This window comes from Hevea brasiliensis, chromosome 17, assembly GCF_030052815.1.
Source record: "Hevea brasiliensis isolate MT/VB/25A 57/8 chromosome 17, ASM3005281v1, whole genome shotgun sequence".
In the NCBI taxonomy this organism is placed as follows: Eukaryota; Viridiplantae; Streptophyta; class Magnoliopsida; order Malpighiales; family Euphorbiaceae; genus Hevea; species Hevea brasiliensis.
This window is the reverse complement of record NC_079509.1, coordinates 16,701,140-16,767,956: the sequence shown is the minus strand read 5'-3', so window position 1 is coordinate 16,767,956 and position 66,817 is coordinate 16,701,140. Positions and strand designations below refer to the sequence as shown.

The following is a 66,817-nucleotide window of genomic DNA, read 5'->3' as shown; positions in this document are numbered from 1 at the left end:
GGACAGAGAGTCCTCGTTAGTATTGTTCATAACATACCGATACAGGCCATGAGGGGGAATTCCACTGTGGAATAGAGTGTAACCATGCACCGAGGAGCCATAGTTCTTCTAGGATGAGTTCTCACAAAGTTGGATATCAAACAGTGAGGAAAGGGTTATCGTGATAAAGACAATGAGGAGGGAGTAATCCCCTTAGGTGTTTCTTGCACTTAGGTAGTGAAACAGTGATCCTCTAACTTAGCCATTTTTGAGATAGGTCGTTTGGTGAACATCCAGGGGGAAACTGTCTGAGTGGGAACCAGAAACTGTGCATTGGGGCGGGAGTATGTGGCGCGGAGGAGGATGCTGCCATGAGGATCAAGGGGAGTGAAGAGGAGGCTTGGATTAGGTGAAGGATTTTGGCTCGATAGAAGGTCAGAACCAAGTTGTGCTTCCCTTTGATATGCCGGATCGTGAATTTATACTTGGCAACTACCCTAAGCCTCGAATTGTGGTTCAGAAGAGACTTGTTTTTGAAGTCTAGAACCTTGGGAAGGATGAGGCCCATGACCACAAAGTGAAGTGGTGGCCAATCGATGAAATTAATCTCTTGATCCCATTTTTGAACCAATATCTCTTTATAGATCGAATGATAATGTTTTTGAGGTTCTGGGAACTCTCCACTAGCATGTCCGCAGATATGCTTTTCTCCTTGAATTTCTTCGATGAGGATCGCACTCAAAGGTGTCACTAGCATCACCCAAGGATGCGCATCCAATGCCGGGAATCTTTAATGGTGGCGTTTAAGGCCACTTCTTTAATTTTTTGATCGCACATGTCCGTTTCTTCCTCCATGGTGGGGATCCTTTAAGCATCTTTGATACCGGCAAGTGTGGGCGCTACATGCGATAAACTTCGATGTAATTGATGATACCAAGGAATCATGTATTTGTTTTATCACAAGTCCTTATCAGAAACTTCGAATTTTCCGCAATGTGAGGTCCCGCTGGTATTTTCCATCCTTGAATTTCATTCCAAGGAAGTCGATGTCGCTTGGGGCTGAGCTCTTCTTTTCTCGATAGCATAATTCCATAGGAATCCACCATTGTTGGAATGTGGAGAGGAGTGTCCTATGGGTCAGAACATCTTTGGAGAAGAGAAGGATATCGCCTATGTAGATAAGAGCATCGTAGTATGGGCTCAAATATCCTTGTCATGGCCTTTTGAAAACCGATGGGGCCGTTTCAGCCGAATGGAAGGACTGCCCATTGATATTGGGCCGAGGGAATGCGTATGCGCCTTGGGCCTATCGAGGGGTTAATACCCAAGTGCCAAAAACCAGCTTTGAGATCAAACTTTGAGAAGATATGGGCTTCATGCAGTTGAGTGAATAAGGCCTCAGGCTTTGGTAACGGGAATTTGTCATCTTGAAGGAAGTGGTTGAGGGGCTTGTAGTCAATGACAAGCCGCTTTTCCTCTTAATTGCTCGATCTTTTTCAACATAAAAGCACCGGCAGCCCACCGAGAAGATGTGGGTTCTATGAGACCTTGGCCGAGGAGCCGCTTTGCACTCTTCTTGGGCTAGAGCCAAGTCCAGAGGGTTCATCCCCGTGTGATGCCTTTGTCGGATTGATATCTTCATTAAGCTTGAAACTAAGACCGACAAAGAAATCCGATTCTCGCCTGTGGGGTGGCGATGATGAAAATGTGCATGGGAATCAGCACAGGACCGTAAGAGCAGCCCCTTGTGTTCTTGGAACTCAGCTGAGGCATCAGCCAGAGAATATAACCTTGGGATGTATGAAATGGTGAAAGCTTCTCTTATACCTCAATCCTGTAGGGAGGATCTTTAAATGCTTCGCCTGTTGATACAAGTCAAAGCCTATCAATAGATCCTTGTCAGGAAGATCCGACCCGATGACCCTAGTCCAGAGGATACAAGTGGGGAAGAACTGGATTCCAATCGGGTGCTTAGTGATAAGGCTAGTTTTGAAAACATTTCCATCTGCAGCCTTAAAGTATTCTTCATGAGGGACCCAGTATTCTGAAGGTAAGATGGCTGGGTTCATCATGCTTTTGTGAGCCCCGGTATCCAGGAAGCCAATGACACTAATGGGCCGCTCATACTTATCGGGAAGAATATGGATCGACTAAAGGAATTGGAATAGTGTCCGCCATAGGTGGATTGGGAGGATTGGATATGTTGGGCTGTAAGATGGGTAATGGGCTTCAGATTCGAACCGGATTCTTCCGAGGTGAATGAGTAATCTTCTTCCGATCCAGTTGTCTACCCAAGGGCAAAGATCCGTGTCTTCATCAGCTCATCCTGCTCAGAGAATGTGATTCAACATCATCATGTTCCAGTGGAGATGTGAGAGGCCTCAGATGTGTTGTAAATGCCTTAATCGCCTTTGTTAGGGTTTCTTGGGCGTTCTTGGCATAATGACCTCGATTGCCACGTATATAACACCTTTCGCACTTCTTTGTACCCGCTTCTTTCTTTCAAAGTATCCGATCGACCTTCTTCCTTTCTTCCGCTTGAAAGGGGGTTTGAACCCAGAAGGATGCTTCTTGTAATGTGCTTTCTTCTTTGTCTTGCATTCACAATTCTTTTCCTTGCATTTAATGGCAAGGTGAGACTTCTGGCATATATTCTTTAAAGCTCTGCTGTTGTCAATGATATCTTTGAACAGCTTCTGTTGTTCGTGACATTTTATCCGCATGCCGAGTCATTTGATGGATTTCTCCTATGGTGATAGCATTCATCGCCTTCTCCGTAGCAAAGAATACTTCTATGGAGTTCGTTGCAATGCTTCCGTAGGGAGGCAATATAGGTATGCCGAGGTTGACATCATTGTAACCATTAAGCGTATAATAACGCTGAGTCATGCGCTGATAGTGTTTCTCAATGTCCGATCTTTTCAAAGAACAAAGAAGCATATCAAAGAACTCTTGTCTTAATCGCTTGTCGATAAGGATGCATCTCCCGTAAATTCAAAGAAAGAGAGCGTTGATTGCTTGTAAGGGAGTCGTGGCAAAATTGAGCTTTCGATATTCTCCAATGGAGGAAAACCAGTCTTGTAGTGTGCCAACCGTTTCTAGAGATGAATTCTCCGAGTATAGCATGGGAGTCAAGACCTTCCCTGAGCATTTGGACATCAAGCCAAGCTTTAAATTCTCGCAAGACGCCTCTCCATCTTGATGGGGAACATCATCCAAGGTGAACCATGGGCCCGAACTGGCCCGCCTGCTGTGGAGCGCCTGCAGCCCAAAGTCTAGAATTGGTTCATCATCGTGAACTTCAACATGGGGGTCTTGAGGAGGTCCTGTAGGGGCCTGTAGTGCCACCGGTAGAATCAGAGTTGGTGAAGGACCTGCTTGGGAGGTCATATCGAGGATCACCATGAGCAAAGGTCGTGATATCCATTTGTCCGTCCTCACTATCATCGACGAGTCCTCGTAAGAATCTTCTTCGTTCGCTCGAGGGTATAGACACCATATGCTGTGGAGGAGGATCAGGATACATTTTGTCCTTCCCTTTATCAATCTTCCTTTTTGGAGGATGGGATTCTTCTGAGGAAGATGGACTCTTTTGCTCATACCTGACAGGTGTTGGAGTAGGTTTGAACAAAGGAGATGGATGATATGTTGGAGGAGGTTCATATGAATAGTTAAAAGGTCCAAAAGGGGAATAAGGTGTCTGTGTAGGAAGGAAAGGGTTAGGAGTTGTTTGGGCAAAGTGAAAGGGCTGAATAATGAAAGAGACCGGGCTTCGTGGGCTTGTGCAAGTCCGCTTCAACTTGGGCTAATTGTTTCTTCACCTTTCTTATTTCCTCGCCTTTTGATTGAATTCTACACCAAATCTCCGTTGCTGGATCAAAACTTTCAGATCTCTATCAAGCTGGGTAATTCTGCTTTGGAGCTCTTTATACATGTTTTGGGCAAAAGCAGTGAAGGAGTCAATCTTTTGATCAACATGCTGAGTCCTGCTGAGGACCAGGTCAATCTTGGAATCAATACGTCAGAGCGCCTTGTTCGACAGCAGATTCTTGGTTTGCCGCTTTAAAACTTCTTCACTTGAGTGATCGGGTTGTCCGACCTTCACTATCAACCTTAGTTGAGTGAATGAAAGGTCCGTGGAGATCTTGGTCTGCTGGCTCATTGTGCCAATGGAGGAAAATCGCTTCATAGGAGGCAGTGAGAACATCATACAAGGTTGTACTAGGGGAAGTGCAGGAGGAGGAGAAGAAACTGGTTTAAGAGGGGCTAGTTTCTTTCCTTCCTTTCTGATGATCTCAAGGGCAAGCTCATAGATAGGAAGAGGCTTCTTCTGTTTGGTTTCCTCATGGATACCAATCCATGGGCTACTATCCGGATAGTCTCGTTGAGAACTTGTTGTGGCTTGCAAGAGGCTCTTCTTGTTTGTTTGGTGAGCTTCCTCCAATTTTTATCGCATGCAGGATGGTCATATTCATTTTCCCAGTAATTGTCTTGACAATCACAATCTTCATCGCATGCTCCAGAACCTGGGAGATCCCAGGGGCAGTGACCATCTATTTTCTGAGGATAGATGTAATGATCGTCTGGTGTTACTGCTCCAATGGGATAGTAGTCTTGCTCCTATTCTAATGGTCGACCATCATGAACCGGAATACAGCAAAGAGCCCGTAGAATGCCGAGGAGGTTGAAACGTGGTCCGCACTGCTCCATCGTGGTTTCTTCAAAGAAGACTCGAACTGGATTGGCCGAGAGGTTGAATGAAGCCTTCAGAATTGGTTAACCAATCCTTTGGAATGAGCTGTTCAAGCTCATTTCTAGGCAGTTGCCTAGGTATCTGAACAATTGTTGGGGTGGTTTCAGTATCAGCCAATACAAGCAGAGCATCATTGGAGACAGATGGCTGTGAAAGATCTACAGCATGATCTTGCAATCTGTAGATGATTTGATGGTCTAAGGTGGCCATCATCGAAGAGGTCACCGAGCAGCCAAAGTGAGTTGAACTCGAACTTTAAGGGCAAGTGCAAGATGTGGATCTCTTAGCGAGAGATTATAGTTTGGGAAGAATGTCAACACCACACTCCCAAAGATGCAAAGTGGTGAGGCAGTTCCTATAACCGCATGCTCATACCGCAAGAATCGTATCAAGGAGAGACACTCTAGTCAGAATCGAAGACCTCGTCTCCCATGTAGACTGAGGATAAGTCGTACAGCTCCAAAGTGAAGATGAGAAAACCCTTCTTGTCTCCATCTAGGGATGAGCTGCGGAGGGATTTCTAACGTCACATATTGTTCAGCAGATGAACTCTGGAGAGAGCATTGGTCCATTCTGGAGGCCTGAACATATTCTTTTGACAAAGATCTTCGGGATGAAATGAGAGATCTGATAGATCTGGTTAAAGATCCAGATCGTCTATAGATGTTGTATGGACTGAGAAGAGGAAGGAGAGATTCTCCAACCTGAGCATCTTCAGGTAAAGTGGATATTTCTACGAGATTATCAATTCTGGAGGATAGTGTTCTCCGAAGTGGTGAAGAAAAAGAAAGAGAAGAAGTAAGGTTAACAATCTCCGAGGGAGAAGGGGTTTGGAGATGAGTTTCTGTAACAGGGTTAGGTGTTTGACAAGCCATGTTTGGTACGTGGCGTTGTGGCCAGAGATCGCTCTACCTTCTAAGAAGGAGTTAAGCAGTTACTGGTTTCCAGCCGATATACCAAGGTAAGAGAAGATGGCAGAAAACAGTGATACAGAAATTAAGAGAAATACAAGAGTTTGAAGATTTCTCCCCTACTTACCAATGAAGTATGTATAATACAAACATAACCAGGCTCTGATACCAAGATAAGCCGGGAGCCCTTACCACACATATAATGAACTCATGCTATGCCTCTTCCCTCTCCATAGGTACTCTCTGGCTGTGCCCTTTTGTTCATTATACATGTGATAACGGGACCGTCGCACCTTAATGTCAAAACAAAGATATTTCGATACATACGTGATCCTCTTAACGAGGCAAGTGTAGAGCATACGTATCCCTGATTATAAGAGTATGATACACATTCAAAGGTTTTCGGAGAGAAGGAGAAGAGTTTAGAAAGCCATGGAAGAGAACTTCAGAGGATATTATTAAAAGGAAACTAAGTCTTGTTACAACTGAAGAGAGCAACTCCTTATATAGGCGAGGAGGCCCTTGACATTACAGGCAACCGGTTAGAAACTGGCTACCGACACTCTTAAAGCAACATAAATAAAGACAAACACACATTATTACATTATTGACAAACTTTTGCTTTTATCATGGAGTGGTGGACAGATTGAGGGTGTCAAAGTCAGAGTCATCAGAGTCGATTCCAAAAAAGTCTTTTGGCCACTGTTGGTGAACAGGAGATGGTGATAAGTTGGAGGTGGTTCATATGAATAGTTAAAAGGTCCAAAAGGGGAATAAGCAGGTTCAGGTGTAGGAAGGAAAGGGTTAGGAGTTGTTTGGGCAGTGAAAGGGCTGAATGGGCTGAAAGAGACTGGGGCTTCTGTGGGCTTGTGCAAGTCTGCTTCAACTTGGGCTAATTGTTTCTTCAGCCTTCTTATTTCCTGTTCCTTTTGATTGAATTCTACACCAAATCTCCGTTGCTGGATCAAAGCTTTCAGATCTCTATCAAGCTGGGTAATTCTGCTTTGGAGCTCTTTATACATGTTTTGGGCAAAAGCAGTGAAGGAGTCAATCTTTTGATCAACATGCTGAGTCCTGGTGAGGACCTGGTCAATCTTGGAATCAATACGTCAGAGCGCCTTGTTCTCGACAGCAAGATTCTTGGTTTGCCGCTTTAAAACTTCTTCGCCTTGAGTGATCGGGTTGTTCCGACCTTCACTATCAACCTTAGTTGAGTGAATGAAAGGTCTGGTGGAGATCTTGGTCTGCTGGTCGGTCTGTTGTGCTAATGGAGGAAAATCTGCTTCATAGGAGGCAGGTGAGAACATCATACAAGGTTGTACTAGGGGAAGTGCAGGAGGAGGAGAAGAAACTGGTTTAAGAGGGGGTAGTTTCTTTCCTTCCTTTCTGATGATCTCAAGGGCAAGCTCATAGATAGGAAGAGGCTTCTTCTGTTTGGTTTCCTCATGGATACCAATCCATGGGCTACTATCTGGATAGTCTCTGTTGAGAACTTGTTGTGGCTTGCAAGAGGCTCTTCTTGTTTGTTTGGTGAGCTTCCTCCAATTTTTATCATGCAGGATGGTCATATTCATTTTCCCAAGAATTGTCTTGACAATCACAATCTTCATCGCATGCTCCGTAACTCGAGATCCCAGGGCGTGACCATCTATTTTCTCGAGGATAGATGTAATGATTGTCCGTGTTACCGCTCCAATGGGATAGTAGTCTTGCTCCTTTTCTAATGGTCGACCATCATGAGTCCGGAATACGTGCAAAGAGCCCAGAGAATGTCGAGGAGGTTGAAACGTGGTCCGCACTGCTCCATCGTGGTTTCTTCAAAGAAGACTCAGAACTGGATTACCGAGAGGTTGAATGAAGCCTTCGTAATTGGTTAACCAATCCTTTGGAATGAGCCGCTCAAGCTCATTTCTAGGCGCTGCCTAGGTATCCGAACAATTGTTGGGGTGGTTTCAGACGCCCAATACAAGCAGAGAGCATCATTGGAGACAGATGGTCGTAAAAGATCTACGCATGATCTTGCAATCAGATGATTTGATGGTGTAAGGTGGCCATCATCGAAGAGGTCACCCGAGCAGCACAATGAGTTGAACTCGACTTTAAGGGCAAGCTAAGATGTGGATCTCTTAGCGAGAGATTATAGTTTGGGAAGAATGTCAACACCACGCCCCAAAGATGCAAAGTGGTGAGGCAGTTCCTATAACCGCATGCTCATACCGCAAGAATCGTGTATCAAGGAGAGACACTCTAGTCAGAATCGAAGACCTCGCCTCCCATGTAGACCGAGGATAAGTCGCATACTCCAAAGTGAAGATGAGAAAACCCTTCTTGTCTCCATTTGGGGATGAGTCATGAGGGATTTCTAACGTCACATATTGTTCACAGATGAACTCGAGAGAGCATTGGTCCATTCTGAGGCTCAACATATTCTTTTGACAAAGATCTTCGAGATGAAATGAGAGATCCGATAGATCCGGTTAAAGATCCGCATCGCCTATAGATGTTGTATGGACTGAGAAGAGGAAGGAGAGATTCTCCAACCTGAGCATCTTCAGGTAAAGTGGATATTTCTATGAGATTATCAATTCTGGAGGATAGTGTTCGCCGAAGTGGTGAAGAAAAAGAAAGAGAAGAAGTAAGGTTAACAATCTCCGAGGGAGAAGGGGTTTGGAGATGAGTTTCTGTAACAGGGTTAGGTGTTTGACAAGCCATGTTTGGTACGTATGCCAGGCCAGAGATCGCTCTACCTTCTAAGAAGGAGTTAAGCCATCGGTTTCACCGATATACTAAGGTAAGAGAAGATGGCAGAAAACAGTGATACAGAAATTAAGAGAAATACAAGAGTTTAAGGATTTCTCCCCTACTTACCAATGAAGTATGTATAATACAAACATAACCAGTAACTGCTATGTTTGTATTATACATACTGGCTCTTTGATAAGCCGGGAGCCCTTACCACACATATAATGAACTCATGCTATGCCTCTTCCCTCTCCATAGGTACTCTCTGGCTGTGCCCTTTTGTTCATTATACATGTGATAACGGGACCGTCGCACCTTAATGTCAAAACAAAGATATTTCTGATACACAGGATCCTCTTAACGAGGCAAGTGTAGAGCATACGTATCCCTGATTATAAGAGTATGATACACATTCAAAGGTTTTCGGAGAGAAGGAGAAGAGTTTAGAAAGCCATGGAAGAGAACTTCAGAGGATATTATTAAAAGGAAACTAAGTCTTGTTACAACTGAAGAGAGCAACTCCTTATATAGGCGAGGAGGCTCTTGACATTACAGGCAACCGGTTAGAAATCAAGCAATGACACTCTTAAAGCAACATAAATAAAGAAAAACACACATTATTAAATTATTGACAAACTTTTTCTTTTATCATGTAGTGGTGGATGATTGAGGGTGTCAAAGTCGAGTCATCGAGTCGATTCCAAAAAGTCTTTTGGCCATCAAGCAGAACAGAGATGGTGGGTCCGCACTGAATGGCATCTCGTGACTCGTGTCCATTGGATCCCGAGAATCTTGCCACATGGGATGGGTCCACCAATAGGCTCATCAGTGAGGGAACGGATGGGACCGAGTGATGTACAACTCACATGGGGAGGCACTAGACAAAAGTAACTATTGATTTTACAAAGATACTCAGCTAGTTGTCTTCTCAAGGGTCCCATGGCATCTTTGTCAATAATTGATCCTTCGTAGGTCCTCCATTCGTATTCAGAATTCTGGGTCCAGAGGAGTCCTTCGGGACTTCTAGATAAAGGCCTGTGTAAGAAGAACAAGGTCCCGATGTTGGGCCGAGTAGCGATGGGCCTGCCTTCTATTCCATGGGTGTCTATGATGCGCTTCAGTCAGAGCGCCATGCTGAAATGGGCTTGAACCATTCTAGAAATCTGGACAGGAGAGTCCTGTTAGTATTGTTCATAACATACTGATACAGGGCCATGAGGGGGAATTCCAGTCCTGTGGAATAGAGTGTAACCATGCACCAGAGGAGCCATAGTTCTTCTAGGATGAGTTCTCTGCCAGGTTGGATACTGAAACAGGTGAGGAAAGGGTTATCAGGGATAAAAACAGTAGAGGAGGGGAGTAATCCCCTTAGGGTGTTTCTTGCACTCAGGTAGTGAAACAAGTGATCCTCATGAACTTAGCCATTTTTGAGATAGGCTGGTTTGGTGAACATCCAGGGGGAAAACTGTCTGGAGTAGGAACCAGGAAACTGTGCATTGGAGCTGGAGTATGTGGAGAGGATGAGGATGATGCCATGAGGATCAAGGGGAGTGAAGAGGAGGCTTGGATTAGGTGAAGGATTTTTGGCCTGGATAGAAGGTCAGGAACCAAGTTGTGCTTCCCTTTGATATGCTGGACTGTGAATTTATACTTGGCGAACTACCCTTAAGCCTCGTGAATTGTGGTTCAGAAGAGACTTGTTTTTGAAGTCTAGAACCTTTGGGAAGGATGAGTCGCCCATGACCACAAAGTGAAGTGGTGGCCAATCGATGAAATTCAATCTCTTGATCCCATTTTTGACACCAATATCTCTTTATAGATCGAATGATAATGTTTTTGAGGTTCTGGGAACTTCCACTAGCATGTCCGCAGATATGCTTTTCTCCTTGAATTTCTTCGATGAGGATCGCACTTCAAAGGTGTCACTAGCATCATCAAGGATGCGCATCCAATGCCGGGAATCTTTAATGGTGGCGTTTAAGGCCACTTCTTTAATTTTTTGATCGCACATGTCCGTTTCTTCCTCCATGGTGGGGATCCTTTAAGCATCTTTGATACCGCAAGTGTGGGCGCCACATGTGGGATAAACTTCCCGATGTAATTGATGATACCAAGGAATCTGTATTTGTTTTATCACAAGTCCTTATCGTGAAACTTCGTGAATTTTTCCGCAATGTGAGGTCCTTGCTGGTATTTTCCATCCTTGAATTTCATTCCAAGGAAGTCGATGTCGCTTGGGGCTGAGCTCTTCTTTTCTCGATAGCATAATTCCATAGGAATCCACCATTGTTGGAATGTGGAGAGGAGTGTCCTATGGGCCAGAACATCTTTGGAGAAGAGAAGGATATCGCCTATGTAGATAAGAGCACCGTAGTATGGGCTCAAATATCCTCGTCATGGCCTTTTGAAAATCGATGGGGCCGCCTTAAGGCCGAATGGAAGGACTGGCCCATTGATATTGGGCCGTAGGGAATGCGTATGCGCCTTGGGCCTATCAGAGGGTTAATACCCAATTGCCAAAAACCACTTTGAGATCAAACTTTGAGAAGATATGGGCTTCATGCGCTTGAGTGAATAAGGCCTCGTGCTTTGGTAACGGAATTTGTCATCTTGAAGGAAGTGGTTGAGGGGCTTGTAGTCAATGACAAGCCGCTTTCTTTCCTCTTAATCGCCGATCTTTTTCAACATAAAAGCACCGGGCAGCCCACCGAGAAGATGTGGGTTCTATGAGACCTTGGCCGGAGGAGCTGTTTGCACTCTTCTTGGGCTAGAGCCAAGTCAGAGGGTTCATCCCCGGTGTGATGCCTTTGTCGGATTGATATCTTCATTAAGCTTGAACTAAGACCGACAAAGAAATCCGATTCGCCACAGGGGTGGTGATGATGAAAATGTGCATGGGAATCAAGACAGACCGCAAGAGCACTCCTTGTGTTCTTGGAACTCACCGAGGCATCACCAGAGAATATAACCTTGGGATGTAGTAAATGGTCTGAAAGCTTCTCTTATACCTCAACTCGTAGGGAGGATCTTTAAATGCTTCACTGCTGATACAAGTCAAAGCCTATCAATAGATCCTTGTCGTGAAGATCCACCCGATGACCCTAGTCCAAAGGATACAAGTGGGGAAGAACCGATTCCAATTGGGTGCTTAGTGATAAGGCTAGTTTTGAAAACATTTCCATCCGCAGCCTTTAAAGTATTCTTCATGAGGGACCCAGATTCAAGGTAAGATGGTCGGGTTCATCATGCTTTTGTGAGCCCCGGTATCCGTGAAGCCAATGACACTAACGGGCCGCTCATACTTATCGGGAAGAATATGGATCGACTAAAGGAATTGGAATAGTGTCCGCCATAGGTGGATTGGGAGGATTGGATATGTTGGGCTGTAAGACGTAATGGGCTTCAGATTCGAACCGGATTCTTCAAGTGAATGAGTAATCTTCTTCCGATCCAGTTGTCTACCCAAGGGCAAAGATCGTGGTCTTCATCAGCTCATCCTGCTCAGAGAATGTGATTCAACATCATCATGTTCCAGGAGATGTGAGAGAGGCTCACAGTATGTGTTGTAATAGCTTAACCGCCTTTGTTAGGGTTTCTTGGGCGCTTCTGGCATAATGACCTCGATTGCCACAGTATATAACACCTTTCGACTTCTTTGTACCCGTTCTTTTCTTCTAAGTATCCGATCGACCTTCTTCCTTTCTTCTCGCTTGAAAGGGGGTTTGAACCTGCAGGGATGCTTCTTGTAATGTGCTTTCTTCTTTGTCTTGCATTCACAATTCTTTTCCTTGCATTTAATGGCAAGGTGAGACTTCCGCATACATTCTTCAAAGCTTTATCGTTGTCAATGATATCTTTGAACAGCTCGTTGTTCGCACATTTTATCCGCACAAGCCGAGTCATTTGATGGATTTCTCCTATGGTGATAGCATTCATCGCTCTTCCGTAGCAAAGAATACTTCTATGGAGTTCGTTGCAATGCTTCCGTAGGGAGGCAATATAGGTATGCCTGAGGTTGACATCATTGTAACCATTGCGTATAATAACGCTGAGTCATGCGCTGGTAGTGTTTCTCAATGTCCGATCTTTTCAAAGAACAAAGAACGCATATCAAAGAACTCTTGTCTTAATCGCTGTCGATAAGGATGCATCTCCGTAAATTCAAAGAAAGAGAGCGTTGATTGCTTGTAAGGGAGTCGTGGCAAAATTGAGCTTTCGATATTCTCCAATGGAGGAAAACTACCTTGTAGTGTGCCAACCGTTCTAGAGATGAATTCTCCGAGTATAGCATGGGAGTCAAGACCTTCCCGAGCATTTGGACATCAAGCCAAGCTTTAAATTCGCAAGACGGTCTCTCCATCTTGATGGGGAACATCATCCAAGGTGAACCATGGGCCCGAACTGGAGCGCCTCGTTGCTCGCTGTTAGCTGAAGCCATGGAGATCGAGAGCTTATGAGGCGCAGAGCACGCAGATATTTGCCAGAGGCAGCTCGTTCAGTCGCTCAGTCTGACGCCGCCAGAAATACCGCTAAGAGTCGGCGACCAGTCGCGCAGTGGAGTCGCAGGCTTGCTCGCCGCGCGCCCATGGAGATCGAGAGCATGAGGAATTTGCGCGCCACCCGGCAGATATCCTTTCGCCAAGCCGCCCGCAGCGCACCAAATTCCTCATAAGCTCTCAGCCTCCATGGGCCGCGCACGGCCAGGGCCCAAGCCCACCACGACTCCACTTGGCGCACTGGTTCGCCAGCCCACTCTAGCGCAGAGTCGCTTTACGCAGGCGAGACTCAACCCGAGACCCCTAACGCTACGAGGCTCGATACCACTTAGCCCAAAAAGGATATCCCGCCTGTAGCGCACCAAATTCTCATAAGCTCTCGCTCCATACGCGACGCCGTGGCCTAAGCTCGATCGTAAGAAGATTACTCATTCACTCGAAGAATTCAGCCAGATATCAAGCCCATTACCGTTTACTCGCCCAACATATCCAATCCTCCCAATCCACCTATGGCCCGCATACACTATTCCAATTCCTTTAGTCCCGATCCATATTCTTCCCAAGAAGTATGAACGCCCATTAGTGTCATTGGCTTCCTGGATACCGGGGCTCACAAAAGCATGATGAACCCAGCCATCTTACCTTCAGAATACTGGGTCCCTCATGAAGAATCGTGTATCAAGGAGAGACACTCTAGCTGTAACTGGAAGACCTCGTCTCCAATATGGATCGGGACTAAAGGAATTGGAATAGTGTCTGGGCCATAGGTGGATTGGGAGGATTGGATATGTTGGGCCAGGTAAGACGTAATGGGCTTCAGATTCGAACCGGATTCTTCCGAGGTGAATGAGTAATCTTCTTCCGATCCGTTGTCTACTCCAAGGGCAAAGATCGTGTCTTCATCGTGCTCATCCTGCTCAGAGAATGTGATTCAACATCATCATGTTCCAGGAGATGTGAGAAGCTCGCGTATGTGTTGTAATAGCTTAATCGCTTGTTAGGGTTTCTGGGCGCTTCTTGGCATAATGACCTCGATTGCCACGTATATAACACCTTTCGACTTCTTTGTACCCGCTTCTTTCTTTCAAAGTATCCGATCGACCTTCTTCCTTTCTTCTCGCTTGAAAGGGGTTTGAACCCAGAGGGATGCTTCTTGTAATGTGCTTTCTTCTTTGTCTTGCATTCACAATTCTTTTCCTTGCATTTAATGGCAAGGTGAGACTTCTGGCATACATTCTTCAAAGCTTTACTGTTGTCAATGATATCTTTGAACAGCTTCTGTTGTTCGCACATTTTATCCAGACAAGCCAGAGTCATTTGATGGATTTCTCCTATGGTGATAGCATTCATCGCTCTTCTGGTAGCAGCAATACTTCTATGGAGTTCTGGTTGCAATGCTTCTGGTAGGGAGGCAATATAGGTATGCCGGAGGTTGACATCATTGTAACCATTAAGCAGATAATAACGTTGAGTCATGCGCTGATAGTGTTTCTCAATGTCTGATTCTTTTCAAAGAACAGCAGCGCATATCAAAGAACTCTTGTCTTAACTGCTTGTCGATAAGGATGCATCTCCTAAATTCAAAGAAAGAGAGCGTTGATTGCTTGTAAGGGAGTCCGTGGCAAAATTGAGCTTTCCGATATTCTCCAATGGAGGAAAACCACTTGTAGTGTGCCAACCGTTCTAGAGATGAATTCTCCGAGTATAGCATGGGAGTCGACCTTCCCGAGCATTTGGACATCAAGCTTTTTTTTAGAAGACGGTCTCTCCATCTTGATGGGGAACATCATCCAAGGTGAACCATGGGCCAGGCTCGGCTGGCTCAGGAGCGCCAGTAGCCCAAAGTCTAGAATTGGTTCATCATCGAATTTCAACATGGGGGTCTGAGAGGCCTGTAGGGCTGTAGCCATCGTAGAATCGTAGTTGGTGAAGGACGCTTGGGAGGTTGTTGGTCGAGGATCGCCATGAGCAGCAGTTGTGATATCCATTCGCCCGTCTCACTATCATCGACGAGTCTTCGAAGAATCTTCTTCAGTTCGCTCGAGGGTATGGACCCCATATGCTGTGGAGGAGGATCAGGATACATTTTGTCCTTCCCTTGATCCCTCGTCCTTTTTGAAGGATGGGATTCTTCTGAGGAAGATGGACTCTTTTGCTCATACCTGGCAGGTGTTGGAGTAGGTTTGAACAAAGGAGTCCATCTTCCTCAGAAGAATCCCATCCTTCAAAAAGGAAGATTGATAAAGGGAAGGACAAAATGTATCCTGATCCTCCTCCACAGCATATGGTGTCCATACCCTCTGAGCCAGAACCAGAAGAAGATTCTTCTGAAGACTCGTCTGATGATAGTGAGGACGGACGAATGGATATCACAACACTGCTCATGGCTGATCCTCAGCCAACAACCTCCCAAACAGGTCCTTCACCAACTACAGATTCTACCAGTGGCACTACAGGCCCTACAGGGCCTCCTCAAGACCCCCATGTTGAAATTCCTGATGATGAACCAATTCTAGACTTTGGGCTACCAGGCGCTCCACAACAGGCCAGGCCCAGTTCAGGCCCATGGTTCACCTTGGATGATGTTCCCCCATCAAGATGGAGAGACCGTCTTGCAGAATGGCTAAGTTCTGGTTATGTTTGTATTATACATACTTCATTGGTAAGTAGGGGAGAAATCCTTAAACTCTTGTATTTCTCTTAATTTCTGTATCACTGTTTTCTGCCATCTTCTCTTACCTTGGTATATCGGCTGGAAACCAATAACTGCTTAACTCCTTCTTAGAAGGTAGAGCGATCTCTGGCCACAACGCCACGTACCAAACATGGCTTGTCAAACACCTAACCTCGCATGTAAACTCATCTCCAAACCCCTTCTCCCTCGGAGATTGTTAACCTTACTTCTTCTCTTTCTTTTTCTTCACCACTTCGGAGAACACTATCCTCCAGAATTGATAATCTCGTAGAAATATCCACTTTACCTGAAGATGCTCAGGTTGGAGAATCTCTCCTTCCTCTTCTCAGTCCATACAACATCTATAGACGATCTGGATCTTTAACCAGATCTATCAGGTCTCTCATTTCATCTCGAAGATCTTTGTCAAAAGAATATGTTCAGGCCTCCAGAATGGACCAATGCTCTCTCCAGAGTTCATCTGCTGAACAATATGTGACGTTAGAAATCCCTCCGCAGCTCATCCCTAGATGGAGGAAAACCAGTCTTGTAGTGTGCCAACTGTTCTAGAGATGAATTCTCTGAGTATAGCATGGGAGTCAGCACCTTCCCGGAGCATTTGGACATCAAGCCAAGCTTTAAATTCTGCAAGACGGTCTCTCCATCTTGATGGGGGAACATCATCCAAGGTGAACCATGGGCCTGAACTGGGCCTGGCCTGTTGTGGGAGCGCCTGCAGCCCAAAGTCTAGAATTGGTTCATCATCAGGAATTTCAACATGGGGGTCTTGAGGAGGCCCTGTAGGGCCTGTAGTGCCACTGGTAGAATCTGTAGTTGGTGAAGGACCTGTTTGGGAGGTCATATCGAGGATCACCATGAGCAAAGGTTGTGATATCCATTCGTCCGTCCTCACTATCATCAGACGAGTCTTCAGAAGAATCTTCTTCTGGTTCTGGCTCAGAGGGTATGGACACCATATGCTGTGGAGGAGGATCAGGATATATTTTGTCCTTCCCTTTATCAATCTTCCTTTTTGAAGGATGGGATTCTTCTGAGGAAGATGGACTCTTTTGCTCATACCGCGTGTGTTGGAGTAGGTTTGAACAAAGGAGATGGGTGATAAGTTGGAGGTGGTTCATATGAATAGTTAAAAGGTCCAAAAGGGGAATAAGGTGTCTGTGTGTAGGAAGGAAAGGGTTAGGAGTTGTTTGGGCAAAGTGAAAGGGTCAATGGGTGAAAGAGACTGGGCTTCGTGGGCTTGTGCAAGTCCGCTTCAACTTGGGCTAATTGTTTCTTCACCTTTCTTATTTCCTCGCCTTTTGATTGAATTCTAAACCAAATCTCCGTTCTCGGATCAAAGCTTTGATCTCTATCAAGTCGGGTAATTCGCTTGGAGCTCTTTATACATGTTTTGGGCAAAAGCGTGAAGGAGTCAATCATTTGATCAACATGCCGAGTCCCGTGAGGACTCGTCAATCTTGGAATCAATACGTCAGTAGCGCCTTATTCTCGACAGCAAAGATTCTTGGTTTGCCAATTTAAAACTTCTTCAGCTTGAGTGATCGGGGTTGTCTGACCTTCACTATCAACCTTAGTTGAGTGAATGAAAGGTCTGGTGGAGATCTTGGTCTGCTGGTCGGTCTGTTGTGCTAATGGAGGAAAATCTGCTTCATAGGAGGCAGGTGAGAACATCATACAAGGTTGTACTAGGGGAAGTGCAGGAGGAGGAGAAGAAACTGGTTTAAGAGGGGGTAGTTTCTTTCCTTCCTTTCTGATGATCTCAAGGGCAAGCTCATAGATAGGAAGAGGCTTCTTCTGTTTGGTTTCCTCATGGATACCAATCCATGGGCTACTATCTGGATAGTCTCTGTTGAGAACTTGTTGTGGCTTGCAAGAGGCTCTTCACTGTGCGAAGCCTAACAAGGCAGTTAAGCTATTACAACACATACAGCAGGCTTCTCACATCTCCCTGGAACATGATGATGTTGAATCCCTGTTCTCTGAACAGGATGAGCCTGAAGTATGTGGAGAGGATGAGGATGATGCCATGAGGATCAAGGGGAGTGAAGAGGAGGCTTGGATTAGGTGAAGGATTTTTGGCCTGGATAGAAGGTCAGGAACCAAGTTGTGCTTCCCTTTGATATGCTGGACTGTGAATTTATACTTGGCGAACTACCCTTAAGCCTCGTGAATTGTGGTTCAGTAAGAGACTTGTTTTTGAAGTCTAGAACCTTTGTGAAGGATGAGCTGTCCATGACCTCAGTGAAGTGGTGGCAAATCTGATGAAATTCGAATCTCTTGATCCCATTTTTGAAAGCCAATATCTCTTTATAGATCGAATGATAATGTTTTTGAGGTTCGGGAACTCTCCACTAGCATGTCCGCAGATATGCTTTTCTCCTTGAATTTCTTCGATGAGGACTGCACTTCAAAGGGGTGTCACTAGCATCATCAAGGATGCGCATCCAATGTCGGGAATCTTTAGTGGTGGCGTTTAAGGCCACTTCTTTTAATTTTTTGATCGCACATGTCTGTTCTTCCTCCATGGTGGGGATCCTTTAAGCATCTTTGACACCGCAAGTGTGGGCGGCCACATGTGGGATAAACTTCCGATGTAATTGATAATACCAAGGAATCTGTATTTGTTTTATCACAAGTCCTTATCAGAAACTTCAGAATTTTCCGCAATGTGAGGTCCTTGGTATTTTCCATCCTTGAATTTCATTCCAAGGAAGTCGATGTCGCTTGGGCCGCTGAGCTCTTCTTTCTCGATAGCATAATTCCATAGGAATCCACCAGCTTGTTGGAATGTGGAGAGGAGTGTCCTATGGGCCGTAACATCTTTGGAGAAGAGAAGGATATCGCCTATGTAGATAAGAGCACCGTGGTAGTATGGGCTCAAATATCCTTGTCATGGCCTTTTGGAACCGATGGGGCCGTTTCAGCCGAATGGAAGGACTGCCCATTGATATTGGGTCAGAGGAATGCGTATGCGCCTTTGGGCCTACCAGAGGGGTTAATACCCAATTGCCAAAAACGCCTTTGAGATCAAACTTTGAGAAGATATGGGCTTCATGCAGTTGAGTGAATAAGGCCTCAGGCTTTGGTAACGGGAATTTGTCATCTTGAAGGAAGTGGTTGAGGGGCTTGTAGTCAATGACAAGCCGTTTCTTTCCTCTTAATCGCTCAGATCTTTTTTCAACATAAAAGGCCTGGCAGGCCCACTGAGAAGAAGTGGGTTCTATGAGACCTTGCCGAGGAGCTGTTTGCACTCTTCTTGGGCCAGAGCCAAGTCTGTAGGGTTCATCCCCGGGTGTGATGCCTTTGTCGGATTGATATCTTCATTAAGCTTGAACGGAAGACTGACAAAGAAATCCGGATTCTGCCACAGGGGGTGGCGATGATGAAAATGTGCATGGGAATCAGCACAGGACCGTAAGAGCAGCTCCTTGTGTTCTTGGAACTCAGCTGAGGCATCAGCCAGAGAATATAACCTTGGGACAGAAGTAAATGGCTGAAAGCTTCTCTTATACCTCAATCCTGTAGGGAGGATCTTTAAATGCTTCGCCTGTTGATACAAGTCAAAGCCTATCAATAGATCCTTGTCAGGAAGATCCGACCCGATGACCCTAGTCCAGAGGATACAAGTGGGGAAGAACTGGATTCCAATCGGGTGCTTAGTGATAAGGCTAGTTTTGAAAACATTTCCATCTGCAGCCTTAAAGTATTCTTCATGAGGGACCCAGAATTCACAAGGTAAGATGGCTGGGTTCATCATGCTTTTGTGAGCCCCAGATCCGTGAAGCCAATGACACTAATGGGCCGTTCATACTTACTGGGAAGAATATGGATCGGGACTAAAGGAATTGGAATAGTGTCTGGGCCATAGGTGGATTGGGAGGATTGGATATGTTGGGCCAGGTAAGACGGGTAATGGGCTTCAGTATCTGAACTGGATTCTTCTGAAGTGAATGAGTAATCTTCTTCTGATCCAGTGTCTACTCCAAGGGCAAAGACTGTGTCTTCATCAGGCTCATCCTGTTCAGAGAACAGGGATTCAACATCATCATGTTCCAGGGAGATGTGAGAAGCTCCGTATGTGTTGTAATAGCTTAACTGCCTTGTTAGGGTTTCTTGGGCAGTTCTTGGCATAATGACCTCGATTGCCACAGATATAACACCTTTCAGACTTCTTTGTACCCGTTCTTTTCTTTCGAAAGTATCTGACTGACCTTCTTCCTTTCTTTTGCTTGAAAGGGGGTTTGAACCCAGAGGGATGCTTCTTGTAATGTGCTTTCTTCTTTGTCTTGCATTCACAATTCTTTTCCTTGCATTTAATGGCAAGGTGAGACTTCTGGCATACATTCTTCAAAGCTTTGCTGTTGTCAATGATATCTTTGAACAGCTTCTGTTGTTCGCACATTTTATCCAGACAAGCCAGAGTCATTTGATGGATTTCTCCTATGGTGATAGCATTCATCGCTCTTCTGGTAGCAGCAATACTTCTATGGAGTTCTGGTTGCAATGCTTCTGGTAGGGAGGCAATATAGGTATGCCGGAGGTTGACATCATTGTAACCATTAAGCAGATAATAACGTTGAGTCATGCGCTGATAGTGTTTCTCAATGTCTGATCTTTTCAAAGAACAAAGAAATAAGATATCAAAGAACTCTTGTCTTAACTGCTTGCTGTATAAGGATGCATCTCCCAGAAATTCAGCAAAGAGAGCGTTGATTGCTTGTAAGGGAGTCAGGTGGCAAAATTGAGCTTTCTGATATTCTCCAATGGAGGAAAACCAGTCTTGTAGTGTGCCAACTGTTCTAGAGATGAATTCTCTGAGTATAGCATGGGAGTCAGCACCTTCCCGGAGCATTTGGACATCAAGCCAAGCTTTAAATTCTGCAAGACGGTCTCTCCATCTTGATGGGGAACATCATCCAAGGTGAACCATGGGCCCGAACTGGCCTCGCCTGCTGTGGAGCGCCTGTAGCCCAAAGTCTAGAATTGGTTCATCATCGTGAATTTCAACATGGGGTCTTGAGGAGGCCTCAGGGGCCTGTAGTGCCACCGGTAGAATCTGTAGTTGGTGAAGGACCTGCTTGGGAGGTCATATCGAGGATCACCATGAGCAGTGTCGGGATATCCATTCGTCCGTCCTCACTATCATCAGACGAGTCTTCAGAAGAATCTTCTTCTGGTTCTGGCTCAGAGGGTATGGACACCATATGCTGTGGAGGAGGATCAGGATATATTTTGTCCTTCCCTTTATCAATCTTCCTTTTGAAGGATGGGATTCTTCGAGGAAGATGGACTCTTTGCTCATACCGCGGTGTTGGAGTAGGTTTGAACAAAGGAGATGGGTGATAAGTTGGAGGTGGTTCATATGAATAGTTAAAAGGTCCAAAAGGGGAATAAGCAGGTTCAGGTGTAGGAAGGAAAGGGTTAGGAGTTGTTTGGGCAGTGAAAGGGCTGAATGGGCTGAAAGAGACTGGAGCTTCAGGCTTGTGCAAGTCCGCTTCAACTTGGGCTAATTGTTTCTTCACCTTCTTATTTCCTGCCTTTTGATTGAATTCTACACCAAATCTCCGTTGTCGGATCAAAGCTTTGATCTCTATCAAGTCGGGTAATTCTCGCTTGGAGCTCTTTATACATGTTTTGGGCAAAAGCGTGAAGGAGTCAATCTTTTGATCAACATGCCGAGTCCCGTGAGGACTGGTCAATCTTGGAATCAATACGTCAGAGCGCCTTGTTCTCGACAAAGAAAGATTCTTGGTTTGCCGCTTTAAAACTTCTTCACCTTGAGTGATCGGGTTGTTCGACCTTCACTATCAACCTTAGTTGAGTGAATGAAAGGTCTGGTGGAGATCTTGGTCTGCTGGTCGGTCTGTTGTGCCAATGGAGGAAAATCTGCTTCATAGGAGGCAGGTGAGAACATCATACAAGGTTGTACTAGGGGAAGTGCAGGAGGAGGAGAAGAAACTGGTTTAAGAGGGGGTAGTTTCTTTCCTTCCTTTCTGATGATCTCAAGGGCAAGCTCATAGATAGGAAGAGGCTTCTTCTGTTTGGTTTCCTCATGGATACCAATCCATGGGCTACTATCTGGATAGGAGAGTCCTGTTAGTATTGTTCATAACATACTGATACAGGGCCATGAGGGGGAATTCCAGTCCTGTGGAATAGAGTGTAACCATGCACCAGAGGAGCCTTAGTTCTTCTAGGATGAGTTCTCTGCCAGGTTGGATACTGAAACAAGTGAGGAAAGGGTTATCAGGGATAAAGACAGTCGAGGAGGGGAGTAATCCCCTTAGGGTGTTTCTTGTACTCAGGTAGTGAAACAGATGATCCTTTGCGAACTTAGCCATTTTTGAGATAGGCTGGTTTGGTGAACATCCAGGGGGAAAACTGTCTGGAGTGGGAACCAGGAAACTGTGCATTGGGGCTGGAGTATGATGTGAGGTCCATAACCCACAGGCCACAATATGTGACGTTAGAAATCCCTCCGCAGCTCATCCCCAAATGGAGACAAGAAGGGTTTTCTCATCTTCACTTTGGAGCTGTACGACTTATTCTCAGTCTACATGGGAGACGAGGTCTTCCAGTTACAGCTAGAGTGTCTCTCCTTGATACACGATTCTTGCAGTATGAGCATGCGGTTATAGGAACCTGCCTCACCACTTTGCATGCTGGGAGTGTGGTGTTGACATTCTTCCCAAACTATAATCTCTCGCTAAGAGATCCACATCTTAGCACTGCCCTTAAAGTTCAGGTTCAACTCACTGGCGCTGCTCAGGTGACCTCTTCGATGATGGCCACCTTACACCATCAAATCATCTACAGATTGCAAGATCATGTCAGATCTTTCACACCATCTGTCTCCAATGATGCTCGCTTGTATTGGCTGACATCAAACCACCCCAACAATTGTTCAGATACCTAGGCAATCGCTTAGAAATGAGCTTGAACAACTCATTCCAAAGGATTGGTTAACCAATTACGAAGGCTTCATTCAACCTCTCACCAATCCAGACATCGAGTCTTCTTTCGTAAGAAACCCGATGGAACGGCAGTGCACCACGCTTCAACCTCCTCGACATTCTACTGTGCTCTTTGCTCGTATTCCGCACTCATGATGGTCCAGCCATTAGAAAAGGAGCAAGACTACTATCCCATTGGAGCAAGAACACTGCACAATCATTACATCTATCCTCGTAAAATAGATGGTCACCGCCTCGGATCTCCTGTGTTCGGAGCATGCGATGAAGATTGTGATTGTCAAGACACCATCGGAAAATGAATATGACCATCCTCTGTCTGATAAAAATTGGAGGAAGCTCACCAAACAAACAAGAAGAGCCTCTTGCAAGCCACAACAAGTTCTCAACAGAGACTATCCAGATAGTAGCCCATGGATTGGTATCCATGAGGAAACCAAACAGAAGCCTCTTCCTATCTATGAGCTTGCCCTTGAGATCATCGTAAAGGAAGGAAAGAAACTACCCCCTCTTAAACCGCTTTCTTCCTCCTCCCGCACTTCCCTAGTACAACCTTGTATGATGTTCTCACCGCCTCCTATGAAGCGCATTTTCCTCCATTGGCACAACAGATCGACAGCAGACCAAGATCTCCACTGCACCTTTCATTCACTCAACTAAGGTTGATAGTGAAGGTCGACAACCCCGATCACTCAAGTCAAGAAGTTTTAAATCGCAAACCAAGAATGTCCGTCTGTAACAAGACGCTACAACAGATTGATTCCAAGATTGACCAGTCCTCACCAGACTCAAAGATGTTGATCAAAAGATTGACTCCTTCACTGCTTTTGCCCAAAACATGTATAAAGAGCTCCAAAGCAGAATTACCCAGCTTGATAGAGATCTGAAAGCTTTGATCCAGCAATGGAGATTTGGTGTAGAATTCAATCAAAAGGAACAGGAAATAAGAAGGCTGAAGAAACAATTAGCCCAAGTTGAAGCAGCACTTGCACAAGCCCACGTAAGCCCTTTCTTTTCAAATTTCATTCACCCTTTCACCGCCCAAACAACTCCTAACCCTTTCCTTCCTACACTGAACTCGCTTATTCCCCTTTGGACCTTTTAACTATTCATATGAACCACCTCCAACTTATCACCCATCTCCTTTGTTCAAACCTACTCCAACACCTGCCAGGTATGAGCAAAAGAGTCCATCTTCCTCAGAAGAATCCCATCCTTCAAAAAGGAAGATTGATAAAGGGAAGGACAAAATGTATCCTGATCCTCCTCCACAGCATATGGTGTCCATACCCTCTGAGCCAGAACCAGAAGAAGATTCTTCTGAAGACTCGTCTGATGATAGTGAGGATGGACGAATGGATATCACAACACTGCTCATGGCTGATCCTCAGCCAACAACCTCCCAAACAGGTCCTTCACCAACTACAGATTCTACCAGTGGCACTACAGGCCCTACAGGGCCTCCTCAAGACCCCCATGTTGAAATTCCTGATGATGAACCAATTCTAGACTTTGGGCTACCAGCGCCCACAACAAAGCCAGCCCAGCCAGGCCCATGGTTCACCTTGATGATGTTCCCCATCAAGATGGAGAGACCGTCTTGCAATTTAAAGCTTGGCTTGATGTCCAAATGCTCCGGGAAGGTGCTGACTCCCATGCTATACTCAGAGAATTCATCTCTAGAACAGTTGGCACACTACAAGACTGGTTTTCATCCATAGGAGAATATCAGAAAGCTCAATTTTGACACCTGACTCCTTACAAGCAATCAACGCCTCTTTGCTGAATTTCGGGAGATGCATCCTTATACAAAGAAGCGCTTAAGACAAGAGTTCTTTGATATGCGCTGCTGTTCTTTGAAAAGATCAGACATTGAGAAACACTATCAGCGCATGACTCAACGTTATTATCTGCTTAATGGTTACAATGATGTCAACCTCCGGCATACCTATATTGCCTCCCTGCCAGAAGCATTGCAACCGGAACTCCATAGAAGTATTGCTGCTACCAGAAGAGCGATGAATGCTATCACCATAGGAGAAATCCATCAAATGACTCTGGCTTGTCTGGATAAAATGTGCGAACAACAAAAGCTGTTCAAAGATATCATTGACAATAGCAAAGCTTTGAAGAATGTATGCCAGAAGTCTCACCTTGCCATTAAATGCAAGGAAAAGAATTGTGAATGCAAGACAAAGAAGAAAGCACATTACAAGAAGCATCCTCTGGTTCAAACCCCTTTCAAGCGTAAGAAAGGAAGAAGGTCAATGATACTTTCAAAGAAAAGAACGGGTACAAAGAAGTCTGAAAGGTGTTATATCTGTGGCAATCGAGGTCATTATGCCAAGAACTGCCCAAGAAACCCTAACAAGGCAGTTAAGCTATTACAACACATACAGCAGGCCTCTCACATCTCCCTGGAACATGATGATGTTGAATCCTCGTTCTCTCAACAGATGAGCTCGATGAAGACACGCTTTGCCCTTGGAGTAGACATCGGATCGTAAGAAGATTACTCATTCACCTCGTAAGAATCCAGCCAGACATCAAGCCCATTACCCGCCTTACCCGCCCAACATATCCAATCCTCCCAATCCACCTATGGCCTGCATAACTATTCCAATTCCTTTAGTCCCGATCCATATTCTTCCCAGAAGTATGAACGCCCATTAGTGTCATTGGCTTCCTCGGATACCGGCTCACAAAAGCATGATGAACCCACCATCTTACCTTCGTAATCTGGTCCTCATGAAGAATACTTTAAGGTCGCAGATGGAAATGTTTTCAAAACTAGCCTTATCACTAAGCACCCGATTGGAATCCAGCTTCTTCCCACTTGTATCCTCCGGACTAGGGTCATCGGGTCGGATCTTCCCGACAAGGATCTATTGATAGGCTTTGACTTGTATCAACAAAGTAAGCATTTAAAGATCCTCCCTACAGGATTGAGGTATAAGAGAAGCTTTCAGCCATTTACTGGCCCCAAGGTTATATTCTCCGGCCGATGCCTCACCGAAGTTCCAAGAACACAAGGAGTCGCTTCTACGGTCCCGTGGCCGATTCCCATGCACATTTTCATCATCGCCACCCCGTGGCGTAATCCGGATTTCTTTGTCGGGCCTTCCGCTCAAGCTTAATGAAGATATCAATCCGACAAAGGCATCACACCCGGGATGAACCCTACGCACTTGGCTCTAGCCCAAGAAGAGTGCAAACAGCTCCTCCAAAGAAGGTCTCATAGAACCCACATCTTCTCAAAGGCCCGCCAGCCTTTTATGTTGAAAAAGATCTGAGCGATTAAGAGGAAAGAAACGGCTTGTCATTGACTACAAGCCCCTCAACCACTTCCTTCAAGATGACAAATTCCCGTTACCAAAGCCTGAGGCCTTATTCACTCAACTGCATGAAGCCCATATCTTCTCAAAGTTTGATCTCAAAGCTGGTTTTTGGCAATTGGGTATTAACCCTCCGATAGGCCCAAGATCGCTTCGCATTCCTATGGCCCAATATCAATGGATGATCCTTCCATTCGGCCCAAGACGGCCACATCGCTTTTCCAAAAGGCCATGACAAGGATATTTGAGCCCATACTACACAAAGGTTTTATCTACATAGACGATATCCTTCTCTTCTCCAAAGATGTTACGCCCATAGGACACTCCTCTCCACATTCCAACAATCGGTGGATTCCTATGGAATTATGCTATCGTAAAAGAAGAGCTCATCGCCCAAATCGACATCGACTTCCTTGGAATGAAATTCAAGGATGGAAAATACCAACCGGACCTCACATTGCAGAAGAATTCATCAAGTTTCACGATAAGGACTTGACAAGAAACAAATACAACAGCCTTCCTTGGTATCATCAATTACATCGAAGTTTATCCCGCATGTGGCCGCCACACTTGCCACCACCAAAGATGCTTAAAAGGGATCCCCACCATGGAGGGAAGAATGACATGTGCAATAAAAATTAAAAGAAGTGGCCTTAAACCCGCCACCACTAAAGATTCCCAAAGATTGGATGCCGATCCTTCAGATCGATGCTAGTGACACCCATCGGGTGCGCCTCATCGAAGAAATTCAAGGAGAAAAGCATATCTCATGACATGCTAGTGGAGAGTTCCCGAACCTCAAAAACATTATCATTCAGTCTATAAAGAGATATTGGTCACAAAAATGGGATCAAGAGATTCAATTTCATCCGATTGGCCACCACTTCATCGTGGTCATGGATACTCATCCTTCCCAAAGGTTCTAGACTTCAAAACAAGTCTCTTCCCGAACCACAATTCGAGGCTTAAGGACTGGTTCGCCAAGTATAAATTCACATCAAAGATATCAAAGGGAAGCACAACTTGGTTCCCGACCTTCTATCCGTGCCAAAAATCCTTCACCTAATCCAAGCCTCCTCTTCACTCCCTTGATCCTCATGGCATCATCCTCATCCTCTCCACATACTCCAGCCCCAATGCACGCTTTCTGGTTCCCACTCTGCATGCTTTTCCCCTCGGATGTTCACCAAACCACCTATCTCAAAAATGGCTAAGTTCGCAAGGGATCATCTGTTTCACTACCCGAGTGCAAGAAACACCCTAAGGGGATTACTCCTCCTCGATCGCCTTTATCCCCGATAACCCTTTCTCACTGTTTCAAAGATCCAACCCGCAGAGAACTCATCCTAGAAGAACTATGGCTCCTCCGGTGCATGGTTACACTCTATTCCACAGACTGAATTTCTCATGGCCTCAGACGATGTTATGAACAATACTAACAGGACTCTCCCGTCTGCATTCCTAGAATGGTTCAAGCCCATTTCAAGATGGCGCTACTGAAGCGCATCATAGACACCCATGGAATAGAAGATGTGCCCATCGCTACTCATTTCAACATCGTGACCTTGTTCATCTTTCATGTGCCTTTCTCTAGAAGGCCCGATGGACTCCTCCGACCTGCATCTGAATACGAATGGAGGACCTACGAAGGATCAATTATTGACAAAGATGCCATGGGACCCTTGAGAAGACAACTAGCCGAGTATCTTTGTAAAATCAATAGTTACTTTTGTCTAGTGCCTCCCATGTGAATTGTACATCTCTGGGTCCCATTCGAACTCTCACTGATGAGCATATTGACTGGACCCATCCCATGTGGCAAGATTCTCAGGATCTAATGGACACCGAGTCACGAGATGCCATTCAGCGTACTGACCCACCATCTCCTGGTCACCAACAAAGGGCCAAAAGACTTTTTGGAATCGACTGATGACTCGACTTTGACACCCTCAACTGGCCCACCACTCCATGATAAAAGCAAAAGTTTGTCAATAATGTAATAATGTGTGTTTGTCTTTATTTATGTTGCTTTAAGAGTGTCAGAGCGCTTCTAACCAGGTTCAGTAATGTCAAGAGCCTCCTCGCCTATATAAGGAGTTGCTCTCTTGATTGTAACAAGACTTAGTTTCCTTTTAATAATATCCTCTGAAGTTCTCTTCCATGGCTTTCTAAACTCTTCTCCTTCTCTCCGAAAACCTTTGAATGTGTATCATACTCTTATAATCAAGGATACGTATGCTCTACACTTGCCTCGTTAAGAGGATCCTGTGTATCAGAAATATCTTTGTTTTGACATTAAGGTGCGACGGTCCCGTTATCACATGTATAATGAACAAAAGGGCACAGCCAGAGAGTACCTATGGAGAGGGAAGAGGCATAGCATGAGTTCATTATATGTGTGGTAAGGGCTCCCGGCTTATCTTGGTATCAGAGCCTGGTTATGTTTGTATTATACATACTTCATTGGTAAGTAGGGGAGAAATCCTTAAACTCTTGTATTTCTCTTAATTTCTCAGACACTGTTTCGCCATCTTCTCTTACCTTGGTATATCTACCGGAAACCAAGAATCGCTTAACTCCTTCTTAGAAGGTAGAGCGATCTCGCCACAACGCCACGCATCAAACATGGCTTGTCAAACACCTAACCTCGCATGAAACTCATCTCCAAACCCCTTCTCCCTCGGAGATTGTTAACCTTACTTCTTCTCTTTCTTTTTCTTCACCACTTCGGAGAACACTATCCTCCAGAATTGATAATCTCGTAGAAATATCCACTTTACCTGAAGATGCTCAGGTTGGAGAATCTCTCCTTCCTCTTCTCAGTCCATACAACATCTATAGACGATCTGGATCTTTAACCAGATCTATCAGATCTCTCATTTCATCCCGAAGATCTTTGTCAAAAGAATATGTTCAGGCCTCCAGAATGGACCAATGCTCTCTCCAGAGTTCATCTGCTGAACAATATGTGACGTTAGAAATCCCTCCGCAGCTCATCCCCAAATGGAGACAAGAAGGGTTTTCTCATCTTCACTTTGAGTCAGACGACTTATCCTCGCCTACATGGGAGACGAGGTCTTCCAGCCATGCCTAGAGTGTCTCTCCTGATACACGATTCTTGCAAAGATGAGCATGCGGTTATAGGAACCTGCCTCACCACTTTGCATGCTGGGAGTGTGGTGTTGGCATTCTTCCCAAACTATAATATCTCGCTAAGAGATCCACATCTTAGCACTGCCCTTAAAGTTCAGGTTCAACTCATCGGCGCCGCCAGTGACCTCTTCGATGATGGCCACCTTACACCATCAAATCATCTACGATTGCAAGATCATGTCAGAGATCTTTCACAGCCATCTGTCTCCAATGATGCTCTGCTTGTATTGGCTGATACTGAAACCACCCCAACAATTGTTCAGATACCTAGGCAACTGCCTAGAAATGAGCTTGAACAGCTCATTCCAAAGGATTGGTTAACCAATTACGAAAGGCTTCATTCAACCTCTCAGCCAATCCAGACATCGAGTCTTCTTTCGTAAGAAACCACGATGGAGCAGTGCACTAACGCTTCAACCTCCTCGACATTCTATGTGCTCTTTGCTCGTATTCCGCACTCATGATGGTCCACCATTAGAAAAGGAGCAAGACTACTATCCCATTGGAGCAAGAATACTGCATAATCATTACATCTATCCTCGTAAAATAGATGGTCACCGCCTCGGATCTCCTGTGTTCGAGCATGCGATGAAGATTGTGATTGTCAAGACAATTACTGGGAAAATGAATATGACCATCCTCTGTCTGATAAAAATTGGAGGAAGCTCACCAAACAAACAAGAAGAGCCTCTTGCAAGCCACAACAAGTTCTCAACAGAGACTTAGTTTCCTTTTAATAATATCCTCTGAAGTTCTCTTCCATGGCTTTCTAAACTCTTCTCCTTCTCTCCGAAAACCTTTGAATGTGTATCATACTCTTATAATCAGGGATACGTATGCTCTACACTTGCCTCGTTAAGAGGATCCTGTGTATCAGAAATATCTTTGTTTTGACATTAAGGTGCGACGGTCCCGTTATCACATGTATAATGAACAAAAGGGCACAGCCAGAGAGTACCTATGGAGAGGGAAGAGGCATAGCATGAGTTCATTATATGTGTGGTAAGGGCTCCCGGCTTATCTTGGTATCAGATTAAATTTATATATTTATATCTTAAATTTAAAATAAATCAAATTTTAGTAAAATCTTTCCTAAATTGACTGTTGTGCTTTGAGAGTTGAGGAACTAAAAGACTTTTCCTTCTCCTACAGCATTTTTTTTTGCTTTTTAAGAAATCCTTTAAGAATTTTAGTTCACACCTAATTATCATCGTAACCTAGTCGATGAAAAATGCAAAATTTTAAGGGATTAAAATGTTTTATATTATTAAAGTTTGGGGACCAAATTAAAAAGAGCGATGAGAGACATCAAAACTATATTATAAATAAAAACGAGAAAAAAATAAATTATGGGAGCTTGGGGTTATTGAGGGGACCCAAACTGAAAAGAGTGACAAATCCAAGCATAATAGAAGTGACACAGAAAGAACAAATTGCGGAGAGATTATTAAAACCTGGGAGCCTGTACTCCCCTCTTCTTTTTTTTCTCTCTTTTTTTTTGATTAATTAGTGTTAAGTATTGATTTAATCCAAATAATCAATATGAAATTTGTGATTTCATTTTAAGATTTAAGAAAATTAAAACCAAACTTCAAATTTTTTTTTCAGATTTAATTTTAATTTGATTTTAAATGATTTAAATTCAATTTAGTATGAAAGAAAGAAGCAATTTACGGGATTGGTATTTTATCAAGTACTAGGGAAAATTATAAGGTGCGTGCTAATCTAGGAAAATTCACTGTGGGCACCTGGAGGTCACAATCCAGCGAACCCTATAATTGACAAACGTACTTAAATAATTATTTTAGTTATAAAAAGAAAATACACAAACATTAGTAATTGACAAGAGAAACTCCCGATGAAGTCTAAACATAATGAGTCATAATATCAATAAGGAACTAGTATTTATAGAAATATTGCTGTACACCTCAGCCAAACTATGCCCCTTCTTCCATTCCTTTCCGGCCGTCCTCAGCTCTATTCTCCCTTGACTCCTTGCCGTGTCATAGGAGGCATGTAAGCCAAATAAGAAGTAGTAGTAGATCAACAAAATAACAGTCCAAACACCAAACCTTACAAATGATGCCCCATCAATCGATCCCAGAAGAAAAATGTTGACAAGAATTGAAGCAGATGGTGACCACGGAACACCCCACAATTTTGGAGGCCTTGCTTATGGAACAAAAAACATTGAGTGCCAAAGTAGCTAAGAATCATATTGGGAGGGTAATCAGATAACCAATCCAACCACCTACACCCGCACCCCAAATAGCAGCATTGGCAATTGAGGAACCAAGAATCACCAAAATGCGCAAAATGAGCTTTGTACGATCCGCAGATGTTGTCATACCACTGACATAGTAGCGGCGTACAAGAAGTGTGAGCGCCACAAGCATGAAGATAAACAAAGTAGAGATGGAAAGAAGATTGGACAGAATCGAAAGATTTGTAGAAAAGGCAATTATAGCAGTAGCAGCAAACATGACAATGGTTGCATTTGCCGGCGTCCCAGTCGCTGCATTGACCTGTGCTAGCCAAGGTTGCATCATGTGAGTACGATCAATAAGTGAGAGATAACGGGCCTGAAGTACTGCTGAAACAAGCAAAACTGTGGTCATGCCTTTCAATGCGCCTGCAGCCACAACGTATTTAGCCCAATCCCAACCTGCAACCTGAAATACTACAGAAAATGGGGCATTTAGATCGATTTGCTTGTATAGAACCATGAGACACAATGTCACGGCTAGCAAACAATAGAGCAGTGTAGTTATTGTCGTTGAGCCCACAAGACCAATAGGGATATCTCGAGCAGGAATTTTGGTTTCTTCAGGCATTGTTGAAACAGCATGGAATCCAAAATATGCAAACAAAAGCACAGCTGCAGCTTTAAAAATTCCCTGAGGACCATATGGGACAAAGTCGGCGTAATTTTTGGTATCTGCGTTGATAAGGCCACCGATAATGATAAATAGAATCACCACAATGTGAACAATGGAGGCAATGTAATTGCAGCGGGACGATCCCTTGGTGCTAACGACAGTGAGGACACAAATGATGGAAACAACAACGGCGGCAATGGGATCAAGGTGGCCATGAAAAACTTGTGAGTTGAGAGAAAAACTGATGTACTCATGCATATGAAACAAAGTAACTGTTACACTATATATACAAGACAAATAACAGCTCTATACACATAAACTGAGCTACTAAGAAAAGTCAATCTAAACAACTCAGCAACAACTAATTTAAATTAACTAAACTTTCAGCAATATATCTAATATCCCCCCCTCAAGTTGGAGGCTGTGGAAGATCCAACAGTCCCAACTTGGAAACTAAAGAATTATGAGAAGCAGCCCCTAAAGGTTTTGTAAATACATAAGCAAGTTAGTGAGCATAAGTTAAATGAGAAGGCAAGATGAAACGCTTCTGTAAATGTTAGCGGACAAGATGACAATCTATATCAAGATGTTTCGTCCTTTCATGAAATAAAGGGTTTTTAGCAATATGTATGGCAGCTTGGTTATCACAGAAAAGAGGAATGGGTAGTTGCAACTCAACCTTCAAATCACAAAGAACATAAGAAATCCATAACAACTCACAAACAGTAGTAGCCATACTTCTATACTGTGCCTCGGCAGATGATTTTGAAATTGTGTTCTGCTTTTTAGTCTTCCAACTAACCAAAGCACCTTCCAAGAAAACACAAAACCATGTAAGTGATTTGCGAGAAAAAGGATAAGAAGCTCAGTTAGCATCACAATATGCTGAAAGCTAAAGATCAGACTGACTAGGAGAATAAAGGCCTTTAGAGGGACAAGTCTTCAAGCAGCAAAGCAAATGAGTTGCTGCATCCCAATGAGGTTTTCTAGGGGTAGCCATGAACTGGCTCAAGTTCTGAACAGAATAACTAATGTCTAGTCTAATAATGTTGATGTAAAGGAGTCTGCCGATAAGCTTGCGATATCTATTAGGATCAAAAAGAGGCTTACCAACATCTAGAGCTAAGTGCAGGCCTTTAGGAAGTGGGAAAAATGTAGGCTTAGAATGCTGCATCCCAGTTTCCTTCAAAACATCCATGAAAAATTTCCTTTGACTCACAAAAGTGCCTATTTCAAATCTAGCAACTTCCAATCCAAGGAAATATTTAAGATATCCCCAGTTTTTAATAGTAAACTTGGCATGTAAAGCTTGTTTAACCTGCTGCATAGAATCAACATGAGTACCAGTAAGAATGACATCATCTACATACATCAATAACACCAAAAACTCATCACCAATACTCCGTGTGAAAAGGCACTGATCATGACCTGATTGTGAGAACCCAAAAGCCTGCAAAAAAGAAGTAAACTCCAAATTCCACTGCCTTGATGCCTGCTTCAAACCATAAAGAGATCTTTTTAATAAGCAAACTTGCCCTGGCAATGCCTTATCATAACCTACAAGAGGCTGCATGTACACCTCTTCATTAAGAAAGCCATGAAGAAATGCATTGTTAATATCCATTTGAAAAATAGGCCATTGTCTTGTTGTTGCTAAAGCAATGAACACCCTTACAGTAACTATTTTAGCCACAGGACTGAATCTATCATTATAATCCAAACCCTCAATTTGGTTGTAACCTTTTCCAACTAAATGAGCCTTGTATCTATCCATCTCTCCATTAGGGTGAAATTTCACCTTAAAAACCCATTTAGAACCAATGGCTTTCTTACCCTTAGGTAAATCAATAAGTAACCATTTACCATTCTTTTCAAGAGCAAGTAACTCTTAATTCATTGCCTCAACCCAATTAGGATTAGTTAAAGCTTGAAGATAAGTTTGTGGTTCTTGAACAGCAGACTCTATTATGTATGTGAAATGATGAGGGGAAAAGATAGGCTTAGAATTACATATGATTCGTAGAGTTGACTGAAGCATTAGTAGCAAAATCTTGTAACCAAAGAGGCTTTTGATGATTTCTAGTACTTCTTCTATGGACGGGTACAGGAGATAGATTTGACTCTGAAAGAGAAGAAGGAAGAGGAGAATTGTGTGATAGGAAACTAGGTGAATTGGGGAGCTTACTGTCAGAAACAATATGTGAAGGTAGAGACTCACAAGACTAAGAAGGAATATCTAAAGAAGGAGAATCAACAGGTAGAGGCAAAACAATATCATGAAGAGGTACAGATTTGGGAATAGAATGAAAAGACTGCATGAATGGAAAAACATACTCAAAAAATATCACATCTCTACCAACAAACAACTTGTTAGTGTTTAAGTTAAGTAATTTGTACGCTTTTTGAGTACTAGGATATCCTAAAAAAACACCTCTAATTGCCCTATCAGCAAATTTGTCCTTATGAGGAGACACATTTGTAGCAAAACAAAGATAACCAAACACTTTTAGGTGATCATAAGAGGGTGGTTTATGAAATAAAAGTTCATAAGGTGTTTTCCAATGAAGCTTTTTGACCGAGAGTCTTGATTAGATAGGTGGTAGTGAGAATGCATTCTAACCAATATTCCTTGGGCAAATGAGCTTGAAGTCTAAGAGCTCTAGCCATCTTTAAAATATGTCTATGTTTTCTTTCCACAACCCCATTGTTGGGGGGCTGTGAGAACAACTTGTCTAATGGATGATACCCTTAGACCTAAACAGGACAGAACACTAGTGATTCCAGAATTCTGTGCTATTATCTGTTCTAATGGTCTTAACAGTAGCACTGAATTGATTGGCAACATAAGCAAGGTAGGCATTAATGATATCATAACACTGACTCTTTTATTTTACCATATATGTCCATGTAGCTCTTGTAAAGTCATCTACAATTGTCAAAAAATATTGAGCTGTAGTAATAGATAGAATAGCATATGGACCCCACAAATCCATGTGTAATAACTCAAAAGGTTTATCTTAATGAATGTCATTCAATTGGAATGGCAATCTGGTTTGTTTGGCTAAGGGACAAAGGTCACATTGAAAAGATCTATCACTAGACAATTTAAGGTTACTAATATGAGACATCTTTTGAACTGAAGGATGACCTAACCTTGCATGCAAAAGACTAAAATCAACAGAACTATGAAGATTGGAAACATGATAACTCTCTTTATTGATATTAAAAGTAGAGAGACTAGTATTTACAATGGGTAAAGAAATTAAATGTGACACAAACGACTCTTGAAGTTGGGCAATAAAATGAGTAATTACAGACTGTGAGAAGCTAAAAACATCAAGTTTATAAAGCCCTTTCTCTGCTTTGCCAATAGCTACTATTGTATCAGTCCTCTGGTCTTGAAAGACACAATAAGAAGGGCAAAAAACCAATTTCAGGTTAGAGTGTTTGAGAGGTTTATTTGCTGAAAGTAATTTGAGCTTAAAATCTAGAACATATAGCACATCTAACAAGACTAATTGATCATTTAAAACAATGTTTCCAGTTTGGGTTACTTGTGTTGAATGGCCATCAGGTAAATAAATGGTTAATGGGAATTCTAAGGGTTTAATAGTCTAAAACAATTGGTTATTAGGGGACATGTGGTCTGATGCACCAGTGTCTATTATCCAAGAATCTAAACTTATCATTCCAGCACAACAAACCAAATTGGAACTGAGATTACCAGCAAAACCTGTCACAGCAGGATATGTTTCACTTGTAGCAGTAGCAACAATAGTTGGCGACTTTCCTTTCAATAACTTCTACAACTCTAATTGTAAGGAACCCAATTTGCTGCTCAACTTTTCATACTTAGAGATCTCAACCTCATTGCCTCTGTCCAAAGGTGTATTAGCAACCATAGGGCTTGAGGTATTCATGATTGGTGCTACAAATCTTGGCTGTGACTATGCTTGTTGATTTGTTGTCTTATTCCGATTCTTAAACCAATCTGGATATCCTATCAACTTAAAGCACCCCTCCCTTGTATGACCATCAAGATTGTAGTAATCACAATGCCCTTTTCTAGCATCATACTTCTTAAAACCCCTACGTGGTCCTTACACTTTAGTAGCTAGGGCTATTGAATTAATATTTTCTGTCAAATTCAACTGTATTTCTTTCTGTGTTTCTACCTGCAAAACCGAAGAATAGGCTTTGTTCACAGTCAGGAGAGGATCTGATACGAGGATTTGGCTCCGTACCTGGTCATAGGAATCATTTAAACCCATCAAAAACTGCATTAATCTATCTTTATTAAAAATATCATTTGCTAATTTCATATATCCACAAGTGCACGAAGGCAATGCCTCAATACTAGCTAGTTCATCCCACAACTGCTTCAATTTTAAGTAGTAATTCGTGACCGATAAGTTTTCTTGAGAGATCAAAGCCATTTTCCTTATGATTTGGTAAATCATCGGCCCATTACTTTCACCAAATCGCTCAGCTATTTTATCTCAAAGTTCTTTGGCTGTTGTATTATATAGAAATCCTCCGACTAATTCTCTGGCAATCAAATTAGGCAACCAAGAAGTTTACCATGTAATCACAGCGTTTCCACTTCTCATAATCTTCAGAACCTTTCTCTGGTATAGTAATTTTGCCATCGATGAACCCTAGCTTGTTCTTTGCTCCCAACGCTATTCTCATGGCACGACACTAAGATCTGTAGTTCTTGCCAATGAGAAGCACGGAGACAAGGATCAACCTAGGATGATCTGAGCTTTGGAGAACCAAAAGATCGTCTTCCTTGGATGCATTGATTGTGTTTAGATTTCTGATGGTACTATTTTCTTCCATTTTCTAGGAAAATCTTTCTAAGGTTTCGAGGGTTTGGAGAAGATTGGGGTTTCTTTGGTGAAAATTGGGGTTTTCTCAATTTTTCAATACCCGCTCTAATACCATGAAAAACTTGTGAATTGAGAGAAAAACTAATGTACTCGTTCATCTAAAACAAAGTAACTGTTACACTATATATACAAGACAAATAACAGCTCTATACACATGAACTGAGCTACTAAGAAAAGTCAAACTAAACAACTCAGCAACAACTAATATAAATTAACTAAACTTCCAGCAGTATATCTAATAGGCCATAATCATCAGGAAGAGTATGGGCTATGATTCGGAAATCATCGGGTTTGCGGTTGCACAGGGTGGCGAAGTAAGATGTCCATGAGCGGGACACAGTAGCGCCACCAATCACATACTCAAGGAGGATGTTGCCAGCGCCAATGAAGGCCATGAAGTCACCTAGCTCTACTCTTAGGAAAGCAAATGAACCGCCTGACGGAAAAGAGAGACAATCATATTGGCAAACTTCATTTTATGTCTTATGACGCTACTTAATTAGATACTTTTTTTTTATTTCTCTATTTCTGGTTGTCAAGTATTGAACTAATTAAATTAATCTCCTAATTCTCTATTTGACAGTATTTCAAAATTTATAAAAAAAAAATCAGAATTAGAATTCTAACCTTTTAATTTTCTATTTCGGATGAAGAAAGGTCAGCCATATTACAGAAGCGACGAAGAAAAATTTATCATTCATCCAGGACTATAATTGTAATTTTAAGCATGTGCCAGGTCAAGGTCAACCTCAAAGTGAATTTATTCTCTAAGCTAGTCTTTTCATCCATTATCTCTTGTTTATCATAATCTTTAAGCAATAATTTCATATGTTTTCAACAATGAGATCAAAGTAAGTTAGTAATATATATAAAATTCATTTATTGAACTATAACAAAATTGCTAATTTTAGAATTAAAGTTGGGGGGAGGGGGGGAAGGGGGGGTGTTGTGGTTTATTGACATTTGGATATAAATTTTGCTATGGAAAGTATGGAACTTATTATGACATTAATTCGGTGCTTCATATTTATACCCATACAAAAATGCACATAAATATTATCATTTCAATCACACTTATTGGTACAATTTTTTTAAAAAAATTTAAAATTATTTTCTTAATTTTTTATAAAATAAAAGTGATAATTAAAAAAATCTTTGATAAATATATATTTATTAAATTCTTTAAATATTAATTCACTCATTATGATGACATTAATAGTAGTGATTTTGGTGATGGTGGGAAGAAACAATCACTTGATCACTTTATATTAAATGTTGATTTTTATAAAAAAAATTTTTAATAATTAAAAAATTAATTGATAATATTGAAATTTTCAGATAAGGAAGGACGAGTGCAAAATTTAAACTAATATCTAATTCATAAATATACAATTTATTGTAACATAATTCAAGTAACCGTTAACTATGATTTTTTTTTTTAGGTAATTTTTTTAAACGAGAAACCAAATAAGAATTGATTAATTATTCATTTATTCAATTTATTCTTTTAATTTATTTTTTTTAGTTATTAAATAACTCTATTCTCTACAGGGTACAAGACCTAAGCTGTTTGACAAAGACAATAAATCAAAGGTATGATATATAATTAATTAAGTCTTGAATTTATCTCTATTTAATGGTAATTGAGAATTCCTAACCATTTTCTTTTCTATTTACATTCTTAATTTTTTTAAATATTAATTTATCATATGTACTTTATTATTAATACGGTTTATTTACTGATTTCTCACTTTCCTTGTTGTGTAATTGGGCATGGACTATTACTTCTTTAGTTTTATATGCACTTGCTTTGTTTTTTTATAATCAAATAAAATTACAATAGCATATATGAGAAAAAATTTCTCTAAATGTGATTCATTATGGAGTTAATACTAAGGCTATGCATGGTTCTCCGGGATCCATAACAGAATTGAAAAATCATACTGAACAGACAAGAACCGTATTAAATCAAAGCTATTTTGATATTTTGGTTCAGTTCTGATTTTTCTCTAAGAACCAAATCAAAACTATACTGAAACTGAATCTTACCGAACTAAGAACCAATTTTATATATGTATTTTTCTATACTTTTTTAGATATATTATGTATTTTTAATATAATTATATATATTTGTACATGTATATTTAATTATAAATTAAATATAATCTAATATTATGTTTTATTTCTCTATATTTTTTTAATAATTTTATTTATAAATATGTTAAATTACTTTGTAATTCTTAATTATAAATGTACTATTATACTGTATATATGTCATAATTATATTAGTATCTTATAGTAAAATATTACATAATTAATAAATAGTTAAAATGTATATTATATGATATACTTGTGCTATTATATTATATAATATATTTAATCCTAAATTATACATACACTTCATATAGTTAAGGATTATATATTGAAAAATAGTTAAAAGATATATTATGTATTAATAACCTAAACTTAATTAAAATATGATTTTTAAAAAAAATAATTATATAAAATTGTTTCAAGAACTGAAAAATGAACTGGAACCGAAACAACGAAGAACCGAATCGGAACCGTATCAAAATTTAGATCCACAATATATTGAATTTAAAGAAAATTTTTTTAGCATATATATGCTTAGTTTGATTTTTTTTTTCTATCTATATTAATTTATTCTCCTATTTATGTAACAATGGGAGCCTTCAAAATTGGAATGTGAGCATTCATATTGTGGCATGTTGAGATTGTTGTTCATTATGTATAGGGAAATTTATAATCCAGTCATTAGATTTTAAGAAATTAATTATTTAATTTTTAGATTTTGTACTGTACCATACTTTAGTCTGTGTAGTTTTAATATATATATAATAATTTAATCATTTAGTCAATGGATGAAATTATTATAAACATTAACTCATTCATGTTTATATTTTATTGAGGAATTAAATGTTAATTTTAAGGAGGTAAAGTTAATAATTACTCTCTTTAAAAATTAAAACTTATAATAATAACATTTATTTATATAATATCAATAGTACATATGGAAAATAACTAATCTATTAAATAATTTATTTATATAATTTTTATAATAATTCACACATAAAGTGGAGACATGACTCATTTAATATTAAAGTTGTATATCTATTCATTTTTTTTTTGTCTAACTCATTAGTTGTTGTTTAGTTAAAAATAATTTTATTGGGTCATTAATTATTTTAAGTCTATCATTAATTAAAATTAATTTTTGCATAATTAATTTAATTGATTTTGTTCCATTAATTTAATTAAGAAGCCTAAGATATTATTTATATAACTATTATTGGTGCATTTAAGATAAAGATGCAGGATAAATTATTTACAAGTGGAGGAGTTAGCTAAGAGGCAAAAAGTTACAAAGAGTTGGCTAAATGTGGGAGTAGAGAAGTTAAAAGAGATTTGGAGCAACTTGCACGCAAAGTGAAAGGAAGATTATAAATAGCACATGACCTGAAACGTTACAAACCCTACTCAACCAATTAATCAACCCTACAATAGACTTCAATACTTTTTTTTATCATGCACTTTTTATTATCTATCTTGTATTTTTCAAATCGTGCGTTTAATTTTCAAAATATTATATTTATTTTTTTCAAGCAATCAATATAAATTTTCTTTCAATTCTTCATTCAATTTAACTAGCATAATGTCCATGCTATACATAGATAATTTATCATTTTTATTTTTTATTTAATTTTTAATTACATTATAAATAAAGATAAATTATTACTATTAAATTAATTTTCAACTAAAATTTCTTTCCTATTTAATTTAATTTGAATAAATTTTTACATATTATAATAATAAATTTTTTATTAATTTAAGGCATAATTAATTAAAATATCTATTTAATTCTTTTTATACATATATTAATAGTAATTTTCATGATTACTTTGTTTAAAATTTAATAAAATTGATTTATTTAAAAAATAATTTAAATTTCATGAAATTTTTATATTTCATCTCATAATTTATGTAAATTGATTTTTTTTAGATTAAAAAAAAATATATTAGATTAATGAGAAAATAATGTAGATATATTAAATTACTAATAATGAATTGAATTATTTAATTTTAATAATAATGAAAATATATAACATTATTATTAATTAAGAATAACATTTTATTATATTATTTTTTAAAAATACTATATCTTTAAATTTTTGTAAAGTGTAATTTTTTTTTATTAATTTGTATTGCTTATAAAATAATTCTTTCTCAAAAATGATTATTACTTTACATAAATTTATTATGTAAAATAAATATATTTTATAAAAACTAAATTTTAAAATATCTTTATTTTCTATTAATATAATAAATGTTAAAAATATATACTATTTTTTAAAAGATAGATTCCATAATTTTGATATTGTAACTTTAATTTTTTAAATCATTTTTACTTACAATTAAATTTTCAATGTAATTATATTTGTAATATATTTTTGAAATTTTATATATATATATATATATATATATATATATATATATATATATATATATATATATATATATATATATAACTAAAATTTAAAAATAATTCTGTTGAAAATTAATGATAATAAAATATAGATAATCAAAATATTAGTTATAATTTCATTCGATATATAATTATAATAAAATAAAATATTAAAAAGTTTAAGAAATATTAAATAAGAAATTTATAAAAAATAATAATTAGATAAATATTAATTGAATATATTTAAATAAATAAAATTTGACAATTTAACTAATAACTTTTGAAATAAATATAGAAAATAGAATAAATCAAAAAAAGATTTGAGAGCACTTAAATAAAATGGAAATACTTAATGAGAGAAGAGTATTTGATATGTATTAAAATCTCATATGATATATTATCTGTAGACAAGCAAGTAGAAACCATTTAAATAAAATTTTAATTTTATAATTAAATATTATTTAAGTGAAAAACAGTAAAAAAGTCATTCAAATTCAATTTTTATAATAATAGAATATTTTTCATTTACTTAGTCGTTTCAATTCAATTGCTATAAGTTAGTCATAATGATAATAATCATGCTAATAATAATAATAATAATAATAATAAGTATTAGTTAACCTTAGAAAAGTGAAATAAAAAAATATTAAATTATTAACATAAAAAATAATACATACTAATTATAATAAGTAAAATCTCTATATTTTATTTTTATAACTTTTTATGTAGATTATATTTTTTGTCTCTCGAATTTTTTAACAAAGATTTTATAATCAAAATAATATAAAATATATCAATATAATAAAAATATTTATTAAATATATGAAATAATTAAAGTTGATTAAATTATATAACAGTTGATTATGAGATCATAAATTATGACCCTTTTCTTTTTTAATTAATGGCACTCAGTGACCTATTATTATTATTATTATTATTATTATTATTATTATTATGGAGAGTAAAATGTGACAAATAATATTTTTATATAAATAAATTTATAAAAAAAATAATATAAATAATTTTTAAATATTACATTTAATCACAAAAAGTTTTAATTTTTAAAATTTAAAATTTAAATAAAATAATAATTTAAATTATAAATATTAAGATAGTATTGTAAATAATAATAATAATAATAATAATAATAATAATAATAATAATAATAATAATAATAATAATAACTAAAAGAAAAAAAAAAAAACAAATAACAATTAGCATAAAAGATAGTTATTTATAGAGGGTGATATGTGGTAAGCTCTTCAAGGAAAGCGCTATGTGACATTCTTTTGGAAATACTTTTCTACTTTATATATTACTAGCATAATGCCTATGCAATGCATGGGTAATTTATAATTTATATTTTTTTAATTTAATTTTTAATTATATTTTAAATGAGATAAATTATTACTATTAAATTAATTTTAAATTAAATTTTCTCTTTATTTAATTTAATTTGAATAATTTTTTACTTGTTATAATAATAAATTTTTAATTAATTTATGATAGAATTAATTAAAATACCTATTTAATTCTTTTTATACATATATTAATAGTAGTTTTCATGATTATATCATTTAAAATGTAATAAAAATACTTTATTCAAAAAATAATTTAAATTTTATGAATTTTTTATATTTTATCTATAATTTATACTCAACTCAACTCAACTAAACCTTTATTCCAAGAATTTGGGGTCAACTATATGGATTTTCTTTCTCCATTCTAAATGATTTTGGGTTAAATCCTCATAAATGTGTAATGCTTCTAGGTCATATTGTACTATTCTCCTCCAAGTCAGTTTAGGTATACCCCTTCTTTTCTTTATATCATCTAACCTAATGTGTCCTACTTGTATAACTGGAGCCTTCGTATGTTTACGCTTCACATGACCAAGCCACGTCAATCTTCCTTCTCTTAACTTATCCTCAATTGGCATCACTCATACATTTTCTGTAATGGCTAGGCCCACTAGTACTTATAAACCCAGCATCTCTCCCGTATTTTGCCGATGTGGGATTTGTCTAGGGTGTTACATTTTCTCTAATACTCTCAGTACGGATTTTATTTAGTCTAGTATGACCACTCATCCACTTTAACATTCTCATTTCAGCAACTTTTGTCTTAGACACATATGACTCCTTCAGTGCCCAACACTCACTACCATATAATATGGCCGGTCGTATGGCAGTACAGTAAAATTTTCCTTTCAACTTATTGGGAATCTTGCAATCATTTATCTATAATTTATATAAATTAATATTTATTTTTTATAAATTATAGAAAATACATTAAATTAATTAGAAAATAATATTATTTTAAAAATATATATATAATATTTTTTGTTATTAATATAATAAAAAATTAAATTACTAATAATGAATTGAATTATTTAATTTTAATAATAATGAAAATATATAATAATATTATTAATTAAAAATAATATTCTATTATGTTATTTTTTAAAAATACTATATCTATGTGTAAATTCTTTTTTATTAATTTAATATATTTTTTATAAAATAATTCTTTGATAAAAATAGTTATCACTTTACATAAATTTATAATATAAAATAAATATATTTCATAAAATTAAAATTTTAAAATATTTTTATTTTTTATTAATATAATAAATATTAAAAATGCATAATATTTTTCAAAAAAAAACAGATTCTACAATTTTAATATCGTAACTTTAATTATTTTTAATCATCTTTATTTGTAATTAAGTTTTTTATGCAATTATATTTGTAATTTATCTTTAAAATTCTGCTTCTATATAAAAATATAGTTAAGAGATAATTTATGGATAAATATAAATATTTAATTAAAATTTAAAAATAATTCTATTAAAAATTAATAATAATAAAATATGGGTAGTCAAAATACTAGTTCTCATTACACTCAATATATAATTATAATGAAATAAAATATTTAAAAGTTTAAGAAATATTAAGTAAGAAATTATAAAATAATAACTAAATATATTTAGATAAATAAATTTTGAGAATGATAACTAATTTTTGAAAGAAATAATAAAAAAATAGTACAAATTAAAAAAAGATTTAAAAGTGTTTAGGTGAAATGAAAATACTTGGGGAGAGTGCTTGATGTGTGTTAAATGTCTCATATGACATACTATATATAGACAAATAAATAAAAATTATTTAAATAAAAATTAATTTATAATTAAAATTATTTAATTAAAAAATAGTAACAAACATTCAAATTCCATTTTTATAACGATAAAATGTTTTTTATTTACTTGGCCGTTTTAATTAAGTCATCATAAGTTTGCCATAATGATAATAATAATAAGTATTAATTAATCTTAGAAAAGTGAAATAAAAAGAATATTAAATTATTAACATAAAATAATACATACTAATTATAAATAAGTCAAATCTTTATATTTTATTTTTATAACTTTCTATATAAACTACACTTTTTGTCTTTTAAATTTTTTATTAAAAATTTCATAATAAAAATAATAAAAAAATATAGCAATATAATAAAAATATTTATTAAAGATATGAAATAATTTAAGGTTAATTAAATAATGTGATAGTTGATTATGCGATCATAAATTAATAGTTAATTTTTTTTAAACTAATGGTCATCAATTACCTTTTATTATTATTATTATTATTATTATTATTATTATTATTATTATTATTATTATTATTATTATTAAGGGCAACATGTTTTTACATAAATAAATTTATAAAAAAAATAATATAAATAATTTTTAAATATTATATTTAATCATAAAATATCTCAATTTTTAAAAAATTAAATTTAAAAAAAATAATTTAAATCTTAAATATTAAGGTAGTATTGTAAATAATAATGATAATAAAAAGAGAAATAAAAATTAAATAATAATTAGTATTTATAAAATAATATAAATAATTTTTAAATATTACATTTAATTACAAAAAGGTCTTAATTTTGAAAAATTAAATTTTAAAAGAAATAATAATTTAAATCATAAATGTTAAGGATTATTATAAATAATAGTGATAATTAAAAGAGAAATAAAAAAATAAATAATAATTAGTATAAAGGAGAGTATTTATGAAAGGTGATAATAATTGATATTTAATTAAAATTTAAAAAATTCTATTGAAAATTAATAATAATAAAATATAGATAATCAAAATGTTAGTTATCATTGCATTCAATATATAATTATAATGAAATAAAATACTTAAAAATTTAAGAAATATTAAATAAGAAATTTATAAAAAAATTAATAATTAAATATATATTAATTAAATATATTTAAATAAATAAATTTTGAGAGAAATAATAAAAAAAAGTGTAAATAAAAAAAGATTTAAAAGCATTTAGGTAAAATGAAAATATTTGGGAAGAAGAGAGTGCTTAAGGTGTTTTAAATATCTCATATGACATATTACATATAGACAAACAAATAAAAATTATTTTAAAAAAATAATTTATAATTAAATATTATTTAATTAAAAAGCCATAATAAATATTCAAATTCAATTTTTATGAAAGTAAAATATTTCTTATTTATTTGGCCGTTTCAATTAAATCGTCGTAAGTTAATAATAATAATAATAATAATAATAATAATAATCTTTACATTCTATTTTTATAACTTTTTACGTAAACTACACTTTTTATCTCTCAAAATTTTTAATATAAATTTCATAATAAAAATAATAAAAAATATAACAATGTAATAAAAATATTTATTGAAGATATGAAATAATTTAAAATTGATTAAATTATATGATAGTTAATTATGAGATCATAAATTAATAGTCAATTTTCTTTAAACTAATAGCCATCAATGACTTATTATTATTATTATTATTATTATTATTATTATTATTATTATTATTATGAAGGGTAACATGTGGTAAATAATATTTTTGCATAAATGAATTATAAAAAAATAATATAAATAATTTTTAAATATTACATTTAATAATAAATGATTTTATTTTTTTTAAAATTAAATTTTAAAGAAAATAATAATTTAAATCATAAATGTTAAAGTAGTATTGTAAATAACAATAGTAATTAAAAGAGAAATTAAAAAAAATAATAATTAGTATAAATAAGAATATTTATTATTAATTATGAGATCATAAATTAATGATTATTTTTTTTAAATTAATGGCCATCAATGACTTATTATTATTATTATTATTATTATTATTATTATTATTATTATTATTATTATTATTAATGATAAAATGTAGTAAATAATATTTTTGCATAAATAAATTTATAAGAAAAAATAATATAAATAGTTTTAAATATTATATTTAATCATAAAAGATTTTAATTTTTAAATAATTAAATTTAAAAAAAATAATAATTTAAACCATAAATGTTAAGGTAGTATTGTAAATAATAATAATAATAATTAAAAGAGAAATAAAAAAAATTAAATAATAATTAATATAAATAAAAGTATTTATGAAAAGTGACACGTGATAAATTTTTAATTTATTAATAATTATTAATAATTTAATTTATTTTATTTTTTTAATATAAAAGTAATTATATTGATATATATATATCTTTACCAGGTATTATTTAGGTATTATGTTGATTATAAAAAGTTTGGATATTGTTAAATGTGTGATAACAATATTTAGATTCTGATTAAATATTTATTATTTTATATTTGATTGAATTATAAATTATATTATAACATGTATAATTAAGAATTTCGTATTTGATGATTTTTTATATATATTTCAAATGTGTTGTGAAATTTTATATGCAAATATTATTTGCATTTCTAAAGTAATATTGTAGAAATATGTAACTATATAAATGAAAAGCGAAAACTCGCATATTTATTGCTGACTAATTTCCTTTCTTCCCTTCTAGTGTTTCATCCTTCTCATGCTAGCTTGGAAAGCAGTAGACAATCGCAGCTTCTATTGTGTATTAGGTTGATTACTTACATATTTTTTCTTGAACTAATAATTTTAAGAGTATTGCTTAATTAGTGTTTGACTGTTTTGAATTCATTTGTAACATGATTTAAATTTACTGTTTAAATATTAATAAATTCATTAAGATAAAATTATTTTGATTCTAATTATTTCTGATTTCTCGATTTAAAAAAAAAAGTTTTTAACTTTCAAAATCTAAAAAAAAAATCGCACTTTTGTGAATGTTTATAATTCTGTCCAATTTTTGAAATTTTATAAATTTTAATTTAATTTGAGTAATTAATTATATTTATATTTAATTAAATGGAATTAAGTCACTATATTTTGAAATAAATTAATTTTTAATTGTTCATTTCCTTAGTTATTTAAATTAAATTAAAAATTAACCATGCATTAATCAATGAAACCTAAACCAAATTAAAATTTATGACTCCAAAAATATAGTAAATTTCTTTATGTTTTAAAAAATATATATTAATTGGTTTATCAAAACATAAAAAAATAGAGAAAAATTTTAAAATTCCTAAAAAAACAAGATTTTTATTTCTAAACTTAAAATTCTTGGTGGTGATGGTTCTGATTAATGCATCAAGCCATTTGTTAATTGTAATTAATAAAAATATAATGAATTTTATTTGCATCTTTTTAGATTACATATTGGAGTGAGCCAAGAAAAAAAAGGAAACCACATAATGTATGTATCGAGTAGATCAATTCCAAAAAAATTTACCAAGCAAAATCACAAAATTGAGTGTGAGATAAAAGTCTCAAAAAATCATTGTATATTTTGTATAGAAGATAGAGAGAAGAAGAGTATTTAACAAAAAATGATTCAACTCATTTCAATTCATTAGGGAGTAATGCATCATTGTCCAAAAATAGAACTCATAGCTTCAAAGAAATTATTGCAATAAGTGCAACACTAAAGGATACCACTATAGTTGTTTCAATTGAAGCGTCAATTGGGGTATCATCAGAAGTAGCTGTAGAAGCTTTTGCTGGGATGAACGTCTCAGGCTTTGAAGGTGCAGGTGCCAGCATTGCAAAAAAGTCTACTAGAAGGAGAACCTGATCCACCTAATAAACAGGTAGCAGATCATCAGTGTATATTATGTTCTTTATGAGAAATTTGACGATTAACCTGAATTTAATGATAAATATTCAAATTAATTAGCAGAAGAAAGCCTATTAGATAATAATATAATTACTAAAATAAAAGAAAACCGATTAAAAAGTGTAAGATATGAAACTTACAATATTAAAATTGAGATCATGATTTGAACCTTATTGCTGATGAAACCAAAATTTTCTATCCTCTATATATTGAAATTGAATGGACTTCAATACATTTTCATCAAAAGAAATGAAAATTTGGGAAATTTTAGCATGACCCATCTCATTCCAAACTTTATCTTCTTTTATAACACCCAGTACCTCTTGTTCTGGTTATCTTAATCTTTGGTTGGTATTTTAAAATAAGGATAGGTTACCACTAATCTTAATCTTAATTTTTGGATAAATTAATTTTTACTCTAATTTTATTTTATGTAATACAGGGAATATTTAGGAATTACAGGAACCACACTAAATGGAGTCGAAATGCTTGCATATGGCTTGGTAACACATTTTGTTTTCTCAGAAGTAATTACTTCCAAATTATGTACAATTAAATTAACGCTTAATTACTTATTATTTTCTTTGTCATTTTTATCTATAGTATTTAGGTTTTTTATTATTCAAATACAATAAATATTTATATAAGAAGTAATTATATTTTTATAAAAATTAAATTATTTAATTATTTCTTTAATTATTATATAAAATTCAAATGCGATGAATTAATAATGAATGAAAATAATATTATATTATAATTATTTTTTTACATAATATATGTATTAGATTAGATTTATTAAACACATAATTAATTCTCAATTTTTTATATTAATAGGATTGACCTTTGTTGGAGAATGCCCTCCAAACGCTAGCATCATCAGAGATGACAACAATTTGTGAAGTTAATTCATAAATTTAGCAAAAAGTCAAATATAAAGGAAGACAGCATTTATATAAAAGGTGATCAAATCTATCTATCTATGTATAGAGAGTAAGGACGTATTCTCAAATATGATAAGTGACTGTTTCTTTGAAAGTTTATCATATATTATCTTTCATAAATATTTTTTTTATATTAATTATTATTTAATTTTTTTATTTTATTTTTAATTATTATTATTATTATTTATAATACTATCTTAATATTTATAATTTAAATTATTATTTTTTAATTTAATTTTTAAAAATTAAAATACTTTATAATTAAATATAATATTTAAAAATTATTTATATTATTTTATAAATATTAATTATTATTTATTTATTTTATTTCTCTTTTAATTATTATTATTTACAATAATACCTTAGCATTTATAATTTAAATAATTATGTACTTTAAAATTTGATTTTAAAAAAATTAACACCTTTTTATAATTAAATGTAATATTTAAAAATTATATTTATTATATTTTTTTATAAATACATTTATATAAAAATATTATTTGTCACATGTTACTCTTCATAATAATAATAATAATATTAAAAATGTAATATTTAAAAATTAATTTTTTTATTTTTTTATAAATTTATTTATGTAAAAAATATTATTTGTCACTTATTACTCTTTATAATAATAATAATAATAATAATAATAATAATAATAATAATAATAAAAGATTATTAATGGTCATCAGTTTAAAAATGTAATATTTAAAAATTATTTTTTTATTTTTTTTATAAATTCATTTATATAAAAAATATTATTTGTCACTTATTACTCTTCATAATAATAATAATAATAATAATAATAATAATAATAATAATAATAATAATAATAATAGTGGTACTTTAAAATAAAAAATAATTAAAATAATAATAATAATAATAAGTTATCGATGGTCATTAGTTTAAAAAAAATTAATCATTAATTTATGATCTTCTAATCAATCATAAATATTTTTCTTTATATTGATTATTATTTAATTTTTTTTCTCTTTTAATTGTCATTGTTATTTACAATACTATCTTAAATTATTATTTTCTTTAAAATTTAATTTTTAAAAAATTAAGACATTTTGTAATTAAATATAATATTTAAAAAATTATTTATATTATTTTATAAATACTAATTATTTTTTTTAATTTTCTTTTAATTATTATTATTATTTATAATACTATCTTAATATTTATGACTCAAATTATTATTTTCTTTAAAATTTAATTTTTAAAAAATTAAGACATTTTATGATTAAATGTAGTATTTAAAAATTATTTATATTATCTTTTTATAAATTCATTTATGCAAAAATATTAATCGTCACATGTTACCCTCCATAATAATAATAATAATAATAATAATAATTATAATAGTAGTAGTTTAAAATAAAAAACAATTCAAAAGATAATAATAATAATAATAATAATAATAATAATAATAATAATAATAATAATAATAATAATAATAATAAAAGGTCATTGATGGCCATTAGTTTAAAGAAAATTGACTATTAATTTGTGATCTCATAATCAACAATTATATAATTTAATCAACCTTAAATTATTTCATATCTTTAGTAAGTATTTTTTTTGCAATGTTAAATTTTTTATTATTTTAATTATAAAATCTTTATTAAAAAAATTGAGAGACAAAAAATATAATTTACATAAAAAGTTATAATAATAAAATATAGAGATTTGACTTATTTATAATTAGTATGTATTATTTTTTATATTAATAATTTAATATTCTTTTTATTTCATTTTTCAAAGATTAATTAATACTTATTATTATTATCATTATGGCCAACTTATAACTATTTAATTAAAACGACTAATTAAATAGAAAATATTTTACTGTTATAAAAATTGAATTTAAATTTTTGTTATCGCTTTTTAATTAAATAATATCTAACTATAAATTAATTTTTTAATGGTTTTTATTTATTTATATATACATAGTATGTCATATAAGATATTTAATATACATCAAGCATTTTTTTCTCACTAAATATTTTTATTTCACCTAAATACTCTTAAATTTTTTTTAATTTGTATTTTTTTATTATTTCTTTCAAAAATTATTAGTTATTATTCTCAAAATTTATTTATTTAAATATATTTAATTAATATTTATTTAATTATTAAAATTTTTTAAATTTCTTATTTAATATTTCTTAAACTTTTGAATATTTTATTTCATTATAATTATATATTGAATGCAATGATAATTAATATTTTGATTATTTATATTTTATTATCATTAATTTTTAACAGAATTATTTTTAAATTTTAATTAAATATCTATATTTTTATGCATAAATTATCTCTCAATTATATTTTTATATAGAAGTTTAATTTCAAAAATAAATTACAAATATGATTGCATCAAAAATTTAGCTTCAAATAAATATGATTAAAAATAATTAAAATTATAGTATTAAAGTTATAAAATCTGTTTTTTGAAAAATAGTATGTTTTTTTTAATATTTATTATATTAATAAAAAATAATGATATTTTAAAATTTTAATTTTTATGAAATGTATTTATTTTATATTATAAATTTATGTAAAGTGATTACCATTTTTATCAAATAATTATTTTATAAAAAATATATCAGATTAATAAAAAGGAATTTACTCTTAGATATGGTATTCTTAGATATGGTATTTTTAAAAGATAATATAATAAAATTTTATTTTTAATTAATAATAATATTATATATTTTCGTTATTATTAAAATTAAATAAGTCAATTCATTATTAGTAATTTAATTTTTTTATTATATTAATAAAAAATATTATATTTATATATATTTAAAATAATATTATTTTTTTATTATTTTAATATATCTTCTGTAATTTATAAAAAATAAATATTGATTTATATAAATTATGAGATAAAATATAAAAATTTCATAAAATTTAAATTATTTTTTGAATAAAGTGTTTTTTTTATTACATTTTAAAATAAATAGTCATTGAAACTACTATTAATATATCTATAAAAAAAATTAAATAGATATTTTAATTAATTTTATCATAAATTAATTAAAAATTATTATTATAACAAGTAAAATTTTATTTAAATTAAATAAAAGAGATATTTTAATTTAAAATTAATTTAATAATAATAATTTATCTTATTTAAAATGTAATTAAAATTTAAATTAAAAAATAAAAATTATAAATTATCCATACATAGCATGGGCATTATGCTATTACAAGCATAATTAAAAATTAGAAAGATACAAATATTATTAATTTGATTTTTCCAAAATTGTAAACCCATTAAAATTCATTTAATATATTTTATTTTTATATATGGTGAATTAAAATATTAATGATAATTTATATAAAAAATTAGTTAAATGAGTATAAATTATATGTAATCAATTATAAATTAAAATTTTCATTATAAATGAAGTGCATTAAATGCATCTTCATGAGTATACACTCATTAATTGTTACTAATTATGGTTGCAATATGCTTTCATCTCATAATTAATGATGAGTACACACTCTATATATATATAAAAAGATCAAAGTAAATTTTATTCATATATAATTTACAAGGGTATATCTAATATAATTTTGAGTTCATATGAGAATGAGTTTAAAAACTATTATATCAAATATTTGTATCGAGATTCGTGTAAAATTAATCAAAATATATACAATAAATATGCATATTCATATGCAAATATTTAATATAATAGTTATTAAACTCATTATAGACGAGCTTGATCTTTCTATAGCCATACCCAATTTAGAATTGATTGATGCTACTATAAGCTCAATCTCATATGAAAATGAGTTTAATAACTATTAATTAAATTAAATATTTGTATTTAGATTCGTACATTCATTAAATATATTTTAATTTATTTTACATAAATCTCAATATAAATATTTAATCCAACGGATATAAAACTTATTCTCATATAAAATTAGCATAATACCCATACTATGCATGGACAATTTATAATTTTTTTTAATTTAATTTTTAATTACATTCTAAATAAGATAAATTATTACTATTAAGTTAATTTTCAACTAAAATATCTTTCTTATTTAATTTAATTTGAATAAATTTTTATATGTTATAATAATAAAATTTTAATTAATTTATAGTGTAATTAATTAAATACATATGTAATTCTTTTTATACATATATTAATAGTAGTTTCTATAATTATTTTGATTAAAATATAATAAAATTATTTTATTCAAAAAATAATTTAAATTCATAAAATTTTTATATTTTATCTTATAATTTATGTAAATTAATTTTTTTAGATTACAGAAAATATATTAGATTAATGGGAAAATAATGTTATTTAAAAAATATATAAATGTAATTTTTTGTCACTACCCAACCTATGGGCCGGACCGGCATTAGGACCTAGGCTAGCTTAAAGCCCCCTAGGCCTGTAGTAAGCTTAACTATTCCTCAACCCAATCCTAAGGCCAATTTGAGCCTAATTTCAAGAATTCAACCGTACAGAGTCCGGTCATAAAATGGACCATTCAATGGAAAGTTTTTTACTCGCCCGACCTATAAATACAATATATAATAATTTGGGGAGCTCAGCTCACCCTCCACATACTCATAATATCATAAATCTAATGCTCCCTCATCCAATCGAGTCATGCATGCATTTAATATTCTTATAAATTCAACACAATATTATATTATAGACCCAAATTAATTAAAATACTTCTAACATATGCGGAGTCTAAAATTTAACTAAATTGTACAAAATACATTAGCTATTACTAATTGACCTGTAAGAAGAAGGGCAGGTTAGTCGCAACAAGTAATCTTCCTGTAGCTTGGAAAAATAGATGAACAGAAGTGAGCGTTTAACTCAAAGAGTAAAATACTAATTTTAACCACAATTTCTATAGCTATCTAAAGCTAATGATCTTAAGGAGTGAAATGCAACATCATCAGAATTTTCATACAAATCAAATCATAATAGTATAAAGGCAATTTGGAGCACTCACACACCCAATAATGCTCAAATAGTACATATATGGGAGCTGATCCCCTATACAGCTCTCTTAATCCAACCTCTGCCAGCGAGTATCTCTCAAGCCAGACTTTCGCTTAATAAACCAAATGCGGGGGCCAGCGAGTGTCTCTCAAGCTGTGCCTACCCCGACTTATCCATAAAGGGCCGGGTCCTAGCGAGTGTCTCTCAAGCCACGTCTACCCGTCATATCCATATCTAATACCACACACCACACGCACGCCAACGCATGCACGCTGCTCCAAATTACCATAAACAATAAATATGGCACTTCATTAATTAAGAATGTATTATAAAATGTGCCTAGTGTTTAACTACATAGATACATATTTATAAGTGATGCATGGGCATACTTGAACATATAATAATATTGAAATTATAATTAAAATTAATATTTTACTCACAGACTTAAACCGAGGTCACTGTGGCTGTTGGGCGGAGGAGGAAGGCTGTCGCAGCTCACCTGACAAATTTCATTATAATTATTTAATATATTTGACTCAATATAAGTTTGAAAAAGACCAAAGACATCTTAAGTCATGTTGAAAATCCGGCAGAGTATCTCCTATGCCTAGGACTTACTCAACCTGCAAAATGGCTCAAAATGCACTTCTATATCCACAAGTCACACATCCACAACTCAATCATATCACATGGCCCCTCCTGGGCTCACCCAAACAGTCAACAACCACAATTTGAAAAATTATAATTTAGTTCCTACAATTATCCCTTTTTACAAAAACTACCTAAATGAGCTCTAAAAATTATAAAACTTTGCCCCGCGGTCATTAGGAATATTATTAAGCTAATGCAAAATGAATTATATTTTTTTAACCTACCACTAATATTTTATAGATTTTTAATCGAAATCAGGCACTAGATAAATAAGATAAAGTAGGATTCGGGTTTATCTATGCCAATTCCAACCCTGGAGACGCGTCTGGTACGTCTGAAAATGGTGGGGTAGCCTATACTCTCAGCTCGGTTCTGAAGCCTTTCCGATAGTTTACCTGCCGGGCCCTAAATTACAGACTCGAGCAACCGTCAAATTTTCGCAAATTGAATGTACCTATGCGAAGCCCACAATACGGAGATTAGTATATAATTTTTACGAAATTTTCTAAACTCATTTAATGCTCGAAAAAATACTGCGAAGTCTCGTGGGACCCATTAAAAAATGGTGTCGAAAAAATTTGAAATGGGTATTGTCGCGAAGCTCTCGACGAGTGGAGCACTTAGATGCTTTCGATTTTTTTGTGGGGTTTACGGTTTTCGAAAAATCTAGCCCGAAAGTCAAAATGAGCTAAAACTTTCCAGATAAAAATTGGACAAACCGCTGGAAGATTTTTGTGTTCTTAGTATCTATGGAAAGCTCTCGAGGTATATATGTGTTTTAAGACAAGACCCGGTCCAATCGGTGGCCGGATCGGCCGAATTTTGGCCAGAAAATGAAACATCGCGTGGTGCTTATGGGGAGTTTTGGGCCATTTTCTGGCAGCCTGGAGCGTCGACCAGCGGCGGGGAGGGGTCCTGGAGGTGCGCCGATGACCGAGGAAGGCTGAGGTGGTGGCTGGCCGGCGAGGGGAGGAGGGAGGAGAGAGAAAAAGGAAAGGAAGTGAGGGTGTCGGGGTGCGCAGGGAAGCAAAAAAGAAGAGAAAGAGGGCCGGTCCGATTCGACCGGTCTGACCCGGTCCGGTTCGATTCTGTCAGTCCGATTCAAGATACCTGAATTTAAATTTTTGCTCTGTCTTGGGACCAAAAACGAGATCCAAAAATTCTGAAAAAATTTCAAAAATCTCAGAAAAATTCGTGGAGCCTAAATATATTTTTAGTTTTGTCACTTAGTCTTTAAATAAATTTTTAAAAATCATCAAAGTTTTATATTTCGGAAAGTCGAACCCGATTTCAAAAATTCAAAAAATTTCAAATAATTACCCAAAATTTAAATAAATTAAAATAAAATATTAATATTTATCCGTAAAATAATTAATTTAAAAATTAGGGGTGTTACATTTTTTATTATTAATATAATAAAAATATATTAAATTACTAATAATGAATTAAATTATTTAATTTTAATAATAATGAAAATATACAATATTATTGTTAATTAAAAGTAACATTTTATTATATTATTTTTTAAAAATATTATATCTTTAAATTTTTATAAAGTGTAATTTTTTTATTAATTTGATATATTTTTTTATAAAATAATTCTTTTACAAAAATGGTTATCTTTTTACATAAATTTATAATATAAGATGAATATATTTCATAAAAATTAAAATTTTAAAATATCATAATTTTTTATTAATATAATAAATGTTAAAAATACATACTATTTTTCAAAAAGACAAATAACTTTATTTTTTTAATCATTTTTACTTGTAGTTAAATTTTTTATGTAATCATATTGTATTCTATTTTTGAAATTCTATTTTTATATATAAATATAGTTGAGAGATAATTTATATAAAAATTTAGATATTTAATTAAAATTTAAAAATATTTATTTTGAAAATGAATGATAATAAAACATGGATAATCAAAATTTAATTATAATTTCATTTGATATATAATTATAATGAAATAAAATATTAAAAATTTTAAGAAATATTAAATAAGAAATTTATAAAAAAGATTAGTAATTCAATAAATATTAACTAAATATATTTAAACAAATAAATTTTAAGAATGATAACTAATAACATTTCAAAGAAATAATAAAAAAAAGTAAATAAAAAAAAGATTTGAGAGCATTTAGGTAAAATGAAAATACTTGGTGAGAGTAGAGTTGTTGATATATATCAAATATCTCATATAACATATTACATATAGACAAATAAATGGAAACTATTTAAATAAAAGTTTAATTTCATAATTAAATATTATTTAATTGAAAAACAATAACAAAAGAATTTAAATTTTATTTTTATAACAATAAAATATTTCTCATTATTTGTTCGTTTCAATTCAATTGCCATAAGTTAGTCATAATGATAACAAGTATTAATTAATCTTTGGAAAGTAAAATAAAAAGAATATTAAATTATTGACATAAAAATTAATACATACCAATTATAAATAAGTCAAATATTTATATATTATTTTTATAACTTTGTATGTAAACTACACTTTTGTATTTCAAATTTTTTGACAAAAATTTCATAATAAAAATAATAAAAAATATAACAATATAATAAAAATATTTATTGAAGATATAAAATAATTTAAGGTTGATTGAATTATATAATAGTTAATTATAAGATTACAAACTGATAGTCAATTTTTTAAAAATTAATGATTACTATTGATCTTTTATTATTATTATTATTATTATTATTGTTGTTGTTGTTGTTAAATTATTTTTTATTTTAAACTACTACTACTACTAATATTATTATTATTATTATTATTATTATTATTATTATTATTATTATTATTATTATTATTATGAAGGGTGACATGTGGTAAATAATATTTTTGTATAAATAAATTTATAAAAAAATTAATATAAATAATTTTTAAATATTACATTTAATCACAAAAAGTTTTAATTGTTAAAATTATATTTTAAAGAAAATAATAATTTAAATAATAAATGTTAAGGTAGAATTGTAAATAATATTAATAATTAAAGGAGAAATAAAAAAGAATTAAATAATTGTTATTATAAAAGAGTATAAAAGAGAGTTATTAATAAAAAATAATGTGTGGTAAATTTTTCAAAAAAAATGCCATGTGGCATGTCCTTGAAAATACCACTCTGCTTTATATATATATATATATAATTTTATTTATTATGTGACACCCCTTACCCGTCTACAGTATATCCGAGTAAAATATGTCACACAGTGTACCGGAACACTCTATTTTATCTTAATCATTTTTATTCTTCCTTAATTTATTTTTATTATAGTTTTGAATATAATTTGTGAAATATAATTCATTTAAGTCATTTATTGAAATTATAATTTATTTGAGGTTCCGCAAATTTTATAGAAAATCCGGCAGAGTACCGGCTAAAAATGGAGAAAACAGTTCTTCGGAACCTGTGAAAACACTTCCACTAATCATTTCCAATCATTCTCAACTCCAATAATCATCAAAATCTCAATATTTTTCAACAACATTTCCATTTCTCAATCATTCATTTCTCATGGTATTCATATATAAGCAATAAATAAATACTCAATTTTTCATTCATAACATAATTTACATTATTTACATTAATACCAAAATACATTACATAAGTTTCAATTATATATGAGAAAATAAAAGTTAATTACAAAATATCCAAAATGAAACCTAGTGTCCTACCAATGCACTGACGTCGGTGAGGTGACACGGACACTATGCAGAGCTGCAGGAGGTCTCACCCAGTCTGTGGTCTACTGGGCTCTCGGTCAGTATCTCCAGAACCTACGCGTGGCAAAAGCAACGCGCTAAGCAATAATGCTTAGTGGTGCCAATAATAAAATAAAAAGAAATAACAGAAAATAAATATGCAGTGAATGTATTGATGTCCCATTGCAAATAAATTTTCATTGAGTATTTGTAGTCTTACTTATTTTGTACTTGTTATATTCATTATTTCATTAAATTTATCCACTTTCATTTTTGGTTGCCCAAGTAACCTATCTTTGACGATCGGATGGATAAGCGTAACCGCACTGGGTGTCAAGTACCTCAGGCCGTCACACCATCGGTCACATATGTATCTCCCGGTGTGCAACAGAACAGCTAATAAGCTGTAATAACATTAGGCACAAGGCCAAGTCTCAACACAATGTCACAATGGCTAAAAGCCATGAAATCACAGAATGGCATAATGCCATGTGCAGTACTGCTAACTGAACCCTATTGGCATGTCAAGCTATCCAAACCAATCTTGTTAGGTATACTAGGACATTTCACATTTTTAAGTTTCACAATTTTTGGAATTTAAGTTTTAGTGTTACTATTCCATTCATTGGTCAACAAAAATGTTGACTTTTGCATAGACAATAGGTACATTGGTTTTAATATCATCAACATACCACATTTTGCATTCAAAATTTGTTGATATTGGTTGTCAATACCATTTCTAAGCTTAAAGTTAGTTGGGCAGAATTTTCAGTTTTTATGCCTTGTATTTACTGTTCTATTGGTCAATTTTGCAGTGGAAATTTGGCAAAATGATCAACATGAAAGTTGTTCCTTATTTTGTCTAGTTGAATTTCGTTTTTTGAATCACTCCATTTGGAGTTTTGTAACTCAAGTTATGGTCCAAAAACCACAACTGGCCGGATTGAAATTTTTCTGGACTGACCATATCTACAGTGCAGTGAATAGTGACTTCAACTCACTTGTTGGATAGGTTATGGTCATAATTTGGATTAGGTTTCTTCATGAAAGTTGTTTTTCTATATCTCATCTTGTTGTGGGTAAAATTTCAGGTCAATTGGACTATTCTACACTGAGTTATGGTCAAAAGACCAAATACTGTTTATTTGATCATTCTGCAGTAAGAGACTGCAGGTCACCCGGATTGGGGTAAGCTTTTCGTCCACTTGGTTTGGTGTTATGGGCATGGTTTCTTCACCAAAGTTGTGCCATTTTGTGTCTAGTTCAATGTCCAATTGGCCAAACACCAATTGAACCTCTACAATTCAAGTTATGGCTACCCAAACCTGCTGGACTCATGTCCAATTCTTCAGGTCAGCCATGGGCAGCATACCATTTCAATTCCAATACCACAACAGTCTCCAATTTAAGGTCAAAATTCATCAAATGGTCACTAATTGACCATTAGAATTTAATTTAAACATCTAAGCATTAAATCCTCAATTAAATCTCAAAACCCTAATCCTAACAATCCATCACTTTATCTAACACACCTAAATCAACATCTAGCTCAAATATCCTTATCAACAACCATTTCTAAGCTATTTAGCTCAAACAAATCAATAATTTCCAAACTCCTCCCATGGATGCCAAATTTCTTGGTGTTCATACACATATATTTTATTTCAATTCTTTACAATTTCTTACTCAATTTAAGCCTCTAACATGGAATAAAGAGTGAGAGATATGAAATTATGCACTAACCTCTTGTAGCTTAAATCCAAGCTAACCAAGACTTCAATTTTTCTTTACTTTCTTACTCTTTCTTGGCTGCCAAACACTTCTCCTTGGTGTGGGTATAATTTTTAGTGAAGGAAGGATAAGGTTTTGAGGTGAGGAAGCTTAGGAAAATCAACCTTTAAAAGAAAAAATGAAGAGAAAGCTTCTTGGCTATGGTGGACGGGAAATGAGGAAGAAGAATTCAGTTTTTCATTTCAATTTTCTCCCCATTTGACTCATTTTAAGTGGTTTATGGACATGTGTCACAATGTGATTGGGTGAAAGTGCTTAGTGACATAAGCATGAGGTCAAAATTGTAATTTTAATTCATTTTTTTTCTTTTCTTTGCTACTCATTTTCAATTCAATTTTTAGCAATATTTATTCACATTTTATGTCATAATAATTATTTACTTAATTGGACAAGTCGGCCAAAAATCACCTCTGAAGGCGAAATGACCAAAATGCCCTCCGTTTGGCTTAACGGGCCAAAATTGTTTGTACCGATTGAAAAATTTTTCTAAGCCTTTTCTTGGTATTCTAATGCCATAGAAACCTCAATGACCCTTCTCTGGAGTCTCAAAAATTACTTTATGAATTTTTCCTCTGGTCTAGGGCTCCTAGTTGCGAGAACCGCAACTTCCCACTAGGTTACTCATCGCTAGGGCACCGGCTCATTTAACTTGGTTGTATTTTATTTCTAAAATTTTTTTCTAAATTTTTCTTATTAATATTTGAGTTAATTATAATTCCTCACTTTAGTTTAAATATTTTTCTAGACATTCTAGCTGTCCGGACTGACACTGGTCACCGGAACAATAGAATGTATGGAGTTGCTACAGGGAGGGTGTTACATATTACATTATTTATATATATATATAATTTAATTTTATTTATTACATTATTTATTTTGATTAAATTTATTGGTTAATTGTTGAGAATTAACCAATAAATTTAATCAAAATAAATAATGTAATAAATAAAATTAAATTATATATATATGAATTTTGAGATTTTTTATTTCTATTATTAATTAGATTGGCGACTATCAACAAATGTTTCTGCAAAGACTCGGTTGAGGAAATTTTATTGGCACTTGTAAGTGTATAAGATAATTTTTAATCTTTTGTATAAAAAATTATTATTACTTATGTGATTTAATATAATTTCTTCAAATTAATATTGCAGGAAAATGAGGCGAAAAACAAAGCAGAAATTTGGATCACTAAGGTAATAAATTCCATGAAGGCAGCTAGTCCAACAAGCCTCAAGATTTCCCTTAGATCGGTAATTTCTATTGAAGTGAATTTGACATTGAAAATTATATATAATTCATTTGTTGAACGGAGGGATTTATTGGCATTTGGATATAAATTTTCCTATGGAAAGTATGGAACTTCTTGTGACATTGATTAAGGGCTTCATATTTACGCCCACACAAAAATGCGCATAAATATTAGCATTTCAATCACACTTATTTGAAGCTGGGGTTCATCCCTTCTCTCTGAAAATAGTTTCTTGAACCTAGATCTTTTCCCTTCACTCAAGATTAGCAAATCCTTGTCGTAGCTTTGATTTGTTATCTGTTTTTCCTATCTTCTCTTCTCTTTTCTAGTTTCAAACCTCTCCTTAAGTCTTCCCTTTATCATAAGTCACTCAACAACCCCTCTATCCTTTTCCTTCCTTCACCAAATACTAGATCCTTCCCTAATCACTATGGAAGAAATGGATCTTAATGTCTCCCAGCTCATTAATAAGGCTCAGCGACTAAAATGCTCAAAGGAGATTATCCAATTCACTGAAAACCCATTACAAGATTATCAAAGTCACAAGAAAATTCTTGTCAACAAAATTATATTGACCTGAACCTTTAGTCCAAATACCATGAAAGCAGCCCTCACCAAATCTTGGCATACTCGAAAACCTTTCCAAGTGGCATCCAAACAATCTAATCTCTTTATCTTCCCCTTTGATCATGAAATAGACACAAAACTTGTTTTGGATAACTGTCCTTGGTCTGTTCACAACCAACACTTATGTATTAAGAATTGGCCACCGGATGTGGCTTTTAATGATTTGCACTTTTCTCATTCCATTTTTTGGGTGCAGGCACATGGACTGCCCTTTACTCAAATCAACCTTCCAAATGCCCAGGCTATTGGCAACTAGATTGGTAAATTTGTTGAGGTTGATCTTACACAGGATGGTTTGATTGGCTTTTTAGTGTTCCTTCGAATCAGAGTAATTCTGGCTCTTGATCAGCCCTTCTCCCAGGGTTTCACACTCGGAGAAATGATGGTTCTACTCATTGGATTCAACTAAAATACGAGAAAATGCCAGATATATGTTTTAGTTGTGGGATAATGGGGCATATTAGCACGTTTTGCACAGTTGGGATTCAACCAATCTCTTCTGTCCACAACTCACAGAAACATGGTTTGGCCCTTGGATGAAAGCCAATCTGGTAAATAAAAGTATCAAAATGATTCCTGCAAATCCATCACCTTCTATAATTCCTTCAATACCACCACCATCACAACAACCATTTGTTCCTTCATTACCAGCTCCACCGTAACCTCCTTTTCCCACTCTGATAACCTTACCACTTATCATGGCTGAAACTCGGTCAATGGGAACTGAGTCATTACCTGTTCACCAACCAACTTAGTCGAGACTCAGCAAAGTTCCTTTTTCTGAAACCTTTGACAAACCAACAACATATACAGCCCAAAAGAAGCGTTCTAACGAAACCTCGAACTTTGAGAAAAACCTTAAGCCTCAAAAAATTATGCACCAAATCTCTTTTCCCCAGAGGAAATCATATTCCACTTTCAAAATTACCTCTCTGCCATAGGCAAACCTCATGTTAATGCCAATGTATTTTTTAAGAAGTTTCCATTCTTGATTGGTCGCTTCCAGACAATGGCTCTCAGTGCTTTGCATACTTTAAACATAGAGTCTTTCCTTCTAGATGAAAAGAACTTAGCCAGAGGCACAAAGCAAACAACAGATGGCCAGTGTGTTTGTACAGAAAGCGAAGGAATATTAGGCCCCCATCCAGGAAATCCTAATATAGGCCCAATAAAGACTCACATTTAGATCCAAGACTCATTTGCTGAGAAAGAAGAGCATATGGACCATTCCTACCCCACTCCAATTTCTACCCATCACACGATAAATTTGACACAAAGAAAAAAGGGCCTTAGTCTAAATTGCACTCCCCTGCAGATTGAGTCAAATATCCTAGGCCTAGAAAGTATGATTTCCTTAGATTAATTAATTCACATTGCCAAGGAATTGATCCAACCAGCTCCAACAACTAAAACATTGCCAAGGAATTGATCCAACCAGCTCCAACAACTAAAAAAATAGAGGAAGATTATCGACAGGAAAGGACCCAACGGAACAAACATAATTGGAAACTTCTGGCACGTTCCAAAACACCCTCCTTTGGGGTAGCTATTCGTAAGTTGGCTGAGGACCATTTGGAAGAGGAAATTTTAGAAGAAACAGCCCTTGGTAATGTAGGTACGAGAGACAAGGATGAGAATTTTGACTAGAATAATAAGAAGCTTTGCACAGAAGCAACTCATGCTAGAAGGGTGGAGGGTGCCAAACCCAACCCCATAGGCCAAACTAGCACTAGGACCTGGCCTGCCCTAAAGCCCTCAAGGCCTATAGTCAGCCTCATTATGCCCAAACCCATAATCAAGATCAAAATCAAGGCCCAACATATAAATAAAATAAAATAAAATACTATAAATTTATTTGAATTAATCCAACCCGACAACTATAAAAAATCCTCTACTATGGGAGTGTAGCTCAACTCTAAAACACAACATGTATAAACCATTTAATATCATTAATTAATATAATATTCTCATAAATTAATGTCACGGCAGAGTTTTAGTAATGAGACAAATAGATAAATAAATAAACAAAAAAATAGACCCAATAAAAACTATTAAACTAAGAAGCACCATATCCTGCGGAGGAAAATGCATATTAGACTCAAAAATAAACTCGCTCCTCCTGCAACCTAGGAAAAAATATTTGAACAGGAATGAGCGTTCGACTCAGGGAGTAAGATATTAATTTTAAATATAATTTCTATAACTATCTAAATCTAATACATTCCTATATATGAAATGTAACACATTCACATAATTCAATCAATTCAACTAATATTCACACAAAAGATAATTTAGAGCACGCACACACCCATGTGTCACATTAATACATATATGAAAGCTGATCCCCTATATAACTAGCTCTCTTAATCCAATACCTGCCAGCAAAGTTAACTCAAGCCAGACTTTCGCTTTAGAATCCAAGTGTGGGAGATAGCGTGATCAACTTAAAGCCATGCTCACCCTGACTTATCCATATGTATGGATCAAGTCCCAGTGAGTCAAGCTCTAGCCGCGACTACCCATCCTACCCATATCCATATCCACACTATACTCACACTAACACACACACATAGCTCTAAGTTATCTTAAAGAGACATCCACAAACAAATTCAACAACATATGCAGCAAAGGAGCATGCTTAGCATTTAACTAATTATATACATACATATAAGTGAATGTATGAGCATGCCTTGAATATAAATTAATAATAATGAAATTACAAATAAAATCAATATTCAACTCACAGACTGGTCGACCTGATTGTAGCTTATTCGGCTGGAGAGAAGAAAGGTTAATCGACACTGATCACCTATACAGACACAATGACCTTTATCAATTTACTGACAGAATTAACTAATTAATTTAATTAAAGAAGTAAGAATAATTCCTACAACTGGACCTAACCCCCCTGCAAGAAAACACAACATCAACAACACACTGGGCCTCAAATTCACAATAACAATTATAATGCCCATTCGGGGCCTACAAGAAACCTAATCTAGGTTCAATCTTCCAAACTCTAACTCGAGTCCCTAACTCCTTTACAGTCTAAATAATTATTTTTAGTACTTTAAAAATTAAGAAAATATTCTTGGAGGTCCTCCATATCGTCCTTGTACTAATTAAAATCATTTTACTTAATTTTACTAAGCCATGAATATTTTACAGATTTAATCAGCTAATCTTAATCAAAGCACAAACTGCATAACTTGAGTTAGGGATTACCTTTGTAAAATTTACTATCTGGAATGCGTCTAGAACATCTAAAAATGCTGGGATTGACTATAATATTGACTATGTTCTAGGACGGACCGCCGGACAGCTAAATTAGACTGGAAACTCGGTCCCTGGCATTGGTGAGCTATCATCGATCTAAGTGCATATCTAGGATGCCTATGAGCTGGTGGTGATGAATCCACTGACGGTTCATCAAAACTCTACTCCGATTGCCCGATATCAGCTAATTTAGTTTAGGCTATCCGATGATCATCTTCTCCATTTAGTCTCTGATCAAGGAGTAATTGGTGTCAAAACGAAGCTTGAGGAGTCTAGATCATGATCCCTGGGTTCGATCGTCCAAACTGGCCGCCAATTGTCTAGGATATAGCTAAAAGTCACAAAAACTTAAAACTTCTCTCCTTTTGATCTCACTCATCCGACCAGCAAATACTGCAAAATTGATATCAAAAGAAAGCTCACGAAATAAGCTTTCCAACGTTTTTTAAAAACATATTGATCAAACTTTGGATGAAGCTGAAATCGCACATGGAAAATGGCCCCTCTGTGCACGCATTGAAGGACAAGTGCCTTGCTTTTGCGCAATTGCTGCCGTTGCTTCTACTGGCTGGTGGCTTGTCGACATCATGGGGGTGGTGGAGCTTCCTTGCCAGCAGCAATTGGTGGCTAGAGTTTCACCTACAACTGCAAAAATAGAGGGAGAAAGAGAGTGATGAGAGGGAGAGGAGAAATAAAGTGGGAGCAAGAGAGAGAGAGAGAGAGAGAGAGCAACTGGGTTGCTATTTTTTTTTTAACTTTTAATTACCTAATAAATCCTTAAAGTTTTATAAGTTTTTCAATTAGGTCCAAACTTGTTTTTCAAGTAGGATTCAATATTACTTTAATTAGTTTAAATTTGATTTTTAAGTAAAATACAACAACAACAATAACAACAACAACAACAACAACAACAACAACAACAACAACACCAACAACAACAACAACAACAACAACAACAACAACAACAACAACAACAACAATAATAATAATAATAATAATAATCTCATTTAATAATACTAATGCTTAACCAGTTGTTTAAATTACATTAATATTACTAAAATAATATTGAGGTAATATAAAAATTCAAAACTTTACATTTTTGAAATTCAGGTTGTTATAACAGCGATCAATGAAGCTCTTGTTGTAGAACTGTCAGGGTATGGGGAATCCCTTGACCTTCCACAATCTCAAAGGGATGTGTAAGT

General features: G+C 34.8%; 1 protein-coding gene and 1 pseudogene across 1 annotated transcript; one reads left to right on the top strand and one right to left on the bottom strand.

Annotated features, from left to right (window-relative positions):
* Positions 1-24,343: 24,343 nt before the first annotated feature.
* LOC131175254 (uncharacterized) lies at positions 24,344-25,054 on the top strand. The gene has a single exon (XM_058138959.1). It carries the CDS (start codon positions 24,344-24,346, stop codon positions 25,052-25,054), a length of 711 nt encoding a protein of 236 aa, XP_057994942.1.
* A 5,754-nt stretch (positions 25,055-30,808) lies between these two features.
* On the bottom strand, positions 30,809-37,310 carry LOC110652478 (cationic amino acid transporter 1-like; annotated as a pseudogene).
* Between the last annotated feature and the right edge of the window lie 29,507 nt (positions 37,311-66,817).

Bases quoted from the DNA above. Each gene is read 5' to 3' on its own strand.
- LOC131175254 (XM_058138959.1), top strand. From the start codon at position 24,344: ATGCATCCTTATACAAAGAAGCGCTTAAGACAAGAGTTCTTTGATATG.